This window comes from Gopherus evgoodei, chromosome 1 (assembly GCF_007399415.2).
Source record: "Gopherus evgoodei ecotype Sinaloan lineage chromosome 1, rGopEvg1_v1.p, whole genome shotgun sequence".
NCBI lineage: Eukaryota > Metazoa > Chordata > Testudines > Testudinidae > Gopherus > Gopherus evgoodei.
In genome coordinates this window covers 125,444,678-125,502,446 of record NC_044322.1, presented here as the reverse complement: position 1 = coordinate 125,502,446, position 57,769 = coordinate 125,444,678, and the positions used below count along the sequence as shown (strand labels likewise).

At 42.7% G+C, this 57,769-nt stretch overlaps 2 protein-coding genes across 2 annotated transcripts; both read right to left on the bottom strand.

Moving 5' to 3' along the window:
• Positions 1-7,589: 7,589 nt before the first annotated feature.
• Positions 7,590-30,218, bottom strand: LOC115655912 (acetylserotonin O-methyltransferase-like). Its single transcript, XM_030571945.1, has 8 exons — positions 29,970-30,218; positions 29,698-29,872; positions 24,504-24,633; positions 23,052-23,120; positions 22,370-22,488; positions 14,352-14,492; positions 12,247-12,369; positions 7,590-8,086 (listed from the first exon to the last, which is right to left on the bottom strand). Exons 1-8 carry the CDS (start codon positions 30,039-30,041, stop codon positions 7,875-7,877), a joined length of 1,041 nt encoding a protein of 346 aa, XP_030427805.1. The 5' UTR covers positions 30,042-30,218; the 3' UTR covers positions 7,590-7,874.
• A 2,504-nt stretch (positions 30,219-32,722) lies between these two features.
• On the bottom strand, positions 32,723-46,615 carry ASMT (acetylserotonin O-methyltransferase). The gene is made up of 8 exons (XM_030571931.1): positions 46,432-46,615; positions 44,641-44,815; positions 41,723-41,852; positions 40,789-40,857; positions 40,129-40,247; positions 35,589-35,729; positions 34,057-34,179; positions 32,723-33,416 (listed from the first exon to the last, which is right to left on the bottom strand). The coding sequence occupies exons 1-8, from the start codon at positions 46,501-46,503 to the stop codon at positions 33,205-33,207; spliced, it is 1,041 nt and encodes a 346-aa protein (XP_030427791.1). The 5' UTR covers positions 46,504-46,615; the 3' UTR covers positions 32,723-33,204.
• Positions 46,616-57,769: the final 11,154 nt, after the last annotated feature.

The following is a 57,769-nucleotide window of genomic DNA, read 5'->3' as shown; positions in this document are numbered from 1 at the left end:
TGGATGTGCCAGAAATTAGCCGTGGCACAAATTAAGCACTGGTTGAGCTACATATAGCAGCTGGACACAGTGCAAAGAAAGCAGAGATATATTTGTCTATGAAGGATGAGGACAGAGAGGAAAAACAAAAACTCTGAGGCCTGGTCTACACTAGTCGGTTATTTTGGAATTACTCGACTTAATTTGAAAAAAAAAAAAAAAGGATTCCGTCCACACGACCAAACTTGTTTTTTCCTATTTAAAGGGCTCTTTAATCCAATTTCTGTACTCTACCTCAGCAGATGGAGTAACGCTTAAATTGAGATCATAATCCCAGGTTAAAGGTGTTGTGGATGAAATTTGACGTTATTGGCCTCCAGGACCTATCCCAGAATGCTCCCTTGTGACAGCTCTGGACAATACTCTCTACTCCGATTCACTAGCCAAGTGGGCAAGAAAAGCCCTGGGAACTTTTGAATTTCATTTCCTGTTTGGTCACAGCAGCACAGATGACCATCAGCACAGTCCACCATCACAAGCAACCATGCAGAGTCCACCATTACAAAAGATCACTCAGTCCCAGATTTGCAGATGAGCTCCAGCATGGTCCGAATGGGAAGTACTGGATCTCATCGCATGTTGGGGAGACGAATCTGTTATGGCAGAACTATGTTCCAAAAAAAGGAATGCAAATACCTACACTAAAGTCTCCAGGGCCATGACGGAAAGAGGCTACTCCAGGGACACAGAGCAGTGTCATACAAAAATCAAGTTGCTCAGGTAGGCATACCAAAAAGTCAGGGAGATGAATGGGGGCTCTGGTTCACAGCCCCATACATTCCGCTTTTACCGTGAGCTCCATGCAGTTATGGGGGGGGGGATGCCACCACTACCCCACCACTGTCTGTGGACACCTGCAAGGGGGAAGTTGCACAGAGCAAGGAGGATGAGTCATTGGAGGACGAAAAGGAGGAGGAGGAGGAGGACAGTGCACAGGTGGCAAGTGGGGAATACATTTTTCCCCCTAGCCAGGAACTATTCTTAACGCTGAAGCCAATAGCCTCCCCCACTCCCAAGGTGGGCTCCCAGACCATGACTCTGGAGAAGGTACTTCTGGTGAGTGAGAACCTGATTGGAGCCGCACGGTGGAGGGGTGAGGAGGGGGAAACAGCCATGCTGGCCTGTTGGCATTTTGTTTAAAGGGCTCATTCCTGCTCAGAGCCTCACTGGAGCCATGCGGTGGGTGAGGGGGGTTGTGTGAAGCGATCATCCCAGAGATCCTGCAGGCCCTCCTTTTACTTGGCAAACCCACCAGACATTGCTTGCTATGGGAAAGGGGGCCCAAGAGTTTGAAAGCATTGAAATGAATGTAGAAGAAGCAGAACCCTGCGTGCCCCTAGGCTGCCTGCAAGCCAAATTCTGTTGCCCGTGTGTGATGGCTTACTCACACCAAAGTGGCAGTATAAGAGGCAAAATGCTAACTTGTACAGAAAGAACATGTGCAGTGTACTATGAATTGCCTGTTTCACTGAGAAAGAGCATCCCCTTTGTTCTCTGAAATGTATCTTTTAAAGTACTACCCTCCTTTTTCTCCTCCCGCAGGTGCAAATGTTTCAGCGCAGCCCTATCTACTCTGTCCCAGAGGCTGGTCCAGATTAAAAGGCGGAAAAAACAAACTCAGAACGACATGTTCACCGAGCTCATGCAGTCCTCCCAGTCCTCCCACACTGGTAGGGCCCAGCTGAATGCATGGAGGCAAATAATTGCACTATCATGGTATAATTCCCCACTCTGAACCTTAGTGTTCAAAAGGTGGGGTATCAGCATGAATTCTTCTAAGCTCAGTTACCAGCTTAGTACCTGTAGTGCTGCCACCAACCAGGAATTCCAGTGCCTGGTACACTCTGGTCCCCCAAAAACCTTGTCCGGGGACCCCCAAGACCCAGTCCCTCTGGATCTTAACACAAGGAAAGTAAACCCTTTCCCTCACCTGTTGCCTCTCCCAGGCTTCCCCTCCCTGGGTTACCCTGGAAGATCACTGTGATTCAAACTCCTTGAATCCTGAAACAGAGAGAAAAATGCACCTTCCCCCCTCCTTCTCTCTTCCCCTCCCAAATTCTCCCTGAGAGAGAAAGTAATCCTGACACAGAGAGAAAATTAACCTCTCTCTCTCTCCCTTCCCTCCTTTCCCCCCACCAATTCCCTGGTGAATCCAGACCCCGTCCCCTGGGGTCTCACACCAGAATAAAAAAAACAATCAGGTTCTTAAACAAGAAACTTTTTAATTAAAGAGAGAAAAACAGTAAAAATTAGCTTTGTAAATTTAAGATGGAATAGGTACAGGGTCTTTCACCTATAGACACTGGGAATACTCTCCCAGCCTAAGTATACAAGGACAAATTACAATCTTTTCAGCAAAATACCAATTTAAACTCCTTTCAGCCAAATACACATTTGAACTCCTTCCAACCAAATACACATTGCAAATAAAGAAAACAAACATAAGCCTAACTCGCTTTATCTATCTAGTACTCACCATTCTGAATCTATAAAAACCTGTACCAGGGAGATTGGAGAGCAACCTGGTTGCACGTCTGGTCCCTTTGAGCCCCCAGGGTGAACAACAACCAAACACTAACAGCATAGCACAAAAACTTCCCTCCCTCAAGATTTGAAAGAATCCTGTCCTCTGATTGGTCCTTGGGTCAGGTGACAGCCAGGCTCACTGTTCTTGTTAACCCTTTCCAGGCAAAAGAGATATGAAGCAGTTTTGTTCTATTAATTCTTACTTATCTGTTTATGACATGCACTCTAAGCAAAGCAGAAACTAACTATGCCCAAATTGAACGTGAGGCATTGGGAATCATTTTCAGAATTCGGAAGTTTCATCAGTACCTGTTAGGATGGAAGTTTACTTTTCTCACAGACCATCGACCCTTGACTTTAATTTTTGGACCTCACACAAACATTCCTCCATTAGCTGCTAGTCATATGCAACGTTGGGCATTGTTGCTTTCTGCACACATATATGAAATCAAATATAGGAAATCCACTCTGCACAGCAATGCGGATGGTCTCTCAAGGCTGCCTTTGCTAGTCAAACACCAAGATATTGCCCAGAAGGAAATCTTTTACTTTGAACAGATAGAGAATACACCCATCACCACTACTCAGGTAAAGAAGACAACTCAAGTTGACCCAGTATCGTCCCAAGTTATGGACCTGGTGAAGCATGGAACATTTCAACAAACCTTTCCGGTCTCACCTGACCTTGTTACCTACATGTCCAGGAGGATGGCGTTATCAGTCCAATCTGGTTGTTTGTTGTAGGGGAGATGGGTCATTATCCCACCACCACTGAGATCACAGATGTTAGAACAGCTCCATTCCAGTCACTGCAGAATAGTGTGCATGAAGGAAATTGCACAAAGCTATTTTTGGTGGCCTGGATTGGACAGTGCTATTGAAGTGAAGGCAAGAGCTTGTATGTCATGTCAGGGTGTGAGGAATGCACCCCACTGGGCACCCCTACATCCATGGGACTGGCCTGAAAATGCATGGGAATGTATTCACGTTGACTTCACTGCCCCCCTTAAAGGAAGCATGTTCTTGGTGGTGGTAGATGCCCATTCTAAAGGGTCAGAAGTCTCTATAATGCAGTCCACTACCGCAGAGAGTACTATCCAAAAACTACAGGGACTCTTTAGTTGTTTTGGTCTGCCAGAACAACTTGTGAGCGACAACTGACCGCAGTTCGTCTCTCAGGAGTTTCAAAAGTTTATGAAGGCAAATGGGCATAACTTCAGTGCCTTGTCATTCATCCACCAATGGATTAGCTGAAGGATTTGTGCAGACAATGAAACAAGCTTTGAAATAGCCAAGGGGACAATTATCCATTCAAAAGCATCTGGACACCTTCTTATTATCCTACAGAAACACATCTCATGCTACGACCCAGGCATCCCCGGCCTTTCTAATGATGGGGCGACAGCTGCACACTTGCTTTGATCTGCTGAAACCTTCTGAACCCCGACAAATTGTGCAATGTCAGCAGCAGGATCAAGTCATCAGGCGTGTACCCAGAGCAAAAGACCAAACCGTTAGCCCGGGACAGCCGGTTTTGGCTCGTAATTATACTTCTGGAGCTAAATGGGTTCCTGCCACTGTCAATACTCACTGTTTCCTACACAGTCCAGACTGCAGAGGATCTCACTTGGCAGCAACATGTAGATCAGCTGCTGCCAGGTCATATCAGTCCTCAGGACACATCTTCAGTTGAGTTGCCTGACTTCACCACTTCCAGAAAGACACCGAATCAAGAGTTTCCCCCTGCTCCTGACTTTTCTGCTCCATTACTGCCAGCAGCAGAGATACCTCTCTGCCCGGCATGAGCTGATACCCCATCCTCATCCCTTCGCCCTACGAACCCTGAGCCCATTGTCAGGTCCGTGCCCAAGACACTTTCCGGTGCACCATCACCAGAAGTCTGCCATAATCCACCTAGAGACAGAAGGCCTCCTCATCAGCTGGATCTTTAGCTAGAGCGAACCCATGGTTACAGGGCAAAATAATCGCTGGGGTTCAGCCGGGAATGGAGGCTGTCTACCCACCTTCTCTAGTTTAGTGTTTGTTTTATTTAGGGGACATTCTTATTAAGGGGGGGAGGAATATGTTGTGTATTTGGTTGTAGTGGTAATGGAATCTTGTGTTGCTATGGCAACTGAGTTAGATTATTAGGGGATAGCCCAGCCAGTTTGAGCTGGCTGTTGGTTAGTTCTGTGTGTGGCAATAAATGGCTACTCCAAGGTTTACAGCTCTCTGTGTCTCCAGTGATTTCTTCCTAAAACTGAGGCCCCCAAGGATATAACATTAAGACATTTCAGAATAAATGAAATGCTTTTCCATCATAAGCAACTGCTACACTACGCAACACTGCTACCAGAGTGTTACATGATCACAAATCAGACAGAGAATGGGGCATGTGATTCTGAATGAGAGGGATCCACAAAACAACCTGTGCATTGAAAAGTGGCGTATGCTGTGAAAGAGTTTAGGAATGCCTGGCCTATGGTTTTTGCAAATTTCATTGAAATGTGCTTTTATAGTGTTGTATGTCAGCTGCTTGTGTAGTATTCGTATATCAGTCTAATACAGACCTCAGATAAGGTACTTAATTAGGCTCCAGTCCTTCAAGGAGCTCTGCACAGGCATTATCAGAGCTTTAATTACAATCCTGGTGTAGCGGTGTATAGTATAATACCTTGCTTTCAAGAAGACTCCATGTTATACTGAAATTACATACAAAAAGCTACATTAAAAATTGGTAGGATTGCAAATCAAGTACTTAAAAGCTAGGAAATGCCAGCATTAAGGGGTTTTGTATTTCACAGGAAGCTCTAACAAAACCTGCAGTAAGTGTATAGCAGAGACTTAGCCAGGCCAGTGCCACTCTACTGCCTCAGTTTCCCCTCTTAACAGATATCTACACGCATGTAGGCTGATGTGGGGTTCTTAAGCACAATCATCTCTGAGGTGACTTAGCCCGCCAGCTAAGACACAGAGCTCATGGCACTTCTGGATTTAAATGAAATTCTAAGGGAAACAAGACCATTTTTCTATCACAGACTCATTCTGGGCATAGCCCTTCTTCCCAGGACCTGCCATATTTGTCCATCAGCCCTTTCATTAACAGCTTTATCACTTTGGCTCTCAACAATCCCTTCTTCCTTTTATTAATAAGGAAGATTACACCATCTGAACAGGTAGTGAGAGGGGAGAGACAATTTGCACCCACCTTCTACTGTCAGTCCAGCCATTAGACCCTACACAATTGGGCTGATTGGGACCTCTTCATATGCAACCATCCTAGAACTCCTCCTTATTAGCCCTTTCCTGGCTAGGTCTTACTCATTAATAAAACAGTTAGGCCCACAGCTAGTTTCTCTGCAGTCTCTCTCTTGACCAAAACCAGGCTGCTCTTATACTTCCCAGCAGGCCTGGTTCTTAATCACATGATCCCCAATACTTGACTTCTATGCTCTTTGCCTTCAGCGGGAGGCAGACTAAAGTGCCACAGATGAGGCTGAGTCCAAATCCCACCCTGACCCACCTCACCCCAAAAGAGTCAGCTCAGCCCAGGCCAAGGTGTTTGAGGGATGACTTCCTTCCAGAAAAATTATCCTCCTAACTCCCAATACTCAGAGATGAGTTGATACTCAGCTGGAAAAAGAGTTTTTATTCCTTCCAAAACTCCTTTTCCTCCCCTTGTTAATGCTTATTACAGCAACTTTGGTAAGTGTCATGATCAGTGCTGACAGCATCTCCACCAACATACGATGTTGCATTTCTGTTTTAGGGTGAAGCTGTAGTCTTGTATGTTGTTATTTATTGTATCTGATCCAGGGGGAGGTTAATAGGCAGTCGAGTCCTGCCTGTATGTGCTAGAGTTGTTACTTTCAGTGTTCCAGGAATTCCTTTGCTTTGGATAAGTGAGTATTACAATACTCTTATCTGTATAAAAGTTGACTCCTTTTCTGGATCCTGCCGAGGTTCACTGCTCCAGGCCAATGGGAGCTGCTGGAAGTGGCACGCGCTGAGGGACGTACTGGCAGCCACTTCCAGCAGCTCCCATTGGCCTGGAGCGGCAAACCGCAGCCAGAGGGAGCCGCGATTGGCCGGACCTGCGGACACAGCAGGTAACCTGCCTGGCCCGCCAAGGGTTTTCCCAAACAAGGGGTATCCCAAGTTTGGGAAACACTGCTTTACACTGCAGAAACTTTCATAGAATCACAGTGCATCCAACAGTGATGTACAGTTTATATTTGAAAGAAGAAAGCTGAGTACAAATCAGGCCAGTTAGACATTATGTTAAACATGCAAAGAATGGAAAAGTACAAAGTCTGGCAGCACAGAAACAATGTATAATGCAAGGAGTATAAGATTTCCACAGTTGCTTTCACATGCTATTTCTTGTTAAACATGTGTTAATTACTTTAATCCCCCATGTAGTCAAGAGCCAAACAAGAGTCACATTCAAACTATCAGATCGTCAAGTCCTGTAGCAGTGGTGGCCTAACATATTGACCTTGTGAGCCACATAACAAAATCTTCAGACGTTCGAGAGCCAGGGTTCACCAGCTGAGCCTTGGAGCTTCAATCCTGTGTGCAATGTGAGATCTCAGGGCTTCTGCCTCGCAGCAAGCACACCCCTTGGGGCTGCAGCCCCGAGACCTCCCACCACTCTGCTGGGCAGAAGTCAGAGTCAATGCATGGGAGGGACTCCAGGGGGTCCTATGCCCACCCAGATTTTTGCCAGGGTTTGCTGGCCCCACTCAGTCACATGATGTCATCAGGGCTCCTCCCTGCATGGCAGCTGATGCAGTCAGCAAGCTGGAAGCTGCAGCCATGGAAGAGGCAGCAGCAAACAGCTGGGAGCTGCAGGGAGAATGCTGCTTTTGCTGCTTTCTCTCCCTGCAGAGCTACAGCAGCGGCCCCTCCCTGTTATCACCTGGGAGTTGCAGGTGGGGTATGGTAGGTGAAGAATGGGAGTGGTGGCTAGGGTGACCAGACAGCAAGTGTGAAAAATCAGGACAGGGAATGCGGTGGTATTAGGAGCCTATATAAAAAAAAATCCAAAAATCGGGACTGTCCCTATAAAATTGGGACATCTGGTCACCCTAGTTGGGGCCTGCATGAGCCGCACTTTACAGTAAAAGAGCTGCATGTGGCCTGCATAGGCCCAGCACACATAATGAGTGAATATTCTAGCAATGTATTGTTGTACAAAGAAAGTGACACAGTTAACTATGAGCTGGGTTCATTGCTGCAGTCTAGTAAAAGCTGGTCACGTCACTGCATTTACACATCTAACAATAGGCAAGAAAGAAGAGACAGAATTATTTTCTTCCTAAAATGGCATCATAGAGCTTTCCTGTTTTCTTGACTTGAATCTCTCTGAAACCAGCTGCAGCGAGGAGCTTGCTGTACTCGGTTGGCGTTCGTTCTTTTCCTTCAGCCTGAACCAACATGATCAGAGAGAAGAGCTGGGCTTCTAAAGGCCCAGTTTTGTCTTCATTCAAAAGTGTTTCAACCAGCAGCACTCCACCCCCTGGTGGGATAAAGAGATTTAAAAACAAACACGTTAATTTGTCAGAGAAAGACTCTAAAGCTTATTTTCCAACTGCATTTTTAGGTATTTCCATAACCTTAGAGACCTCCTTTATATTGAAAGAAAAATCATGTTATATTGCTACAGTAGTTAATGAAGCAGCAAGAGGGATTCTATGCATCAATAAGCTATTATTTCCTGTACTTCAAAATAGAGAGTGAAGGCGAACCTAGTAGCTGTGATTGAAACATTTATTTACTCCAGCAGAAATGAACCAGAGGTGTGGTTGCTCGGCATCTCTAAAAATCAAGTCCCATGGGCCAGAGTTTTAAAATAATTTAGGCACCTAAAAATGCACATTGGCAATTTTCAAAATTTGAATGGGTGCCTATCAACATCATTAGGCACCTGAATAACTTTATAAATATGGCCTTGCATGTCTAAAGTGTATGCCAATCCCAGAGGCCAACTTTGGATGGACGTATTCATGGAGGCTTTGTCAGATGTCATAATCTTTAATTAAAAAAGATTAATCTTTAATTCTTGGAGACTCCAGGACAATTCTGGAAACTCGGCAACATTACTGGAAGCAAATTTTCAAGTTGGCAATTCTTACTCATGGGGTCTGGATCCAAACCACTAATGTAAAAGGAGAAAGGTTTGCAGTGTATTTTTCTTTATTTAGTCTTTCATTCAAATAATCCTTTAAAAAAATCAGAGGGTAGCCGTGTTAGTCTGGATCTGTAAAAGCAGCAAAGAATCCTGTGGCACCTTATAGACTAACAGACGTTTTGGAGCATGAGCTTTCGTGGGTGAATACCCACTTCCTCAGATGCATGTAATGGAAATATCCAGGGACAGGTATATATATGTGTGCTAGCAAGCAAGCTAGAGATAACGAGGTCAGTTCAATCAGGGAGGATGAGGCCCTGTTCTAGCAGTTGAGGTGTGAAAACCAAGAGAGGAGAAACTGGTTCGGTAATTGGCAAGCCATTCACAGTCTTTGTTCAATCCTGAGCTGATGGTGTCAAATTTGCAGATGAACTGAAGCTCAGCAGTTTCTCTTTGAAGTCTGGTCCTGAAGTTTTTTTGCTGCAGGATGGCCACCTTAAGGTCTGCTATAGTGTGGCCAGGGAGGTTGAAGTGCTCTCCTAGAGGTTTGTGTATATTGCCATTCCTAATGTCTGATTTGTGTCCATTTATCCTTTTCCGTAGAGACTGTCCAGTTTGGCCGATGTACATAGCAGAGGCACTTGCATACCATGCAAGGCACTGCATTTAGCCGTATGGAATGGAAATCCATCAATCTCGTGAAGAAACTTGCACAAATACAGACAGATATCATCTTCCTTTCCAAATGCAAACGGATGGACATCATACCAAATGGACTAAAGGTAAAAAATCCACTGCTATCTACATACTACACAGTCCACAGTGAGAGATTATGTCATACTCTATCAAAAAAACTGAGGAACCACCTGATCAGCATCCTATACAGCAAACAGGAAAACATCAAAAAAGAGCTCTCCAACCTGGAGACTCTCATTAATAACCAAACTTCTATACAAACGGACTTCACTAGAATAAGACAGGAGATCTACATTACTCACTTCACCTCTCTTCAAAGGAAAAAGGACTGTAAGCTGTCTAAACTCCTACCTGCCACATGAGGCCACAACAGTGGTACCCCTAACCCACCCAGCAATATCGTCAATCTATCCAACTACACACTCAGCCCAGAAGAAAAGTCTGTCATATCTCGGGGACTCTCTTTCTGCCCTGCCACCCCCACCAACATGATACAGTTTTGTGGCGATCTGGAAGCCTACTTTCGCCGTCTCCGACTCAAAGAATACTTCCAGGACAACACTGAACAGTGCAGTGATACACGGGTGCCCTCCCACCAACAGCACAAGAAAAAGAACTCCACATGGACTCCTCCTGAGGGTCGAAATGACAGCCTGGACCTATACATTGAATGCTTCCGCCGGCGTGCACAGGCAGAAATCGTGGAACAACAACATCGCTTGCCTCACAACCTAAGTCGTGCAGAACGCAATGCCATCCACAGCCTCAGAAACAACCCTGACATTATCATCAAAGAGGCTGATAAAGGAGGTGCCGTTGTCATCATGAACAGGTCTGACTATCAAAAGGAGGCAGCCAGACAACTCTCCAATACCAAATTCTACAGGCCACTTCCCTCAGACCCCACTGAGGAATACACTAAGAAACTACAGCATCTACTCAGGACACTCCCTACACTAACACCAGAAGAAATCAACATACCCCTAGAGCCCCGACCAGGGTTATTCTATCTACTACCCAAGATCCACAAACCCGGAAATCCTGGACGCCCCATCATCTCGGGCATTGGCACTCTCACTGAAGGACTGTCTGGATATATGGACTCTCTACTCAGACCCTATGCCACCAGCACGCCCAGCTATCTCTGCGACACCACTGATTTCCTGAGGAAACTACAATAAATTGGTGACCTCCCAGAAAACACCATCCTAGCCACCATGGATGTAGAGGCTCTCTACACAAACATCCCACACACAGATGGAATACAAGCTGTCAGGAACACTATCCCTGATGATGCCACAGCACAACTGGCTGCTGAGCTCTGTGCCTTTATACTTACCCACAACTATTTCAAATTTGATGACAATATATATTTCCAGATCAGTGGCACTGCTATGGGCACCCGCATGGCCCCACAATATGCCAATATCTTCATGGCCGACCTGGAACAACGCTTCCTCAGCTCTCGTCCACTCACACCCCTTCTCTATCTACGCTACATTGATGACATCTTCATCATCTGGACCCATGGGAAGGAGACTCTGGAAAAATTCCACCATGATTTCAACAGCTTCCACCCCACCATCAGCCTCAGCCTGGACCAATCTACACGGGAGGTCCACTTTCTTGACACCACGGTGCAAATAAGTGATGGTCACATTAACACCACCCTATATCGAAAACCCACCGACCGCTATGCCTACCTTCATGCCTCCAGCTTCCATCCCGGGCACATCACACGATCTATTGTCTACAGCCAAGCATCTGCTCTAACCCCTCAGACAGAGACCAACACCTACAAAATCTCCACCAAGCATTCTCAAAACTACAATACCCACACAAGGAAATAAGGAAACAGATCAACAGAGCCAGACGTGTACCCAGAAGCCTCCTACTGCAAGACAAACCCAAGAGAGAAACCAACAGGACTCCACTGGCCATCACATACAGCCCCCAGCTAAAACCCCTCCAACGCATCATCAAGGATCTACAACCCATCCTGGACAATGATCCCACACTTTCACAGGCCTTGGGTGGCAGGCCAATCCTTGCCCACAGACAACCTGCCAACCTGAAACATATTCTCACCAGTAACTGCACACCACACCATAATAACTCTTGCTCAGGAACCAATCCATGCAACAAACCTCGATGCCAACTCTGCCCACATATCTACACCAGCGACACCATCACAGGACCTAACCAGATCAGCCACACCATCACTGGTTCATTCACCTGCACATCCACCAATGTAATATACGCCATCATATGCCAGCAATGCCCCTCTGCTATGTACATCAGCCAAACTGGACAGTCTCTACGGAAAAGGATGAATGGACACAAATCAGACATTAGGAATGGCAATATACAAAAACCTCTAGGAGAGCACTTCAACCTCCCTGGCCACACTATAGCAGACCTTAAGGTGGCCATCCTGCAGCAAAAAAACTTCAGGACCAGACTTCAAAGAGAAACTGCTGAGCTTCAGTTCATCTGCAAATTTGACACCATCAGCTCAGGATTGAACAAAGACTGTTAATGGCTTGCCAGTTACAGAACCAGTTTCTCCTCTCTTGATTTTCACACCTCAACTGCTAGAACAGGGCCTCATCCTCCCTGATTGAACTGACCTCGTTATCTCTAGCTTGCTTGCTAGCACACATATATATATACCTGCCCCTGGATATTTCCATTACATGCATCTGAGGAAGTGGGTATTCACCCATGAAAGCTCATGCTCCAAAACATCTGTTAGTCTATAAGGTGCCACAGGATTCTTTGCTCCTTTAAAAAAATCCTATCCAAACCAAATGATGCATATATGTTTCTATTTTGCAAAGAGGAAAACATACCAGGCTTGCAGGCCTTGTAGATTTTTGTTAGTAGCTGCATACACTTGTCATCTGCCCAGTCATGCAGAATCCTAGCCAAAATGTACAGGTCAGCTTCTGGAATTGGATCTTTAAAAAAATCTCCTGTAACAAAAAGAAAAACAGTTCAAAAAACAGGCCTAAATAAGCAAACATTTTAAATCCGGTATTGCGAAAAGTACATGCTAGCTCCAGAACTTTTTGAAAGACTTGCTGGGAAGCTATACTCTTCTGACTTGTCATGCTGAGTATTCACAGCCCACATAGGGGGCAAAGCTTCCAGTATTGAATAATTGGTGATGTGCTCTTTATCCATCCACTTGTATGCCAATTTCATTTCTCACTTTCTTTCTTTCTTTCTCGCTGTTTCCTGTCTGCTTCATCCATATAAACTATCTGTCACACTTCTCTGTCTTTGATTTTAGGTCATCCCCCGTCCCCTCCACTTTTTCCCCTTCTTCACTGCTGGGACCCCTTTCTCTCTCTCCCCCCTCCTCTCTTGACTCCCACCCTCCCAAATTGACCATTTATTTCTATTTAAATAGTAAAACTAGACGCCTAAAACCAACATACCCCTACACTGGTGTGATAGATGATGCTATATGATTGAGGATAACTATATTTATCATAGCTAGTATCATTATTATACAATTGCAACAAACTTTGTACAAAGGATGTCATGTAAGATAACAATGGAAAAGATACATGCTAACAAATCCTGTTTAAATCTATGTATCATCACTGTATGTGAAGTTATGATATTGGCTATGTATTTGTATCTCAAATGTGTTTGTTCTTGGAGTGACACCCACAAGGATGTTTACATCCAGTCTCGACAGCCCATTGTGGATGGACTATCCAAGTGTGGAAGGGCTATTAGAAAGAATCAGCTTTCCAGATAGCCTGTTCCTGAGGATGCCTCAGATAGCAAGGAGCTGTGATTCAGCAAAACATGTATGGACATGTGGTGGGGACATGTGACCTAAGAATCCATGTTGGCCAATAACTCTCCATGTACCTGTACGGTGGGCTTGGTTTTGGACAGCAAATTTCCAGGCACATGGCAGAGGGTATAAATTACAGCTGAGAAAACTCCATCTTGCCTCATTCCTGCTCCAAACTTCTCTGCGCTGTAGATTTATAACAAAAGCAGCATTCTAAGCTAGGGAGTGAGGACCTTCCAAGCTTTTGGAAGTTTGTCAGAGAGACTTCTGCAAATCAGCAGACTACATCAAAGCTGCAAACCTGATCTCAGGACTTAGCAATTTTTTTTGTAATATATATACATATCTTATACCTATTTTAGAACTCTCTTTATTTTTAATACATTCTTAGTTAGTTTACTAAACATTGACTGGCAGCTTGATTTTGGAAAATCTGAAATATTTATTGACCTGGGATCTGTGGCTAATCCTTTGAGATTGAGGAACCTTAATGTACAGGGAATTAGGTCACACTCAGTAACCTCTCACTGTACAAGATCTATTTGTCTGGATTGGGAGCTAGGGATTGGAATGCTTAAGGGGACTGCACGTTTTGGCTTCTTGTTAAGCAGTGTGGTATGAGAGGATCTCTTTTGTTACTGGATTGGTGAATCTAATTAAAGAGTAAACCACCTGGCAGTGGGTCACATGTCTATTGTAACATTACCCAACAGCATTTATCCCTTCAAATTTAACAAGGAGGTCTTTATGGACTTTTGTAACCAGTCACATTGCACTAATCTACACAACCTACTGTTTTCAACAATTTAGCCTGCTTTGGACTGCCCACAATTGTGCAGTGAAGTCACATCCTCCATCCCCCCAGGGTGACACCTGGAAGGGCTAGGAAGGCCACTTCATGGAGGTTTTTAGTTTGTTTGTTTGTCTGTTTATTTTTGTGTTTTTTCATTGCTATTTAATATGGATAATGTTCAAGGACTTGGAATATATTTGCATCCTTGACACCTAATAGCTCAGCTTCTTCAGATGAATAAACAAGTTCAAATGATGCACATTGCTCATGAGATTCTGTTATCATGAAACATGGTCCTTTCAGCACATTTTTCTTTGCATATGAGCACACACAAGACAAACCAAGTTTACCTTCATGGAAAGTGATCCTACGTTCTTCTGGGGGTACAAAACGCTCCTTCGCCACTTGCACTACTTTAGGTAGGTCATAAATTGTGACTGTAGACTTTGGGTACAACGAAATACATTCCTGGGCCAAACCACCTGCACATCCTTATAGTGAAAGTGAAATACAGGGTAAATGCTCAAATATAACAATATTGGTCATTTTTATAATATCTTCCATCTAAAAAAACTTAGACTGCAATAAACTCAGATTCATGCCGCCCGCCTTGTGAGGTAGATTGATGTTAGTATCCACTTTTACAGAAGGAGACACTGAAGTACAAAATACATAAGTGATTTGTTCGTGGTCTCTCAGCCTATCTCTCCGGAATAAGACCTAGTTCTCTGTTTCCCAATGATCTAATCACTGGACCATAAAGGGTATTGCTTTAAAACAATGTAGTATGATGCAACTACAGCTGAATGGAAATTTTCAAAGGAAGAGTGTTTTGTTTCAAAGAAATGGCCATTCTGAATATGAAATTTTTGTGCAAAATTTCAATTTTCATGAAAATTTTATGACTTTATTTTTTAATTAAAAAATATAACTAGATGTATTTTTCACTGAAAGCCTGTATTTTGTTAAAGAGGAAATGGTGATCACCATTTCAGTGTTTTCCATCAAATATGAGAATTTAAACAGATAAAATTGGGTCTGTTTTGAATACTGGCAAATAGAAACCTCAAATTTTTTTGTGAATATATTCTGAAATTTTTTCCACCAGCATTAGATTAAACTAAAAGCCAAAGTACAAGTGACTTACTACAACAGATAGTCTCCCCTTAGCTACAATTGACGGACCATTCCTCTGTTTTAAAGCTCTCATCTTCAGTCATTAGGAAGGCATGTAGCATAATAATAATACTTAGCCTCTTATATAGTGCTATTAAACTAGATGATCACGATGGTCCCCACTGGCCTTAAAGTCTATGAGTCTATAGTGCTATTAATCTATAAATATCAAAGCACTTTAAGAAGGAGGCACATTTTATTATCTCCATTGTACAGATGGGACAACAGAGGCCCACAGAGGGGAAATGACTTGCCTATGGTCATCCAGCAGGCCAGGGGCAGAAAGATGGTATAGAACACAAGTCTCCTGTGTCCCAGCAAGGTCACAATCAGCACAGTCACTGCAGCAATGTATTAGAACTGTAGGCACCCTTCCTGTTGTGTATTTGGTTGTCATGGTTTTTGTTCCTATGGCAACTGAGTTAGATTATTAGGGGATAGCCCAGCCAGCTTCGGCCGGTTAGGCGAACTCTGTGTCTGTAAATAAATGATAGTTTTGTTAGCTGTCTGCTGTCTGATCTCAAGTGATTTCTTCCTAAACCGGCTGCCCCCAAGGATATAACAAGTGGCGATGATAGATGGGATTCCGGTGCTGCTCCAGTAACAGAAGGAAGTAGAAGTCAAGGTAAAGAACAAACAAACAAAAAAACTGCTTGTTTGCACTGACCGTGAAAGTGAAACTAAAAATCATGGCTACTCTGACCAGGCCACTGGAACCTTTTGATGAGAATATAGTGCAATGGCATGTGTATACAGAGCATTTTGAGCTTTTTGTTATTGCAAATCACATTACAGAAAAGAAGAAGGTGCCAATATTCTTAAGTGTTGTAGGGGCTAAAACCTACTCCCTGCTACGCAGCTTACTACACCCTTGTAAACCTGAGACTAAATCTTACAGTGACATTGTGGAAATCCTGGGGTCCCATTTTTCCCCAGAGCCACTGGTAATTGCTGAAAGATATTGGTTCCACAAAAGAGACCAAAAAGAAGATGAAACAGTTGCACAATTTGTAGCAATTTTAAGAAAGCTAGCAGAACACTGTGAATTTAAGGAGATGTTAAATGATGCCCTGCATGATAGGTTAGTGTGTGGCCTCTACAGTGAAGCTATACAGAAGAGCCTACTGACAGAGGCTCAGCTTACATTACAGAAGGCTGTTGATATTGCTGTCTCCATGGAACTGGCTACAAGGGAGGCGCAATACATCAGTGCATCCCCTAGAGTGCAAAAAGTGTCACAAGAACCTACCCACAAAACTGTGCAGAGTCAGGAATGTTACCGCTGTGATAAGCCAGGTCACCAGGCATCAGAATGCTGGTGTAAGGACCTGGTGTGTCAACACTGTGGCAAAAAGGGACACATTGAATGTGCCTGTAAACAAAAGAAAAAGAGGCCTGTGGTCTGACCGACAAAAAGAGGAACCCTGCATACCCTAAAGCAGACCTAGGATGATCAAGGTGACACCTCGTCGCAAGAGGAAGTGCCACTGCATGTTTTGTCCTTGGCAGTGGGCTCACATGAATACTGGGTAACCCCATTGTTGGATGGCAAACCTATACGCATGGAACTGGACACTGGTGCAGCCGTCTCGCTGGTCTCCGAGACTGTGTATAAAGAAAAGCTACAGCATCTTCCGCTTAAGGCAACAAAAACTGTTCTGAAGACGTATATGGGAGAAGCTGTGCCCATGTTGGGCACTATTGATGTTAAGGTAGAGCTCAATGGACAGGCTGCTAAATTGCCACTGTTTGTGGTGAGAGCTAACTACCCAGCCTTAATGGCTAGGTCTTGGCTTGGGAAGATTCAGCTGAACTGAGCAGAAGTGCACCAGATGGCTAAAGAAGAAACCAGTCTAACCCCTGTACTAAGGAAACATGCTGCTGTTTTTGGAGAGGATTTGAGGAGTATGAAGGGAATCACTGTGACATTGAACATTAAACCTGACAGTTCACCAAAATATCTGAAAGCCCGAACTGTGCCATATGCTATTAGGCCAAAAGTTGAAGCAGACCTGGAGCGCCTGGTCACCAATGGAGTACTAATACCAGTTACCCATAACCCATGGGCCACTCCTATCGTTCCAATAGTGAAGAAAGATGGCTCTCTTTGGATCTGCGGTGATTTTAAAGTCACTGTCAACCCAGCGTTGTGCGCAGAGCAATACCCACTTCCCCACAACGATGACCTCTTCGCAGGCCTGGCTGGGGGACAAAAGTTCAGTAAGATTGATCTGAGTCAAGCATATTTACAGATGCACATCGATGAAAAGTCCCAAGAGCTATTGACTATTGTGACTCCTAAGGGGCTTTATCGATACTGTCGCCTACCCTTCGGAATAACGTCTGCTCCCGCCCTGTTCCAAGGGCTATGGACCAGATCTTGTGTGGCTTGTCAGGAGTTCAGTGCTATCTGGATGATATCCTGGTCACTGGAAGGAAAGAAGAGGATCACTTAAAGAATTTAGAGGCTACCCTACAAAGACTGGAAGAGCATGGCCTACGAGTTCGCAAAGACAAGTGTGAATTCTTCAAGCCCTCTGTTGAATATTTGGGACACATAATTGATTCTGCAGGTCTTCATAAGGCCCCTGCAAAAGTTAAAGCTATTGTGGAGGCTCCCCCACCTCGAAATGTAAGCCAGCTGTGCTCGTTTCTAGGACTAATGAACTATTATGGAAAGTTCATCTCACAGTTAGCCACACTGCTAAAACCACTTCATGAGCTCCTTGGGCAGAACAAGGCCTGGAAGTGGACTGAAGCCTGTGATGTTGCATTTAACAAAGCTAAGGATGCATTGCTAAATTCTGAAATTCTAACGCATTTTGATCCATCCTTACCCCTACAATTGGCCTGCGATGCCTCCCCTTATGGAGTTGGAGCAGTCGTATCACACATTATGCCTTCGAGAGAAGAGAGACCTATTGCTTTTGCTTCATGCACTCTAAGCAAAGCAGAAACTAACTATGCCCAAATCGAACGTGAGACATTAGGAATTGTTTTTGGAATTTGGAAGTTTCATCAGTACCTGTTTGGGTGGAAGTTTACTCTTCTCACAGACCATCAACCTCAGACGTCAATTTTTGGACCCTACACAGGCATTCCCCCATTAGCTGGTAGTTGTATACACCGTTGGGCATTGTGACTTTCAGCATACACATATGAAATCAAATATCGGAAATTCACTCTGCATGGCAATGCAGATGGCCTCTCAAGGTTGCCTTTGCCGGTCAAACATCAAGATAGTGCCCAAAAGGAAATCTACTTTGAACTGGTAGAGAATACACCCATCACTGCTACTCAGATAAAGAAGGCAACTCGCATTGACCCAGTATTGTCCCAAGTTATGGACCTGGTGTTGCATGGAAAATCTTGACAAACCTCACCCGACCTTGTTACCTACATGTCCAGGAGGACTGAGTTATCTGTCCAATCTGGTTGTTTGTTGTGGGGGAGACGTGTCATTATTCCACCACCACTGAGATCACAGATGTTAGAACAGCTACAGTCCGGTCACTGTGGAATAGTGCACATGAAGGAAATTGCACGAAGCTATTTTTGGTGGCCTGGATTGGACAGTGCTATTGAAGAGAAGGCAAAAGCTTGTATGTCATGTCAGGGTGTGAGGAATGCACCCCACTGGGCACCCCTAAACCCATGGGACGGGTGTGAAAACCCGTGGCAATGTATTCACATTGACTTCGCTGGCCCCCTTGAAGGAAGCATGTTCTTGGTGACAGTAGATGCCCATTCTAAATGGCCAGAAGTCTCTATAATGCAGTCCACTATTGCAGAGAGTACTATCCAAAAACTATGGGGACTCTTTAGTTGTTTTGGTCTGCCAGAACAACTTGTGAGCGACAACTGACCGCAGTTCGTCTCTCAGGAGTTTCAAAATTTTATGAAGGCAAATGGGTACACCACATCACGTCAGCACCATATCATCCATCCACCAATGGATTAGCTGAAAGATTTGTTCAGACAATGAAACATGCTTTGAAATCAGCAAGGGGACAACACTCCATTCAAAAGCGTCTGGATACCTTCTTACTTTCCTACAGAAACACACCTCATGCTACGACCCAGGCATCCCCAGCCTTTCTAATGATGGGACGACAACTGCGCACTTGCTTTGATCTGCTGAAACCTTCTGAACCCTGACAAATTGTGCAACATCAGCAGCAATATCAAGTCATCAGATGGGCACACAGAGCAAAAGACCGAACCTTTAGCCAGGGACAGCCAGTTTTGGCTCAGAATTATACTTCCGGAGCTAAATGGGTCCCTGCCACGATCATCACTCAAACAGGACCCGTTTCCTACACAGTCCGGACTGCAGAGAATCTTACCTGGTGGCGACATGTAGATCAGCTGTTGCCAGGTCATGCCAGTCCTCAGGACACATCTGCAGTTGAGTGGTCTGACTCACCTCTTCTGGTGAGACACTGAATCACGAATCACCTGTTCCTGACTGTTCTCCTTCATTACTGCCTTAGGCTGAGATACCCCTTTGCCCAGCACGAGCTAATACCACCTCCTCACCTGTTCGTGCTGCGGACCCTGAGCCCATGGTACTTTCGGATGCAACAACACCAGAAGTTCGCCATAATCCACCTAGAGATAGAAGGCCTCCTCATCGGCTGGATCTTTAGCTAGGGCAAACCCATGGTTATGGGGCAAAATAATCCCCAGGGTTTAGCCTGGAATGGAGGCAGTCCAACCTCCTTCTCTAGTCTAGTGTGTGTTTTATTTAGGGGAGGTGTTCTTATTTGGGGGGGAAGAATATGTTGTGTATTTGGTTGTCATGGGTTTTGTTCCTATGGCAACTAAGTTAGATTATTAGGGGATAGCCCAGCCAGCTTTGGCCGGTTAGGCGAGCTCTGTGTCTGTAAATAAATGGTAGTTTTGTTAGCTGTCTGATGTCTGGCCTCAAGTGATTTCTTCCTAAACCGGCTGCCCCCAAGGATATAACACTTCCCTACAAGCTGGATTTCCAAAGCCCTTACCTCCTCCCATTAGGTTTACACCAAAGCCAGGTCTTGGTATATAGAAAATGCCACACTGAGCCATGAGCAAAATAACTGAATTGTTAAAAATATGAAAGATTCACATCCAGTATTCACCATTCAAAACATTACCATACAGTTAATGTTCAGGATGGGGTTTGCTTGTATTGTAAAAACAAGCCCTAGAGGGGGAAAGAAACTGGTGAGGAGCATGAGCTGAGTTAGTTTACATTAAAAGTGGTGAGGAGTGTGAGTTAAGTTAGTTTACATTAAAAGGACAGCAAATGTCAAGGTTATTTTTCCCATGACATTTAAATTCATGTTTAAATTCAGTGAACTGAAAACTGATCTGGTTTCTCTGCTTCAGCTGCTTTTGCTCGATCCCACAAATACATGGGCTTGTTCCTGCAGAGCTAGTCCTTTGCATAAGGCTGCGGGCAGTGAGCATTCAACAATGGCCTGCTCCAAAGATCAGTGGAGTCAAGGGGACAATTCCCATCAACTATTTTAGGGTTTAGATTCAGACCAAAAAAGGGCACCGAAAGATTTTCTATATAAGGACTTTGCAAACAGAAAGAAGGATGGGAGGGAAGCAAGTGGTCCAACTTTTGAGCCTACAAAATTGTAAAGTGGCTCTTCAATATTATTCTATACAATTCTATACAAACAGTCACCAAGAACACTTTTAAATCCCTTATAATAAAAACACTGATTCCAGTCTGAGAAGCACAGAAGAAATCTCAAGACAACCAGTACATTTGTCTTGGAGAGAAGGCAGGAGAGGGGGAAAGGGACTTTAAGTTGACAGGTGGGGCATGGGACAATCTGGAAAGATTCCATGGCCATGAATACATTAAGCTTCAGGATAACTTACTTACTTCCAGCTTGCCTGCCCTACCTTGCCAGTAACCCATATGGCGAACAGTTTTCTGGGATCCCCCAGCTCCCTGGCTCCTCAGCAGCTCCTGCGGTGGGGTTGCCACAGAGTAGAGCTCCCTCCAAGAAGCATCTTTCATTTGGGAAACTTTGAAATATTCCCTCATCGGGAACACTTTGGTGTTTCCAAAATGAAGTGTTGCAGAATTTCTCTTCTGCACAAATGTTTGAGATTTTGGCTTTTCATCCCAATTTCGGATACAGTTTATTTCTAAAACTTTGAAACTTTTGCACTGTGAGATTCATTTTCCCAGCGAGATCTACTTAAAATGAAATAGTTTGAGGGCAGAACAGAGCATGCTTATGGACACTGATTCACTCAGGTGCTTAAGCACAGGCCCATCCTTAAATACATGATAATTCCAGTTGAGGCTGAATCAGGGCCCTGAGCATGGAAATAACCCAACAAATGTAGTCAAGAAAACCTTGAAATAATAAAACATAACATTGAAAACATCATCATCATCATCATATGTAGCAGATTTTAATATATCTCTTGGCTCATGAAAAACACAGAAGTGATTGTGGTGTATTGTGATTGCAGAATTTTGACATCCAAACTGTAGGGCTATAGTTGCTGCCATACATTGGCAGAAGCTGTTCTAATGCTATGCACAGCTCCTGTGGAAAATTGTCATCAATATTAGTCAGAAAATCATTGGTAAGGCTGTTGCAAAGAAGAATACGACACAGCTGAGGCACACTGAATGCCTTTAGAGGTTGAGAAGTGAAAATGGCCAGAACAGATTAGCCAGACTTCATTTCTGCTTTCTGTGTTTTAGAAACATGGAGGAGCAAAACAGCGGGGGAGAAGCAGAAATGGAAATTGCTATAAATCCTGTCAGGATTGAAATACAGAGACAACGGTAAAGCTGTTTGGGGGTAAGACGGATGTAGGCAATTCATCAACCTAAAGTCACTGAATGAAGTAAAGAGTAGCCTGGAGGCTGTTCTGGTAGAATTTCTTAAGCAATGGCAGAAGAAAAACCTACCAAATCAATGAGAAGGAAAATAAGCAGCTACTTAGATCTATCGGTTTCTTTAGACTCAGGAAAACATTCTGCTTTTTAATGCTTTTATCATTTTCAAATGTTTATATAACTTTGCCTCAAAATGTAAAATGTTTCCCTTATGATAGATCTTGGCCATGTAGTCTGTCCTGTTTTTCCATTGCTCACGCAGGTTGTAGAACAAGTGCAGAATTTATCCAGAGCTTACCAAAGAAGACAGTTCAAAGTTCTGATGACACTTACCTCCCAGATCATAAATGACAGTGAAAGGTGAAAGATCAAATGCAGCAATCACATCTCTGCCACATATACTCCAAAATGCATTTAAACTATACATGAATTGGATCATCTCTTTTTCTGATCTAGTGATTTGAAAGAATATTGTTTGTAGTGCAAGTAAATTATGACACATTCATTGATTGCTAGCATCATATAACTTTTGTTCTTTCAGCTAAAATACTATATTAAACCCTATTTTTCTGCCAGCATGCACAATCGTCTATTTTGATTGCTATCAAAATAAACTTAAATTAGCAGATATTCAAAATATTAAGAATAAATCCACCTTGTTTCATATCCTACATTTTAATAAGACTTACTGTAAATTACACTTATTATCTAGCAGTGATATGATGCTAAGCCTAAGGGTCTCCAGCTGTTTTTCATTTAACAGAATTTTCCATTATATCAACATTCTACATAGCAAATTGTTCATGATAGGTTGCTAGTAAGAACTTGATGCTTAGATACCAAGATGATGAGCATCTTAGACATACCAGAGTCTCAACACTGGATGTCATTGAAATGACGGGGTTTCCATGTGAATAGGACTAATCACCATATTTCACAGTCAAAGCGGTAATACAAAATAGAAGAGTCATCCACATAAAAGAAAAGCATAAAATTCCCGACACTAAACTATTACCTGTAGAAAGCCCCAAAGATGTCTTCTGATGACATACCAAATGCTCGCTCATACTGGTTTTTCCCATCTCTTAAAAAAAAAATGGAGTATTTGTGCTTTAACATTTTACTGCATTGGTGACAATTTTGGCTTGTTAAGGTATCCATTTTATTCTACTTATTAAGGTATAAGTGTTACCCTTTGTGTTATTGCTTTGATCAGTGATTCTGAAATGTGGCCACCAACCACTTTTCGTGCAGCCATGGGGCTGCCTGAAGCAGATACTTCAGCCTCGGGGTGGCAGGGCTTCATGGGCCCCAGCGTTTCAGGAATCACGACACAGGGACCCCTGGGACAGCCAAGCTCCCAACCCACATCCATGGGAAAGTGAAGCCCCCAGGGCAGCAGCAGCCAGATTCCCATCCCCCATCTGGGGGCAGTGGGGTGCCCCGGGGCAGCCAGGCTTCCGGCCCCTGGCCCTCGGGCTATCTGACTCCAGTCTCCATTCCTGAGACAGAGGGGCTCTCAGGGCAGCAGGGCTTCGGGAGCTTAATGCTTTGGCAAGGGGGGCAGAAGGACCTTTTGGGGCAGCCTAGGTCCTGGCCCCCATCTATGGGGGAAGCAGACCCCCCCAAGGATAGCGAGGGCAGCTGGGCTCTAGTCCCAGGGCATCTGAGATACCAGTCCAGGCCTCTCAGTGGGACTTCAGGCCCCTGGAGGCCATGGAGCTCCTAGCCCACAGGACGACATGGCCACCATCATGAGTTGGGTGCATCCTGAGGCCCCAAATAAAACCGGGGGGAGGAGAACCCCTGGCTTGATCATTCTGAAAGCTGTCTGTGCCACACCAAAAGATTCAGAAAGAAAATCAGTCCCTACTTTGTTATTATTTTATGTTCATTATTGGACACCACTAAGAGGAAGGCAATACAACTGCTATTTGATGTACCAGAGACAGGGCTCAGATCCTCAGATGCTGTAAATTGACACAACTCCATAAAGAGCTGTGCTGACTTGTACAGGTTGAGATTCTGGCCCAATATACATTGACTTACTTCCTCACTTTCTTCTGTCTTTGGCAACACAACCAATTAGGATCCCTGCAAGCATCCCTCAGTCACTATTCATCACCATTTGCCTGACCGAGAGCTTCCCTCCACAGAAACTATTATCATGATTAAATGTTCCCCTTGGGACACACCAAATAAGCATAGTATAGAAGTCTGTTTCCTGAATCTGCAGTGAATTCATCCACTGAAGCACTAGCAAATATAAGCTTGTGTAGTAATAGTTCAACATGCTTCCCAAACAATTACCAGTTAGTGTTACCCAGGAGTTGTGTGGGTTACATATGTCTTTATTTTCTCCTGTTTTCCCAAAGACAAACCTCTTCCAGAGCAGGTTCACAAATGTAGCAACGTGCTTTATTGCAATGTGTGTTTGTACTAACAACATAAGATTTCATCTCCTTACCTCACAGCATCTGTCAGGTACTGCCAGCAAAAATAGACGGTTTTGGAGTAGTACATCAAACGATGATACTGAGACTTGAGACTTGATTTTGCAAGATAGAGGTTGGAAAGCTCTGTGTTCCTGTAAAAGGCTAAACGGAATAAAGGGAAAGGTAAGTTAACATTTACAAACTTGTCATTGTGCAAAGCCTGTTTTACAGCATAATCTGTGTAACAAGAACAAGCTGTAGGAATGCAACCAAAGAAACAAGGAAACTGCAGGAGATTCCCCACTCTAGATAGACCAGAGATGAGGGAGGGTCCAGGCACTCATGCATAGCATACCATATCTACCCATCAGATGCTGTAAGAACTGGAGTGAAGGATTCCAGGATGTAAAAAGCACTCCCCATCACCATCAGCACTTCTTTATGAAAGTGTATAAGCCATACGCCTGTGGTGACATCTCTTTCTACTATGCTTTTTAGTGTATGTGCTCAGAAGTATCTTGTTTCAGCAATAACACCTAACATACCAGTCTATTTTCACCTGATGAGGAAACCAATAGGGAGAATTAAGTCCCCAGGACATAATACCATCCTTTATCCCTAACTTGAAAAGCTCAGATACTTCTGAGGCCATCTACTGCTACTGAATTTCAATATTCTCACTGGCTGATTACACTGGTCTACAATTTTTGAGAAGTCGTCTGCTTCAGAGACAAAATGTGCTATTTATTATGTATATTGATGTGCTGAATTCAAATATGACAATTAAAACAACTGACTGGCTACTGTTTCTAAGATATTTAAGTTTTTACATTTTATGTCTATGTATATTGTGTAGATAGTAGAGTTTTAATCATAAATTGTAAGCCTATGTCTTTTCATGTGTTTATGGTTGCTTTACTTGATAATATTTCACCTGTCCTGTTTATGTAACACTTTAAAAATCAGCAAAAGGGTTATATAAATAAAATTTATTATGAAACAAAAGGCAAAAAACTATTATGTACATAGTTTAGTCCTATTCAATGTCTACTTGGCGCTTCTTGGCTTGTCTCTTGTATTAATTCAATGGAGCATCTCTTGTCACTGTCCAGCAATAGTCTGCAAGCACTGATTGGCTCCATTTGCCCTGACAGCCTGCCAGGAGATTCCACTGCCGTAGTCTGGAGCCCAACAGCTCTGCCTTACTCTTGGGTAGTTCCAAATCCCTGACAAGGTCATTCAGTTCACCTTGTGTTAGGAGGTGTGGTTCAGAGGAGGAGGATGGGAGAAAATGTAGATCCTGTGACATTGATGTTTCAGGACCAGAAGTTTCATCCTCTTCCTCTTCCTCGTCTGACTCAAGTCAGAATGATTCTGGTGCATCAGGAACCGGCAGTCCTTCTCCGTGGGGTACTGGGCGTATAGCTGATGGAATGTTTGGATAATGCACAGTCCACTTTTTCTTCTTTGACACACCTTTCCCAACTGGAGGCACCATGCAGAAGTAACATTGCTGGGATGATCTGTTGGCTCTCTCCAAATCATTGGCACTGCAAAAGACATAGATTTCCTTTTCCTATTCAACCACTGGCGAAGATTTGTTGCACAAGTGTTGCAGCATATGTATGGGGCCCACCTCTTGTCCTGATCTCCAATTTTGCAGCCAAAAGAAAGGTGATAGGCTTTCTTAACCATAGTGGTTATACTGCACTTTTGTGATGCAAAAGTCGCTTCACCACAAACATAGCAGAAATTATCTGCACTGTTCACACAAGTACGAGGCATCTCTGCTCACTTTGGCTAAACAGAAATGTGTCCCTTTGCAAAATCAAACACTGACAAATAAGGGAGCACGACACTATATGATTTCTAGAGCTGATATAGGGCAATTTGTTCAGCAGAGTGATGTAAGCTTCGTTATGATTGCATCATCCATGACTTCTAGGAATAACATGATGCAATTCATATCGTGTATGACGCAATACCAGCTTCAGATTGCATCATTCATTGTTTTGCCTAAAAAGCAAGTACTGTCCAAACCCAGTCATAGATTCATTCATAGATCCAGTCAAAGATGTATTTTAGTCATTTCTGGTTTAAATTGAGATCCCTTCCCTTTATAACTCACTTATCCTCCGCCATTCCCGAGTCAAGGGTCGTATATACTGACCCAATAGCATATATTGAAAACTAAAGCCAATCAACAATTTTAAGCATCATTTTCGTTCTCAGTGACCCAGAATTAGTAAAGTTGGACTACATTTATTTCAGAAGCATTTTGGCTGTAGAGCAGTGTTATGGGAGTCATCTGACAGATGCAAAGTTTTGGGCTCTTACTATGCTTAATATATGTCTTTCATGGACAGATATATGGGCTGGTATAGAATGTGTTCTCTCTCTTACAGCACAGGCAAATGCCCACTGAACTCAATGAGAAACAGGTTAGGCTTTAAATCTATTCTTCAGCTGTGTGTGATGGGAAGACTAGGGTCTGGGCAGTTCCAGGAGAGTCTCTGCCTGTGTTCTACACCCAGGCAGCTGCCAAGGAAGTGAAAAGTTCCTCTAAAGCATCCATCTGAACTTCTAATAGCAGGGTGGATACTGCCTCATTTGTGCTCCTGCAGCTGGCCTAATTGCCATGGAAAGGGTGTAGGTGGCTTCAGAAGAGGCCACAGAATTCTAAGAGCTTGTCTACATGGTGAAATGGACTGGAATACCTGTTTGGTAAAAACTCCCCAGGTTGACTGCCTAGTTTAATCTACTTTAGAAGTGAATCAAGTTAAACTGGAACAAGCCAACTCTTATTATACTGTGGAATGGCTATAGCACTTTACATTCCCCCTTCCTTATTCCAGAATAACTTCTCAATATAGATGTGGCCTAAGAGAAGAGAAGGTATGCGTAAAGAGGCCACTCTTCTTGGATGTGGAGTACTTGTTGCACCTTAGAGACTAACAAATTTATTTAAGCATAAGTTTTCGTGGGCTAAAACCCACTTCATCGGATGCCTGTGGTGGAAAATACAGTAGGAAGATATATGTACACAGAGGATGTGAAAAAATGAGTGTTGCCATACTAACTAAAACAAGTGTAATCAGTTAAGGTGGGCTATTATCAGCAGGAGGAAAAACACTTTTGTAGTGATAATCAGGATGGTCCATTTCCAACAGTTGACAAGAAGGTGTGAGTAACAGTAGGGGGAAAATTAACATGGGGAAATAGTTTTTACTTTGTATAATGACCCATCCACTCCCAGTCTTTTTTCAAGCCTAATTTAATGGTGTCAAGTTTGCAAATTAATTCCAATTCTGCAGTTTCTCGTTGGAGTCTGTTTTTGAAACTTCAAACACTGCTTGATTCCCATGGAAAGACTGATGAAAGGGTCTCCTGCGAGCTTGATAGCTGGGAGGGTGTGTACATGTGTGTGATCTAGGAGGAGCAATCTGAGCGGTTGCAAGTAAGCACAACAATTGTGAAGAGGTTTGTATGCACGGTGCCTGGCATGAATGCTGAATACATTTGTCATTCACTAATTTAAATTGATCATTTGGAACTGCAGTTTTTTGAAATTATCCAAAGAAAATGTTACAAGGTATTTATTGTTCGAAAACATTTGTATGCATCCTGTGTTTAATACAAATAATTTAAAAAAAAATGTTCTTGTTTGTTTAAAGCATGCTACTGCTGCTTCTGTCAGCAAAATATGTGAGTGGAATTTACAGAAAGATCTACCGATGTTTGCTGCATGTGGAATACAACAGATTAGGAAGAGTAGATGTATCTGGTACAGTCTTTTCCTGCTCTCTGGGGGCTTTTTTCCTCATTTCTGCCTGCTAAATCGTGTACTGAGAGCACAATTCAGACTGAAAGCAGAGAATACACAGCAAAGAAGTTTCTTTGTATACATAAGATTTTCATTCAGGCAGGGTCGGCTCTAGCAATTTCGCCTCCCCAAGCACGGCGGCACGCGATGGCGGGCACTCTGCCATTCGCCAGTCTTGCGGCTCTGGTGGACCTCCCGCAGGCTTCCCTGTGGGGGGTCCGCTGGTCCCGCGGCTCCGGTGGACCTCCTGTAGGCGTGCTGGCAACCAGCAGAGCGCCCCTCGTGACATGCTGCCCCAAGCACATGCTTGGCACACTGTGGCCTGGAGCCGGCCCTGCATTCAGGGTTACTTTGTCTGAACACATCTCTTTCTAAGCTATCTGTAAATATTTCTAATGTACACTTCACACTGCACAGGTCCAGACCAGTGCCGCCCAGAGGGTTCAGGGGATCTGGGGTCTTCGGTGGCAGGGGTCCCCTGCTTCAGCGGTAATTCAGCAGCAGGGGGTCCTTCTGCTCCGGGACCCACCTACCGAAGAGCCCCGAAGACCCATGGCGGGAACCCCACCTCCGAATTGCCGCCAAAGATCAGGCCCTTTGGCAGCGAGTCCCAGAGTGGAAGGATCCCCCGCCACCGAACTGCCACCAAAGACCTGGAGCGGAAGACGCTCCACGGGCCTGGGCCCCACAAGAGTTTTCTGGGGGCCCCGGAGCGAGTGAAGGACCCCGCTCCAGGGGCCCTGAAAAACTTTTGGGGCCCCTGTGGGGTCCGGGGCCTGGGGCAAATTGCCCCACTTGCCCCCCCCCCGGCGGCCCTGGTCCAGACAGACAGTGTAAACAGGCATAGTTCTGTCAATTGCAATGGAGTTCCACCAATTTATAGCAGCTGAAGATCTGACCTCTTGTCTTTCGCTCAGGAAATCTGAAAGTGCACTTTATGTAATAAAGATAATTAATATAAAGATATAAAGACAATTGGCCAAGTTAGTGGGAGAGCTTAAAGAAGTCTAAATTAGTGTAACTAATACCGTCTTCTGACCTCCAGACTATATATTCATTACACATCTTACAACATTCTCTTAGATTCCCTTACAGTTGCTTAGACTCAAATTCCCTTACACATGGGTAATTACTGTTGCTTTTGAATTCGGTCCAGTGAGTTAAAGAGGTTCTTAGGAGAGGTAGAAAAGTGACTTTGCGTCTGTTTTACTCTCTTACTCCTACTCAAGTTCAGTTTTTGTAAATCTGCTGCTTTGAGATTTCTCAAATTGCACTGTATCTCTTCCCTCATTCTGGCAGTTTTGCTTTTAATATTATAACTCAGTCTCGCACACACAATTTAATAAGGCCTTAAAACCAACAGTGATTTAATTGTTAGTCTTCTCCCTTCTTGACTACGTTACCGCCTTCACTTTTCATTTCGACTTCCAGAAGCTTTAATCCCACACAGGCATCAAGTAACCGTTCCATTCCACTGACGCTGGTGCCCAAATGTTCAGCAATGGCATCTGAAGACAGGGACCCTTCTGACTCCAGCAATAGATCAAACACTCCCAATTCACAAGCGGTAAACATAATCTGAAAGCAAATGAGGGTGGGGCAGTGGAATAAGAGAAAGTGCAGATGCCCTCTGATGAGTTTTAATGTAATTTCCAAGAATTATTTGCAATCTTACCTTTGAGACTAAAAACCCATTGTTGTATTGAAATAAGATCCGAGGATAGTCACAGTCTTGTGTGGAGCTCATTTTCCTTCAGCGCTCTGTGAGAGATCCTCTTGCCTTTCTTGATCAAATAAGCTTCGGTTCTACTAGATACAGATCACACTGGGTAGTTCACTTAATCTGATTGGTCAGGAGTGTCCCTAGCCCCTTTTCCAGGGGAGTTGGGGCTGAGGTGTGTTGTTCTGTCCCATCTAGTGGCACAGAGACCACTTAGAGGGAGAGAGGAAATCAGTCTGCTCTACAGCCTTAGCTAACAGGCAGTTGGCTTTTGGCTCATGCAGTAGGGGCTCATGCACTAAACTCTAGAGGCCCCAGGTTCGAGCCCATCTGCCAAAGACTGGATTCTGTCAGCATTACATTGGGACAGTGCCAAATTATTATTATGAATTACTGTGATTGATATGAATGTGGTGAGCATGAGTTAGGTATGGCTTGGTATGTCTGAATTTGCTAGAGGATTCTGGGAGCAGGGTTTTCTTGGCATCAGATAGCTGATACTGAAATTTACTGAGAGTCCTGAAATTGGTTAATCAGAGGCTCTATCCGTGTGTGTGTGTTTCAACTTGAAACTTTGGTCATATCAGCTATTGGACAGGTCACAAACCTAAAGAAAACACAAAAGACACGCAATCAGTGAGCTTGGTTCATAATGAGTTGGATCAAAATGACCCTTTTGGATGGCACCATACTAATAGCTCAAATGAGTGATTGATGACAGTAACCATCAAATAATCTTTGGTCTCTGTCTGTTTTGCAGTCCTTTCTAAAATATAATTAGAAATACCAGTAATGAAACACCCACAGTGCATATTTCTGGGACATGACTCCTCTGAGAGCAAGAGGCATAAGTACTAAAAATATCACATGTACAGTGTTAGTTGGTTAGTTAGTTAGTTCCCCAATTAACATCTGAAGAGGTCAATGATGCTATAAGACAGAAAGCCTTGAGGTAGCCAAAACCCTGCTTCAGGGGACATCTGACAAGACCAAGTACTTGAGAAGGAAAGAGAAGAGAAGAAAAAAAGCCTCCATCCAGGTTGTAGCTATACCTGCTTTTTTTGCTAATTAGGATACTGACCCAAAAGGGAGTTACAGAAGGGTTGCAGGATTATTGTAGGGGCAGGTCATGGTATTGCCACCCTTACTTCTGCACTGCCTTCAGAGCTGGGTGGCCAGAGAGTGGCAGATGTTGGCTGGGTACCCAGCTCTGAAGGTGGCACCCAGCAGCAGCACAGAAGTAAAGGTGGCAATACTATAATATGCCATTCTTACTTCTGCACTGTTGACTTCAGAGCTGGGTGGCTAGAGAGTGGCAGCTGCTGACTGAGGGCCCAGATCTGCAGGCAGCAGTGAAGAAGTAAGGGTGGCAATACCATGTCATGCTGCAACACGCCACCCCCCTTCCCCAATAACCTTGCAACCTTCCTCCACACAAGCAGTGTTCCAATTTTTGACATCCATTTGCAGAATGAATTTTGTCATGTGCACCAATATGGAGGTGATGAGTGACACATAATGGAGGTGAGGATTGTGGCTGGGGGTGCGATCTCTGGGGTGGGGCTGGAGATGAGGGGCTTGGGGTGCAGGAGGGGGCTCAGGGCTGGAGCAGAGGGTTGGGTGTAGGAGGTGAGGGCTCCGGCTAGGGGTGAAGGCTCTGGGGTGGGGCTCTGGATGAAGGGTTTGGAGTGCAGGAGGGGGCTCAGGGCTGGGGCAGAGGGTTGGGGTACAAGGCAGGTGCAGTTGGACCCACATCTGCTTTCCCTGAAGTCTCTCTCTTGACTAAACCCAGGCTGCCCTTATATCTCCCAGTAGGCCTGGTTCTTAGTCACATGGTCTCCCACACATGACTTCTGTACTCATTGAATTCAGCTGGTGAGGCAGACTACAGTGCCACAGATGAGACTGAGTCCCAACCCCACTCCGCTTACCTCACCTCAAAAGGTCAATTCAGTCCAGGCCAAGGTGTCTGAGGGATGACTTGCTTCTAGGAATGTTATCCTCCTAACTCCCAATACCCAGGGATCAGTGTCAGTATATAGGTCTGTTTGTTAGCCTGGAACAGAATTTTGGGGCTGACTTTTTGATACTCTTATACTAATTTGTGTAAACAAGGGACAAAGACACTGTGATGTTGCTTCTGCCTAGTCAGCTGGATTTGTTAGTACAATGGGAACAGAATAGACGAGTTACTGTTACACTTCAAGATTGCCTCAACCACTATCTCAAGGCAAAATCAAGCAACAAGTTGGGAGGGACAAAGATATGGGGGACAGGGAGATATAAAACACTAAAAGACCAAAGAAATACTGACTGCAGCACAACCTCACTCCTTCTCCCTCCCACAGGGTACAAAAGGGGTGAGATGAAGACTCCAAGCCCAAAATGGAACATGACCCTAAGCTGTAAGCGGTGGAACTGTGGACGTGCATTGCAGGCATATTTGGGCCTGCTAAGAAGGAGGAGGGAATAGGGGGAATAGTCTTATCTATATAAAAGTTGATTACTTTTCTGGATCCAGCTAAGCTCCTGGCCTCAGTGGTATCCTGTAGCAATGAGTGCCACAGACAGTGTGGGGGAAAAACACTTCATTTGATTAGCTTTGAATCTCATATTTTTCATTATACTGACTGTCCTGTTGTTGTTCTAATGTGAGACTGAATTAAGAAACATTTGAAGAAACTGAAAGATGGCAAATCCTGACGAGAGAGAGTTCACTCCTTTTATGCTGTATACATTTTCATAGAATCTCAGTGCATCCCACAGTAATCAGTACATTGATGTACAGTTTCTATTTGCAGAAAGAAAGCTGAGTACAAAGCCAGATGGGACATTATGTTAAATATGCAAGGGAGAGTACAAAGTCTGACAGAATACAAAAAATGTATAATGCAAGGAGTATAAGCTTTCCATAGTGTTGCTTTCACATGCTATTTTTTGTTAAACCTGTGTTAATTACTTTATTCCCACAGTTAGAGTCCAGAGCCAAACAGGATTCACATTCAAACTGGCAGACCGTCAATCCTTGTAGGCTCAACATACATAATGAGTGTATGTTCTAGCAATGTATTGTTGTACAAAGAAAGTGACATGGTTAACTATGAGCTGTGTTCATTGCTGATGTCTAGTAAAAGCTGGTCACGTCACTGCATTTACACATCTAACAATAGGCAAGAAAGAAGAGACAGAATTATTTTCTTCCTAAAATGGCATCATAGAGCTTTCCTGTTTTCTTGCCTTGAATCTCTCTGAAACCAGCTGCAGCGAGGAGCTTGCTGTACTCGGTTGGCGTTCGTTCTTTTCCTTCAGCCTGAACCAACATGTTCATAGAGTAAAGCTGGGCTTCTAAAGGCCCAGTTTTGTCTTCATTCAAAAGTGTTTCAACCAGCAGCACTCCGCCCCCTGGTAGGATAAAGAGATTTAAAAACAAACACGTTAATTTGTCAGAGGAGGACACAAAAGTTTATTTTCCAACTGCATTTTTAAGTATTTCCAAAACTTTAGTGATCTCCCTTAAATAAAAAGAAAAATCACGTTATATTTATTTAATGAAATAGCAGGAGGGATTCTGTGCATCAATTAACTTATTTCCTGTACTTCAAGTAGAGAGTGAAGGGGAACCTATTAGCTGTGATTGAAACATTTATTTATGCCAGCAGAAATGAACCCCGGAGGTGTGGTTGCTCAGCCCCTCTGAAAATCAAACCCCATGGCACCTAGAAACACAGATTAGCAATTTTCAAAAATTGAAGAGGTGCCTGTCAACATCATTAGACACCTAAATAACTTTAAATATCTGGCCTTCCATGTCTAAAGTGAAGTGCCCAAACCTAGAAACCAATTGTGAAAATTTTCACATTGGCCATTATTACTAGCATGGCTTGGATACAAATCACTGACTTAAAAGGAGAAAGGTATTCAGTGTATGTTTCTTTACTTAGTCTTTCATTCAAATGGACCTTTTTAAAAAAAAGAAACACAAAAACCCTGTCCAAACCAAATGATGCATATAAGTCTCTATTTTGCAAAGAGGAAAACATACCAGGCTTGCAGGCCTTGTACATTTTTGTTAGTAGCTGCATACACTTGCCATCTGCCCAGTCATGCAGGATCCTAGCCAAAATGTACAGGTCAGCTTCTGGAATTGGATCTTTAAAAAAATCTCCTGTAACAAAAAAGAAAAACAATGCAAAAAACAGGCCTGAATAAGCAAACATTTTAAATTTGGTGTTGCAAAAAGTACAAGCTAACTCCAAAACTACTCAAAAGACTTGCTGGGAAACTACACTACTCTGGCTTGTCATGCTCACGGCCAATGCTAAGCTGTGACTAAGAGTGTATGGCAAAAATTCTCAATGCCGTGTGGCAGTGCGAAGGGGATTTGTTCATGTTAAGTATGGATGAAGCCTGAAAAATGTAAGCAGCTAAACATTTAATAGACATATGATTCTTTGGAAACATTTTAGTGCTTCACAATTTCTCCGAAGAGAAAGAAATGAACGTATATGTAATGAAGTAAAAAGAAAGGGATGGTGAGAGTTCCCTAAACAAACCCAAAAAAAGTTAATTTTCACCTCCTTCTACATCAATTACATTTAAAAAAACCTCCTCCAATCTAGGTGGGACCACAATACAAATAAAGAAGATTCACAGCCCCACTTAGGAGGCAAATCTCCAGGGCTGCCTGGGGTGGGGGGGGCAAGTGGGGCAATTTGCCCCAGGTCCTCGGCCCTGCAGGACCCCCCATGAGTATATACTATTCTATAGTATTACAACTTTTTTTTTACGGAAGGGGCCCCTGAAATTGCTTTGCCTTAGGCCCCCTGAATCCTCTGGATGGCCCTGCAAATCTCTCAGTATTGAATAATTGCTGGTATGCACTTTATGCATCCACTTGTATGCCAGTTTCATTTCTCCCTCTCAATCTTTCCGTTTCCTGTCTGCTACATCCATATAAACCATCTCTCGCACTTCTCTGTCTTTGCTTTTAGGTCATCACCCCCTTCTACTTTTCCCCCTTCTTCACTGCTGGGTCCCTTTTCTCTGTCTCTCCCCACCTCCTCCGACTCCCACTCCCACAAAACTGACCATTTATTTTGATTTAAATAGTAAAAATAGGTATCTAAAAGCAAGATGCCTCAACACTCAGTTTATATTGTAACAGGACCCTGACAGCATTTATCCCTTCAAATGTAACATGGTCCTCCTTGTGGGCCTTTGTGGCCAGTCATATTGCACTAATCTACACAACCTACTGTTTTCAACAATTTTGCACACTTTGGACACGCCTACAATTGTTCAGTAAAGACGCATTCCCACCACGTGGCACTGAAGGGCTAGGAAGCACACAGCGTGGAGCTTGGTTTTTAATTTTTACCTTGCTGTTTAACCGGGATAATATTCAAGGCCTTGGTATATACTTGCATCCTTGGCAACTAATAGCTCAGTTTCTCCTAGATGAGAAACCAAGCTCAAACGGTGTACATTGCTCATTACACTCTGTTATCATGAAACATGGTCCATTCAGCACATTTTTCTTTGCATATGAACACACACAAAATGAACCAAGTTTACCTTCATGGAAAGTGATCCGACGTTCTTCTGGGGGTACAAAACGCTCCTTCGCCACTTGCACTACTTTAGGTAGGTCATAAATTGTGACTGTAGACTTTGGGTACAAAGAAATACATTCCTGGGCCAAACCACCTGCACCTCCTTATAGTGAAAGTGAAATACAGAGTAAATGCTCAAATATAACAACATTGGTCATTTTTATAACATCTTCCGTCTAAGAAACTTAGACTGCAATGAACTCAGATTCATGCCACCTTGTGAGGTAGGTTAATGTTAGTATCCACTTTTACAGAAGTAGAAACTGAAATACAAAAGAGATAAGTGTTTTGTTCATGGTCTTCCAGCCTAGCTGTCTTCTCTGAAATAGGACCCATTTTTCCCTGCTCCCAGTCCTGTGATCTAACCACCACTCTGTAAAGGATATTGTTTTAACAACACAGTGTGAGGGAGCTATAGCTGGCTGGAAATTTTCAAATGAAGAGTTTTCTCTTTCAAAAAATGATAAGTTTGAGTATGAAAATTTTATGAAATATTGACTTTTTCTAAGTTTTAGTTTTCATGACATTTTTCAGGCTTCTTTTTAAGTGAAAACAGTTACTGGAAGTTTATTTCACTGAAAACCTCTGTTTTGTTAAACAGGAAATGGAGATAACCATTTCAGTGTTTGCCATAAAACACAAGACTTTAAACCAATAAAATTGGGTCTGTTTTGAACACTCAATTTTTTATGAAAATATTCTGAAAAAATTTCAACCAGCCTTACATAAAACTAAAAGTTAAAATACCAGTGACCCACCACAGTAAATATTCCCCTTATCAAAAATTGACATATCATTTTTCTGTTTTAAAGCTCCCATCTTCAATATTTAGGAATGCATATAGCAAATAATAATACTTAGCCTCTTATATAGTGCTATTAAACTAGATGATCACAGTGGTCCCTTCCAGCTTTAAAGTCTATGAGTCTATAGCGCTTTTAATCTATGAATATCAAAGCACTTCACAAAGAAAGCACATATCATTATCTCCATTGTACTGATGGGAAAACAAAGGCCCAGAGAGGGGAAATGACTTGCCTAAGGTCATCCAGCCAACCAGGGGCAGAGCTGTGATAAAATCCTGAGTTCTAGCATGGTCACAATCAGCACAGTCACTGCAGCAATGTATTAGTACTCTAGGCACTCTTCCCTACAAGCTGGATTTCCAAAGCACTTATCTCCTCCCATTAGGTTTACACCAAAGCCAGGTCTTGGTATATAGAAAATGCCACACTAAGCCATAAGCAAAATAACCAAATTGTTAAAAATGTGAAAGATTCACATTCGGTATTCACCATTCAAAACATTACCATACAGTTAATGTTCAGGATGGGGTTTGCTTGTATTGTAAAAACAAGCCCTAGAGGGGGAAAGAAACTGGTGAGGAGCATGAGCTGAGTTAGTTTACATTAAAAGGACAGCATATGTCAAGGTTATTTTTCCCATGATATTTAAATTCATATTTTTCTCACTGTTTGCAACAGTGAACTGAAAACTGATCTGGTTTCTGTGCTTCAGCTGCTTTGGCTCCATCCCACAAACGCACGAATTTGTTCCTGCAGAGCTAGTCATTTGCATAAGACTGCGGGCAGTGAGCATTCAACAATGGCCTGCTCCAAAGATCAGTGGAGTCAAGGGAATAATTTCCATCAACTGTTTTAGGGTTTGGATTCAGACCCAAAAAGGGCACCGAAAGATTTTCTGTATAAGGACTTTGCAAACAGAAAGAAGGATGGGAGGGAAGCAAGTGGTCCAACTTTTGAGCCTACAAAATTGTAGCGTGGCTCTTCAATATTAATTCTATACAAAAAGTCACCAAGAACACTTCTAAATCCCTTGTAATAAAAACACTGATTCCAGTCTGGGAAGATGAGGACTGAAATCTCAGGACAACCAGTACATTTGTCTTGGGGAGAAGGCAGGAGAGGGGGAAAGGGACTATAAGTTGTGTTCAAATGATGGGTGGGACGTGGGATATTTTGGAAAATTCCATGGCTCTGAACACATTGAGCTTCAGGATAACATACTTAGAGCTGGTGATCAATTTTCCACAACACATTTTTCCATCAGAAAATGGTACTTTGTCGAATGCAGAATATTCCATGGGAATGCATCATTTTCAACACATCTTTCAAAAGGAAACCAGACGCGTTTCCAGTAGAAGCCTGCCTGGTTTCTGCCAGCTTGCCTACGCTGCCTCACCAGCAGCCCATCTAGTGAGCAGTTTCCCGGGATCCTCCAGCTCCCTGGCTCCTCTGCAGCTCCTGTGGTGGGGTTGCCACAGAGCAGAGCTCCCAAGAAGCATCTTCCATTTGGGAAATGGTGCAACACTTTGGTGTTTCCAAAATGAAGTGTTGCAGAATTTCTCTTCTGCAAAAATGTTTGAGATTTTGGCTTTTCACCCAATTTCAGATACAGTTTATTTCTAAAACCTTGAAACTTTTGCAGTGTGAGAGTCATTTTCCCAGCCAGATCTGCTTAAAATGAAATAGTCAGAAGGAAGAACAGATCAAGCTTACGGACCCTGATTCACTCAGGTGCTTAAGCACAGATCTATCACTAAATATATGATAATGCCCACTGAGGCTGAATCAGGGCTATGGGCATGCAAGTAACCCAACAAATGTAGCTAAGAAAAATTTGAAATAATAATACACGACAATGAAAACATCATAATCATCATAATCTGCAGCAGACCTTAATTAGTAGCATCACAAATGCACAGAATGATTGCTCTTTATAAATATATCAGAGGGATAAATATTAGGGAGGGAGAGGAATTATTTAAGCTTAGTACCAATGTGGACACAAGAACAAATGGATATAAACTGGACACTAGGAAGTTTAGACTTGAAATTAGACAAAGGTTTCTAACCACAAGAGGAGAGAAGTTCTGGAACAGCCTTCCAAGGGGAGTAGTGGGGGAAAAAGACATATCTGACTTTAAGACTAAGCTTGATAAGTTTATGGAGGGGATTGTATGATGAGATATCCGAATTTTGGCAATTAATTTGGCAACTGATCTTTGATTATCAGCAGGTAAGTATGCCCAGTGATCTGTGATGGGACGTTAGATGGGATGGGATCTGAGTTACTACAGAGAATTCTTTCCTGGGTGCTGGCTGGTGAGTCTTGCCCACATGCTCAGGGTTTAACTGGTCGACATATTTGGGGTCAGGAAGTAATTTTCCTCCAGGGCAGATTGGCAGAGGCCCTGGAGGTTTTTCACCTTCCTCTGAAGCATGGGGCACTGGTCACTTGCTGGAGGATTCTCTGCAGCTTGAGGTCTTCAAACCACAATTCAAGGACTTCAGTAACTCAGACATAGGTTAGGAGTTTGTTATTGAAGTGGATGAGTGAGATTCTGTGGCCTGCATTGTGCAGGAGTTCAGACTAGATGATTATAATGGTCTCTTCTGACCTTAAAGTCTATGAGTCTAAGTGATTGCAGTGTGACTGAAGACATCTGCAGAATTTTTACAGCCAAATTACAGGGTAGGGTTGGCAACCTTTCAGAAGTGGTGTGCCAAGTCTTCATTTATTCACTCTAATTTAAGGTTTTGCGTGCCAGTAATACATTTTAATGTTTTTAGAAGGTCTCTTTCTACAAGTCTATAATATATAACTAAACTATCGTTGTATGTAAAGTAAATAAAGTTTTTAAAATGTTTAAGAAGATTCATTTAAAATTACATTAAAATGCAGAGCCCCCCGGACCAGTGGCAAGGACCGGGCAGTATGAGTGCCACAGAAAATCAGCTCACGTGCTGCCTTCGGCACCCGTGCCATAGGTTGCCTAAGCCTGTTATGAGGCTATATTTGCTGCCACAAGGGAGCTATATTGGCAGAGGCTGTTCTAATGCTATGCACAACTCCAGTGGAAATTGTCATCAATATTACTCAGAAAATCATAGGTAAGGCCATTGCAAAGAAGAATAAGACACAGCTGAGGCACACTGAATGCCTTTAGAGGTTGAGAAGTGAAAATGGCCAGAACAGATTAGCCAGACTTCATTTCTGCTTTCTGTGTTTTAGAAACATGGAAGAGCAAAACAGTGGGGGAGAAGCAGAAATGGAGATTGCTATAAATCCTGTCAGGATTGAAATACAGACAACGGTAAAGCTGTTTGGGGGTAAGACGGATGTAGGCAATTCATCAACCCAAAGTCACTGAATGAAGTGAAGAGTAGCCTGAAGGCTGTTCTGGCAGAATTTCTTAAGCAATGGCAGAGAAAAACCTACCAAATCAATGAGACGGAAAATAAGCTGCTACTTAGAGCTATGGGTTCTTTAGACTGAGAAAAACATTCCACTTTCTAATGCTTTTATCATTTTCATAATTTTATACGACTTTGACTCAAAATGTAAAATGCTTCCCTTGTGATTGATCCTGACCTTGAAGTGTGTCCTGTTTTTCTGTTGCTCACAAAGGTTGTAGTATAAGTGCAGTATTTATCCATAGCTTACCAAAGAAGACAGTTCAAAATTCTGATGACACTTACCTCCCAGATCATAAATGACGGTGAAAGGTGATAGGTCAAATGCAGCAATCACATCTCTGCCACATATACTCCAAATTGCATTTAAACCATACATGAATTTGATCATCTCTTCTTCTGATCTAGTGATTTGAAAGAACATTATTTGTAGCACAAGTAAATTATCACACATTCATTGGTGGCTAGCATAATATTAATCTTTCACTAACTTTTATCTCAAATACTATATAAAATCCTGCTTCTCAGCCAGCATGCACAATAGACTACAGCGACCACTAGTAAAAATAATTTATGCTAGTAGCTATTCAAAATATTAAAAATAAATCCACCCTGTTTCCTACATTTTTATGAGACTTACTGGAAGAAAAACATGTTACACTTATCATTTAGTAGCGTGTTATGATGCTAGATCCCCAGATGTTTCTCATTTAACAGACTTTTCCATTCTACCGAGTATGGTACATAATCAACTTTCATGATAGGCTGCAAGTAAGAATTTTTCGCTTTGATACCAAATTACAAGCATATTAGAAATACCAGTAATTCTCAGCATTGGATACCATTGAAATGATATTTCATGTGAATAGGACTAATCATCATATTTCACCACTGAAGTGGTAATACAAAATAGAAAAGTCATCCCAACACTAAATTGATTATTACCTGTAGAGAGCCCCAAAGAGGTCTTTTGATGAAACGCCAAATGCTCGCTCATACTGGTTTTTCCCATCTCTTAAAAAAAATTACAAAATTGTGAGCGTATTTTTGGTTTAACTCCTTGCTGCATTGGTGGCAATTTTATTAAGGTACTTATTCTATTAAACTTATTAAGGAAAAAGGGAATCATTCTGAAAGCTGTCTGTGCCACACCAAAAAATTCAAAGAGGAAATCAGTCTCTACTTTGTTATTATTTAAAGTTCATTATTGGACACCACTAAGGGGAAGGAAACACAACTGCTATTTGATGTACCAGAGACAAGGCTCAGATCCTCAGCTGGTATAAATTGACACAGCTCCATAAAGAGCTGTGCTGACTTGTACCGGCTGAGATTCTGGCCCATTATATGCTGACTTCCTTCCTCACTTTCTTCTCCCTTTGGCAACACAACCAATTAGGATCCTTGTAAGCATCCCTCAGTCACTATTCATCATCATTTGCCTGACCGAGGGCTTCCCTCTACAGAAACTGTTGTCATGATTAGTTCCCCTTGGGACACAACAATAAGCATAGTACAGAATTCTGTTTCCTGAATCTGCAGTGAATTCATCCACTGAAGCACTAGCAAACATAAGCTCATGTAGTAATAGTGATACTTTGCACTTCAACATTCTTCTGAAACAATTACCAGTCAATATGTATTATCAGCAGGCAGGATTGAACCTGGGAGCTCTATGCATGCTGCTCAAGCCACATGGCTACATGGGACAGAGCACCACATACAGGAGGAGTGTGGGTTACATATGTCTTCATTTTCTAATGTTTCCCTAGAGACACACCTCTTCCTGAGCAGGTTCACAAATGTAGCAAAGTGTTTTATTGCAATGGGTGTTGGCACATGAGTTTTGTACTAACAACATAAGATTTTATTTCCTTACCTCACAGCATCTGTCAGGTAGTGCCAGCACAAATAGACAGTTTTGGAGTAGTACATCAAATTATGATACTGAGATTTGGGACTTGATTTTGTAAGATAGAGGTTGGAAAGCTCTGTGTTCCTGTAAAAGGCTAAACGGAATAAAGGGAAAGGTAAGTTAACATTTACAAACTTGTCATTGTGCAAAGCCTGTTTTACAGCATAATCTGTGTAACAAGAACAAGCTGTAGGAATGCAACCAAAGAAACAAGGAAACTGCAGGAGATTCCCCACTCTAGATAGACCAGAGATGAGGGAGGGTCCAGGCACTCATGCATAGCATACCATATCTACCCATCAGATGTTGTAAGAACTGGAGTGAAGGATTCCAGGATGTAAAAAGCACTCCCCATCACCATCAGCACTTCTTTATGAAAGTATATAAGCCATACGCCTGTGGTGACATCTCTTTCCACTATGCTTTTTAGTGTATGTGCTCAAAAGTATCTTGTTTCAGCAATAACACCTAACATACCAGTCTATTTTCACCTGATGAGGAAACCAATAGGGAGAGTTAAATCCTCAGGACATAATACCACCCATAATTCCTAACTTGAAAAGCTCAGACACTTCTGAGGCCATCTACTGCTACTGAATTTTAATATTCTCACTGGCTGATTATGGGGGTCATCTGACAGATGTAAAGTTTTGGGCTCTTACTATGCTTAAAATATGTCTTTCATGGACAGATATATGGGCTGGTATAGAATGTGTTCTCTCTCTTACAGCACAGGCAAACGCCCACTGAACTCAGTGAGAACAAGGTTAGGCTTTAAATCTATTCTTCAGCTGTGTGTGATGGGAAGACTGGGCTCTGGGCAGTTCCAGGAGAGTCTCTGTGTGTGTTCTACACCCAGGTGGCTGCCATGGAGGTGAAAAGTTCCTCTGAAGCATCCACCTGAATTTCCATTAGCAGGGTGGATACTGCCTCATTTTTGCTCCTGCAGCTAGCCTGGTTGCCATGAAAAGGGTGTAGGTGGCTTCTGAAATGGCCACAGATTTCTAAGGGCTTGTCTATATGGTGAAATGGACTGGAATAGCTGTTTGGTAAGAGCTCCCCATGCTGACACCATTATTATGGAATATCAGTATCTTTTTCCAGTTTAGATTAATCCATTTTGGAAGTGGACCAAGCTAAACGGGAACAGGTGTGTTGTAAACAAGACACGAGAAGTCATTCTTCCGCTTTACTCTGAGCTGGTTAGGCCTCAACTGGAGTATTGCGTCCAGTTCTGGGCACCACATTTCAAGAAAGATGTGGAGAAATTGGAGAGGGTCCAGAGAAGAGCAACAAGAATGATTAAAGGTCTTGAGAACATGACCTATGAAGGAAGGCTGAAGGAATTGGGTTTGTTTAGTTTGGAAAAGAGAAGACTGAGAGGGGACCTGATAGCAGTTTTCAGGTATCTAAAAGGGTGTCATCAGGAGGAGGGAGAAAACTTGTTCACCTTAGCCTCCAATGACAGAACAAGAAGCAATGGGCTTAAACTGCAGCAAGGGAGATTTAGGTTGGACATTAGGAAAAAGTTCCTAACTGTCAGGATAGTTAAACACTGGAATAAATTGCCTAGGGAGGTTGTGGAATCTCCATCTCTGGAGATATTTAAGAGTAGGTTAGATAAATGTCTATCAGGGATGGTCTAGACAGTATTTGGTCCTGCCATGAGGGCAGGGGACTGGACTCGATGACCTCTCAAGGTCCCTTCCAGTCCTAGAGTCTATGAGTCTATAAGTCAACTCTTATTCCAGAATAAGAGTATCCATATGGGAAGCTACTGTGGAATGGCTGTAGCGCTTTAAATTCCCCCTTCCTTACTCCAAAATAACTTCCCCACGTAGAAGTGGCCTAAGAGTAGAAAAGGTACTTGTAAAAAGGCCACTCTTCTCGGATGTTTATTATAGCAGTCCCTGTGTGCCAATGGGTTTATATTAATCCTTAGAACACTGCTTGATTCCCATGGGGAGGATACCTACTGCTGCTTTTGTCAGCAAAATGTGTGAGTGATATTTACAGAGAGATCCACCAATGTTTGCTGCATATGGAATACAACAGATTAGAAAGAATAGATAGATATTGTATCTGGTAGTCTTTTCCTGCTCTCTGTGGGCTTTTCTCCTCATTTCTGCCTCCTAAATCATGTACTGAGAGCACAATTCAGGCTGAAACCAGAGAACACACAGCAAAGAAATTTCTTTGTATACATAGGATTTTCAATCAGGGTTGCTTTGTCTGAACACATCTCTTCCTAAGCTATCTGTAAATATTTCTAAAGTACACTTCACACTGCAGAGGTCCAGACCTTCAGACAGCATAAACAGCATAGCTCTGTCAATTTCAATGGAGTTCCACCAATTTATAGAAGCTGAGGATCTGACCTCTTGTCTTTCGCTCAGGAAATCTGAAAGTGCACTTAATGTAATAAAGATAATTAATATAAAGATATAAAGACAATTGGCCAAGTCAGCAGGAGAGCTTAAAGAAGTCTAAATTAATGTAACTAATACCGTCTTCTGGCCTCCAGACTATATATTCATTACACATCTTACAACATTCTCTTAGATTCCCTTACAGCTGCTTAGACTCAAATTCCCTTATGCATGGGTAATTACTATTGCTTTTGAATTTGGTCCAATGAGTTAAAGAGGTTCTTAGGAAAGGTAGAAAAGTGACTATGCATCTGTTGTACTCTCTTACTTCTACCCAAGTTCAGTTTTTGTAAATCTGCTGCTTTGAGATTTCTAAAATTACACTGTACCTCTTCCCTCATTCTGGCAGTTTTGCTTGTAATATTATAAGTCAGTCTCACACATATTATTTAATGAGGCCTTAAAACCAACAGTGATTTAATTGTTAGTCTTCTCTCTTCCCGACAACGTTACCTCCTTCTCTTTTCATTTCGACTTCCAGGAGCTTTAATCCCACACAGGCATCAAGTAACCGTTCCATTCCACTGACGCTGGTGCCCAAATGTTCAGCAATGGCATCTGAAGACAGGGACCCTTCTGACTCCAGCAATAGATCAAACACTCCCAATTCACAGGCAGTAAACATAATCTGAAAGCAAACCGCCGTGGAGACAGTGGACTAAGAAAAAGTGCAGATGCCCCTTGATGATGCTCTCCAGATCCTTAGGTGAAATTTTTTTACAAGAATTGTAAAAACCACCATTAAAGTGTTTTTCAACCATCAAAATGCTGCAGTTGCTTTTAGCACCGAGACCATTGCTTAAGTTGCACTGCTTCTTTCATTTCTGTTCCCTGCTAAACAACCCATTAAATGATCACATATTAAGGTCAGGTATTGTGTATGCATTGTTTTTTGTCTTTATAGGTTTAGAACAGACCCTTACAAATACCACATATTAAAGGCACTGTGCTATGATTAAGGGACTGATGATGTGACATATTGTTAAAAAAAACAATGAAAGTCTCATGCATCAAAGCCAGAAACAATCCTAAAAGATTTGGAGCCCTTAGATAGATCTAATAGCCTAACCCTAGATGGTAACAAATGTCTTCTTATTTATGTCTTTCTATCTAGCATGGAATGTATAATGCTAAATTGCATATTTTATTGTTGTCATAGAAAAAGTTCACAAAAATGCCAGAGTGTGGCAGTTCTAATCTCCTGCTTGCCATGATCCTTTGTAAACCTCCCCAGAGTTCCCCCTCTCCCTCTCAGAGGTAACATAACACCATCCAGCACAATCAAAATTATCTTCAGATTATCTTTCAAAAATATATTTTAAGAGTGTGAATTTGAAAAATATTGGCCATCCACTGTCTTTCTGAGTGCTTAAAAAACTGTTATTGTTTGAACTATCCTATATTCTCTCCACAGTGGAAAGGAGACTCATTGGGAATTTAATTCTTTCCCCCCTGCCCCGCCTATGAATTATGTTTCTTGTTTTGCTGTGTTGGCTTTTGACAGAGCAGGAAATATTAAATACTAATTGGAATACATGGTTTGTAAAAAAATCTTCAAAGAGGGAAATGAAATCTCTGGGTTTCCACCTCTGCCTTACTACCATTCTGTTTCCTGAAAGACAGTCATTAAACTAGATCTGTTTCCCCCTCAAGGGATACAATTTGCCAAAATATAACTAAGCCACTATGTTCTCTTTTGCAGCACAAGGTAAGTACAGATATGCAAAATTCACTGTAGTTGAGAATATTTTTGCAAAACTGTGTTATCTGAGGTTAGATTTTGCAAAATCAAAACCAAGGGTCATTTGGATCTGTGGTCTGTTTATCTGAAAACCAAAATTTAGAGGTATGTGAAGATATTCTATTAGCAAAACAGACTGGCACGATTGTGGGTGATTTTAATTTAGCAAAGCATCATTTGGAAGATTTTATAATAATACAACTTAGCTCAGATCTGGGTTCCCTTTACCCAAAACCCCTAAATTCAAGGAGTTGGATAAATTATCTCAGAGTTGGACCATCATTGAAGGTGACGTCTCTTATAGATTTTTTTCCTGCAAACTTTCATCATGCCTATTTCAAGTTAAAATTTGACAAACTACTAGGAGATTGAGGTTAAAATTGGAACCCCTTGTATTGAGTCTGTTCCTTTCTTTGGATTTAAAATAACCATCTAAATTGAGTTTGGAAATTTCTACCTACCTAGTTTTAATATAATTTCCAAGCATTATTTGTAATTCTTACCTTTGAGACTAAAAACCCATTGTTGTATTGAAATAAGATCTGAAGATAGTCAAGGTCTTCTGTGGAGCTCATTTTCCTTCAGCGCTCTGTGAGAGATCCTCTTGCCTTCGTCATTTAAATAAGCCTCTTTTCCACTAGATACAGATCACACTGGGTAGTTCACTTAACCTTATTAGTTGTGAGAAACACACACACATTGCTTGAAGAATTTGAATCAGTTAGTTACTTCTATTAGGTTTCTTGCTGTTCTTTGGCTCTCTGTCCAGAAAGTACAGGCTGGAGAATTACTATGAATTTATGTGTTTCATCAGCCAAAATGGCATTTAAAAAGCTAATGAGAAGTTATAGAAAGCAAAATAAAGATGTTTAGATGATAGTGTTTACAATGTCGAAAACCTGAACAGGGGATGTTACAGTTTATCAAGACATAATAAATCAGTTAAATTAATTCAGGGTCTAATCACAACCATGGTACAACGGCAAACTTTTATCCTAGTTCTATGCTATTCTGAGCAGGTGATTTTGGCACCAGTGTGGAACTGTAGGATCCTTAAATATAGATCCTTATTTGTCTCCAACCAAGTTTATCAGCCAGTGGAATTATGGAATTGCTTGTATCAGTTCAACCACACAATTTTAAAGTAGAGTTTAAAAATGCAGGAAAATGAATTATCAAACAATCCCCAAACAGCTTGAAATTACCTTTTCCAAGTATATATAGCCAAACTTTGCTACCTATACCAGCACACGACTATGTTCCATTATACACAAAATACAATATGCAGGTATCATATTGAAGCTATTTTAATTTTTCTGGAATTTCACTAGTATTGTAAGCCTTATTTTAAGTAAAGGTACAAAGGATGGGAAAATCTTTAGTTTACAAGCCAGTTCAAAGCTTCTTCCTTTTTGCTTTTCTTCTAAGAACCATCAATTCTCTTGACCATGAAAAAGATACGTGATTTCCCAGCTAAACTCTTCGAAACAGGGTTTTTCATAGTTCACTTTTGCTGTAGATAAGCACAGTTTCCTATAACAAATAGTAGTAGCAGGTTTAGTTAAGGTAATTAATTTCTCCAGCCTCTGTACTCTCAACTACTTACTGATTGTACATAATTGCTAGACAAGACTAAATTTGTAAGTGAAATACAGCGAACAAAACATCATGTGTTTTAGTCACTTGGGCTTTGTCTACACAGGGAAATTGACCAGCATAACTAGTGCAGAATAAGCTTTTCTTCAACCGTGCCTCATGTGGACACTCTCTTCCAAAGTAAAAGTAAATCCCAATTATCCAAAGGTTGCTGGAGACACTCAGCCTAAATTATTACAAGCATTCTGGCCTATGTGTGGATGTACAGAATGTTATTATTTAAAATGCCATATTTTCTCTGTCTTCACTGCATAGTGCCACTACAAACATTACCTGCACTTATATTACCAGTGTATGGTATTCTCTGACCACATCTGCCATGAAACAGAGAAACCATCCGCCAGCATGGAAAGGGTTAAGGAGAGCCTTTGGGCCTAGCTAGCCCTGCCCCATTATATGGTGCCTGGTCCACATTCAATCCACACTATTATAGAGGACAAATCTTGACAATATTTTTAATCAAGGGCAGACCACAGCCTACTTGCCTTTGCAAGATTGGGGGATTATAACTTAAATAAAAAAAAATTGGCATGCACAGCAAATGTGATTTGGAAAGACATAACTTATTAAAGAAGCCATTTGGCAAGTTATTTCCTTCCCAAATGTCATTTAATTCTGTCACCACCTGTCAAGTGTTATTCACTCCATTGGTATTAGAGTTGTTCAAAAGAAGTCATATGATTTTTTTTCAGTGAGAAAAGGATTTACTACTTCCCCCTACTCTCTGTCTATTCAAATCAGATCCACCATTGTTGCTCAAATTACATTTCCTCTCCATCAGAAAAAAAAAAAGAGAGAGACAAACAGACGCCCACCTTAGAACAGCCAGCAGCCCACTGATTACCATCTGGAAGATCCAGGCTCAAGTTCCTGTGCTAAATTATCTATTGAAGTCACAGGAAGCCCACCCACAACTGAAGGCTCTTCCCCTAGCCCCAGTGGAGAAGCCACGAAGCCTGGTGTCAGCAACCTCTGGCATGTGGCTTGCCAGGGTAAGCACCCTGGTGTGCCGGACCAGTTTGTTTACCTGCCGCCTTTGCAGGTTTGGCTGATCATGGCTCCCACTGGCCAAGGTTCACTGCTCCGGGCCAATGGGGGTGGCGGGAAGCCACAGCCAGCACATCTCTCAGCCTGACAGGCCACGAGCCAAAGGTTGCCGACCCCTGCACTAAGCCCAGGGTTCAACTACATTTAAGGGACAGCAAATGATCAAACAGGAATGGGAATGAGCGTTACATGGCCAAAAACAGGGATCCTGAAGGGGACATCGAGCAGAGAACTCCAGACAGCACCTACTGCTCCTCAAAAATATCGAAGGAGCCAGCACAGGCGCAGCCCAGAGGAACTCTGCCTGGATGTGTGATTGACGGGAGGGAGAAATAAGCCCCACAGTCGCACAGTGCCTGTCCAACATCCTTCTCCTGATTTTATGGATGGCCACTTTGGCCAGTGGCAGGAGGAGGTTGACGAGGAGATCTTATGAATTCATGGGGCCACGGACAGGGTGTGCGTGGAAATTAGGAGGTGCAGGGGGAAAGTGCAACCAGAACCTTAGGCGAAGGTTCTGGAGGAGCTGAAAAAGGGGCTGCAATCTGATGCACTTGAGATAAATGTGCGCCAGAGTCTCCCTCATGCCACAAAAAGGACAAGTGTCGCAGAGATGGGGTGAACTGCGCCAAGTACACACTCATGCTCACAGCTCCATGAAGGAGCAGCCAACTGATATCCCTGGCAGGCCGTGGAACCAAGGTGGAATACAGGCTGGCCCACCGGGGTTTCTCATCCTCCACAAATGGCAGAAGATCCTGTCACTGAGTATCAGGGCAGGACACAAGGGTGAGGAAAAAGAACATGTGGAGTACAAGTCTGTACAGATGTTTCATTGGTGTGGTTCAGAAATGAACCAGCTGCAGATCACACAGCTGTCTTATACTATTGTGGGGGAGGGGGACGAGGAGAGCAGGTTGGGGATCCTGGACTTGAGAAACTGAACATCTAAACTGAGTTGTTCCACAGAAGGTTTTGGTTTTGATCAATTTGCATTTTCTGATTTAAAAAACCCATTTTGGCTAAAATTTCCCAACCTGCTCTACTTCCAGCATCGTGGCACAGACTTCTGCCACTTGAACTAAAAACAATAATTCCATTAGCTGGCAGCTATTATTCTCCAGCTGGGAGGCTGCTTGCCTCTGCCTGGGTAGAGCAGTCTCCAGAGGGGAATGACACCTTAGCATGAATTACACTTTGGTTAAAGGTTCACCACTGTGAAAATGTTTTTTGATGCTTTATTCTTGCTGTAGCTTTGGCTGCATAACCAGATATTTAAGGGTATAATAACTAATTAAACTGCTATGTTGCCACAAGGCTGACATTTTTTTTTCAGTCCCAGCAAAGGATAGAAAAAACTTGGGTAATAAAAAGGCCATACAGTTGATTAAGCCCACTTGGAGAGCTTTTGTACCATGGCTACCAAGATTATTTTTAAGGACACCAGAGATAATCATCTTAGAAGATTACTAGAAGCAAGGAGACTGAGGAGTGATGATGAGGTTTGCAGATAACTGCACTAATCTGATAGTGTTTTGAAAAGCAACACGTTTCCATGTATACTGTTACTGAGGCTTAAACTCTAAGCGCCTGTTAAGACATGAAGGAACTCTAAAAAATAAAATGAAGGTTGCTTTTGTTCTCTGGAGGCACCATCAGACATCTTAGCACAATGCCAAAGAATATGTGTTATGTAAAGCTGTTACTTCGTTAAATCTGCAAGGAGTTGTCTATGCGCTTTTGATTAATGAACCTATCTTTCCACAAATCACTTGCTGTAGACAAATAGTACAACAGAAAATAGTTACAGCAACAAACAAGTCATGCAGAATAGGAGAGATGTAAAAAAATGATATGACTGAATCAGATTTGAGAATAAAATATGATTACATATGAAAAAACAACAAAGCCACCCATGAAAAATAAGGACTGATACCAATTTACCATGTAATATGTACAACTAATAAGGATAGATATGTTACTAGTATGGAAATGACTAGGCTAGTGAGATTATGTAGTGCTAGTATGGAAGTAACTATACAACTGTTGGTATGAAGGTACAGTGCATATTCAGTATAAAATTGATGTCTTTAGAAGCCTGAGCAGACGTAGACTGAGCTAAGTGCTTTGAAGATAACACAGTGCTGTGCTTTTTTGCCTGACTCCTGAGTGCTTATTGAACATTTCACTGTATGTCTGTTTGAAGGAATATGCAATATTGATATGCAACAAGTTTTCTTTCCTTGTGTATTGTCTTTCCCTTCTAGACGCTGCAAAATAAATCCAGTTCCCATCTGCACTTAGCAAACTTTTTACACAACACACCAGAAATGGTGACCAAAATGAGGTTCCCTGCTTATGTTAGATTAACTATTAGCAGACACTTGGAGTATATGGAGCTCCAGAGATTCCCACCACCTCCAAACAAAAAACCCACAGTTTCAATCTTCCTCACAGCTGTAGAGGGTCTTTAAGAAATAAGTCTTTTAAGAACAGAGCTGGAGACCAGAAGCCATTGTTGCTCCATTCAGTTTTGCAGACACGCTGTCTGTCAATAACTCACTTGAACTCAGACTTTTCTACCAGAATGAAGTCCCAGGAAAAAAAAAATCGATGCAAGCTTTGTGAGGCCTGACAGATTCAGAGCATGAAGCAGTGCAGCAGAAACTTAAACAAAGGAGAGTGTCAAAAAAGGGGAAATAAAGGGGATAGTGATTGGTGCAGGTGTGGCTGTAGGGAATGGCTTGCTCCACCACTCATCACAAATGTAGTAGGTGAACACAGGCCTACTGGCTACCCAGGAGCGGCGCCAGGGTTTCTGACGCCCTAGGCGGACGGCCATTTTGCCGCCCCCTGTGGGTCCGGTGGACCTACCGCAGTCATGGCGGCAGACGGTTCGCTGGTCTAAAGGCTCCGGTGGACGTGCCGCAGGCATGACTGCGGTAGGTCCGCCAGAGCCTTTAGGCCAGCGCACCACCTGCCGAAATTACTGCGGTAGCTCCACCGGAGCCTTTCGAGCAGCGGACCGTCCGCCGGCATGACTGCGGTAGGTCCACCGGACCCGCATGCCACCCCCCCGGCAAAATAGCACTCCCCAAAAATTCTGGCGCCCTAGGCCATTGCCTAGGTCGCCTAAATGGTAGCACCGGCCCTGTGGCTACCCCATGCAGATATTGTCATTACCTGACCTTCTCTCTCCCTGTCTGCTGTACAAACTAATCTTAAGCAAAAACTCTAGCTATAGCTTAATCTTGGTGTTGTAGAACCATTGGAGTCTTCTTTTTTAGGGTCCTTCACTCTGTGTGAGGGGAAAAGACTCATAATGGTGGACCTTGAATATCTGTACTCACTGTCTTGGGAAAAGCCCCTCTTCTTGCTGAGAACTGCTTTCCATATTACCTGTTGAGGGTTAAGGCAAGCAGGCATAAATGAAGTTATAGACTGAAATAAAGATGGTCTCTATCTACAACAAGACTTGTGGTAGCACCCCCTAGGATGGTCTTTTTTTGACAGGTAGGAGGAGAAGAAGAAGAAAGGAGCACTTTTCCTCCCTCAGCTATCTGGTTGGAAGGGGTTGGGGAAAGAACCATTCCCAGACCCCCAAAGAGTGTTGAAGAGACTCATGATGAGGTTGGAAGGGAGCAGAGACAGGTGGAAGTATAGCAGGCTTCACTTCATGAAGAGCAAGTAGAAACTCAGTCAGCTGGCTCCACCGCACATGACTAGCCCTTCTGTTCTGATTCCCCCTCCCAGCACCAGATGCCTTAGATGGTTGGGGCTGGAGCAGAGAAACTCCTCTCTCATCACTCTTCGCCAGTAGAATTACGCTACTCTTTGCCACTGATAACTCTGCCTAGTTTTAATAGATACACTACATTCAAGCACCTCCATATTTCTGGGTTCTGCAGGAGCTTAAGAAGTATGTCCATCCCGTTAGCATGTTCCTATTCTCATTGGAGGATATTCTCCCTCATAATTTTCAGAGGGCTCAGAGAATTGTTTTTAATGGTCAATGTGAAGTATTTGCCCTGAGGTCTCAAGAGCTGAGTTTCGGGAGTGGAGGAAGGCAGTGCTTGACTTTGTAAAATCTCAGCTCCTTTGCCTGTACTGGCTCTAGTGACTATATTTCCGAAATGGGACACCATGAGGAGCTTACCCAACCTTCCCTGGAGCTGGCCTGAACTTCTCACCCCCTCCTCACACAGGGCTGGCCTGAAAGGCCCCCCCTTCCCATGTGTGGGGCTGGCCTGAGCTGCCTGATGTCACTGCTCGCCTGAGCTCCGCTGCATGGGCCATTGCTGCTTGCTTGCCCCTTACCACAAGGAAGGGACAATATTGTTATACCATGGATTCTTCTACCACTTCAACTAGTATCTACATCTATATCTATATATGTAACCCTTCTGCCCCTCTGAATTGGCAGCAACAAGGGCCAGGTTCAGTATCCAAGTGTTCCGTTTCAATAACACCATGCATAAGCGGTTCGAGCCCCCACTCGGTGACCTGGGACACTTACATACCACACCCCCCTGGGCGCCTCTAGGAGGCAATACTTCCCCTCTTGCAAGCACGGAGTCTGAGTGTTGCAAAATCTTCTTAATAAAGGAAGGAAACAGTGCGGCATCCCACTGGAGAAACATCACAAACAGGATTATAACACAAACCATAAACAAAAAAACCCCACCCCCAGATACGTTTCGCAATGTCCTTTCCCCCTTAGGGTCCTAAGCCCAATCACCCCAAAGTCCAACAACCCGAAAGTCTCTGGTCAGTGCCACCCCAGAATTCAAGAGTTTATCTACAGAGTTTTACTCCCCCCCCAGCCTGCGTGGAAAGGGGGGGGGGAAGTCCACACAGGGTGTTAAGAGGCACCTTACATGGGCCAGGGCCAACTGCTCTGCCTCTCCATGGAGTTCTGCTGCAGCCTTCACCATGACCAGCTCCACCACACCAGCTGTACCGCTCCTCCAGCTGTCCCTGCAAACCGCTTCACTCCACTCACTGTTCCATGGGCTGCTCCAACAAGCTGCAAACTGCTCTGTTCTGCCAGCTGCTTAACGATAGGTCGTCAGGCTCCCCCACTCGTTAACACAGCACTCCGTGATCTCAATTCAGCTCTTTCAGTGATTTTAGCTCTTAGTAGGGGAGCCCTGATGCTAGTGCACCATTGGCCCAACATGAATTCAGCTCAGCAGTCTCTAGATGGACTCCTAATAGAATCAAAATTTAGCTCTACTCGTAGCATGACATGCATCTGACAAAGCGGGTATTCAGCCACGAAAGCTCATGCTCCAAAACATCTGTTAGTCTATAAGGTGCCACAGGATTCTTTACTGCTTTTACAGATCCAGACTAACACGGCTACCCCTCTGATCTTTAATATTGGAGAGAGGAGGATGTGCAATTGGTGTTCCAGGCCCTCAAAAGGGGCCCATACCATTAGGTACACACACCAGTCCCCAATCTCTCTCAATTCATGGGGTTTTGGAACCCATGTCCCATATTTAGCAAGTACCACCCAACTGAGGTTGAGTCATTTCTGTCACAAAGCAGTCCCACAGCTCCACATTCACACAATCAGGGTGACAAACTTTTTTTTCCTTCTGCCCCAATAACAAAGAAATTGGGGATCCCAGAGCTGTTAAAATAACCATCCCAGGCTGCTGTGGGGTTATGCTAAATGGGGGGTGGATGCCAATGCAAATTCTTGAAATTCTTTCCACACTCTCTCTAATTCACCACCAGATATCAGGGTAGCGCTCATCCTGACTCTGCTTACATATATATACTTTTCTTCTACTTTAAGTATTTGCTTTATTGTAATAGGTTTATAAATTTATATGAAAGTAAATTGGGCTATAATGCAAGGGACCCACAGGCCATATCCTGCATGTTAAGCGAAAGCCATGTTAGCGAATCTATGTCTGGAACCTTTCATCCAGATAGCAAAGTCAGCACCCACACATATGTCTAAGACCTTTCACCTAGATAGATAGATAATGGTAGAATGGCATGGGGGGGTTCCAAGTCTGTACCCTCAGACTTAACAGGTACACCACAAAAAAAGAACCAAAATAACAGTGAGAACAAAAATAACACGTGTGTATAATCTAATGTCATTAATGTGTGTGTACGTCATCAATTTATACAAACATACTAGCCTATGAAGTAAGTGTACCTTAACATTTTTGTGAGTGAAAAATAAAGTTCGGGCATAGAAAAAAGGATTTCAGGCACCTGTGCCCTATAAAAGAGGTAACCCACTTTGCTAGAGTAAATAAGCTGTACTTGTTTTTCGTAAGCTTTCTAAGTTCCAAGGGAACTAAGCTAAGCTTGGTTTCCCTAAGCTTTGTTCTTAGTTTTATTAGGTTTTTATTATAAAGTTAAGTTAGATAAGCAAACTCTAAGTTAGCTTTGATAGCTCTTAGCTCTAGTTTCTTCTAAGCTTTGCACACCTCTCTCAAAAATTAAGGAACCTAAAACACCAAAGGCAAGGCCGGTCCTGTCTCTCTCACCATCAGGTTATCAAGGAAGGGAGTGAGGATATTAACCAAAGCTTTGTAGCATATAATACCATAATATCATATGTATCTTTTAAATAGTAATACAATTGTAATTTTGTAATGCTAGTTATTTTACCGTTTAATTACTACTTCATTGATCTTAATAAAAAGTCTTTAACCTTGTATCTGTCTCAGTATAAGCTTCCTTCATACCTCTGAGGGTCCTTTGTAAATTCTGTGAAGCCTAATTCGGAACAAAAATATTATCTTCTAATCAAACAAATTAGCAAGCCTATAACCCATACTATCCAAATTAATATGATTAACATCCTAAATCAGGCAACAGTTTATAGTTTGCTTTATTGCAGTAATGCATCTCTTTGACATTGAAACTCCCTGTCCCAAAGTAGTAAGTTATTTATATTTTAAATTGTTTCAAAACTGATTTGCAACTACTTGTTAATGTACAGACATACCTGCAGTGAAAGCTAATAGGATCCATTACTCTTGGCATTCTTGACATACCAGTACCTCCTCCAGCAATGTTCATTTCACATCTTAAATGGAAAAAAACACAACAAAAACAGTGCTTTGGAGTGTAAGCAGTACATGGTAATTAGGCTAAGAGCCTGTTGATCAGAGAGATTAAACTTCAGTGAACAGGAGTATCTGTTTTAAAGCCACTACAGATGGCAAAGGATAATAGATTAAATAAATATCTTTCTGATTATATGAACATGAAGTCACTTGCCAAGACTCATTCAGTAGAAAAATCACAGAAATAGTACCAGATTTTAATCAGACTGCTCTTGAAAATCAGTCTTGCCTGTTAAAGTGATGAGATTTTGTCAGTGATTTATTTTTAAAGAAATCTGTAAGATTTCACATAGAACAATTTATCTATTGCTACCAAAACACTTTTAGTGGATGCAAAAAATTAGTCAAGTTTTTAAAATTTAGGTACATGATTTCCAGAACCTGTTTTAGTTTCCACTGGGATCCAATGACATCTGATTTGAAAGCTAAAGACACTACGTCACCAACAAATGCGTTATGATACACAACTGATTCTGAGCAAAGAACAGTTACTTATCCTAGAGTAAATGTGTTTATTCAACATGTTATAGTCAATGTGGATCCCAATGTAGATATGCACATACCTTATGCACATGAGATTGCCATCTTTTGAAAAGCAGTGTCCTCAGGATCACACATTTACTCCGTCTCCCCATACGCCTGTGAGAGGGTACAATGGGGAAACTGCAACACTTACAGGGACCACAGGAGAAGTTTGGCAAGCGGTGTCACAGATATACACATTGACTTGCAGCCTAGTAGTCCGAGGCAAGTATTCAACATCAGACCTGACTTTAAGTCATTTTTTAGTGGCTGGAGAGACTGGAACTTGTCCTCTGGGAGGTAGACTTTCACTGACAGAATTGATCATGGTCCCTCTGAATTCTTACTTTTTCACAGCGCACAAGGAGACCTAGCTGGTGAACAAGGAGAGGATGTACTTTAGGGCTGTCTGTCTCCTGCTGGGACCTGCCTCAGATCAACCAACGATCTAGGTATGGGTAAACGCTGCTACCACTGCTAGGCCTTTTGTGAAAACGCTTGTTGATGTGGAGAATCTGAATGGCTTGCATCTTGTACTGGTCATGACTACCTCAGGTACTCACTACCTCAGGTACTGTGAATCTCAGCTATTTCCTGGGGCTAGATGGATGGTTATATGGAAGTATGCATCCTGGAAGTCAAGAGCCCTGAAACCGTCTGGAGCGTGAAGTGACAGAATAATGGGAGGGAAGTGGTACCATTCTGAACCTGAGAAGATGTAGGTAAATTGCTGAGTTTGCTCAGGTGTAGAATAAGATGAAGTCATAAGGAAATCAGGAGATAGAACCTCTTTCCTTGTATTCAATTGGCACCCCTTTTATGGCTCCTAGATGAAGTAACAAAGCTTCCAACAGATTACTTCAGACAATGGGGCAAGGCCTTTGTTTCTACTCATGTCTTTGCCAAGCATCAACAGAAAAAGTTGACTATTGTTATCTTTCACTAGTGCTAATCAGAAGTTGGACAGTCGTTAATCTGACAAGAACTGCAACATTTACTTTGCTAGATGGGGAAGCAAAAAAGCTAATCAGAGCAGAGCATATATATTTTTGGACAAAACTTCTTTCACCAAAATACGCAGATTTGGGTCAATTGAAACAATTTGGGAATCTGTGTCTATTTTGGTAAATTGTTTCAGATGAAACAAAATTTTTTGGGGAGGAATGTCAAAATGAATCATTTTTAATTTTTTTTTTTAAACTAGATTCACAAGGGGATGTAGGCACTGGTCACAAAACCACTGGTAGTAGTAGCAGCACCACTGCCACCCTTTTAACCTTTAGCCCATACACCTGCAATGCTGAAGATTCAGGCTCAAATTTCTGCTTAGGAGCAGGCATTTGAATCCAAATCTCTCCTGACACTATCACTACCACCACCACCACCATCAAACACACAGATTATCCTAATCCCCACTCACCCACCCTTTTGCGTACCCTAGTCACCAGGCTATGAGAGATTGTGGAAGAGTCTTTCTCAATCTCCTGTTGAAGCTGTTCCACTCTGTATAAATAAA

What these genes read in the sequence shown, in the direction of transcription:
- LOC115655912 (XM_030571945.1), bottom strand. Translation starts at nt 30,041, where the DNA reads ATGAGCTCCACACAAGACTGTGACTATCCTCGGATCTTATTTCAATAC. An exon ending in TAGGATCACTTTCCATGAAG is followed by an intron (nt 12,370 to 14,351) that starts GTAAACTTGGTT and finishes TTTTTGTTACAG; the next exon opens with GAGATTTTTTTAAAGATCCA. An exon ending in CTACAAGGCCTGCAAGCCTG is followed by an intron (nt 8,087 to 12,246) that starts GTATGTTTTCCT and finishes TTATCCCACCAG; the next exon opens with GGGGTGGAGTGCTGCTGGTT.
- ASMT (XM_030571931.1), bottom strand. Translation starts at nt 46,503, where the DNA reads ATGAGCTCCACAGAAGACCTTGACTATCTTCAGATCTTATTTCAATAC. An exon ending in TACCTGACAGATGCTGTGAG is followed by an intron (nt 40,858 to 41,722) that starts GTAAGGAAATAA and finishes ATTTTTTTTAAG; the next exon opens with AGATGGGAAAAACCAGTATG. An exon ending in CGTCATTTATGATCTGGGAG is followed by an intron (nt 35,730 to 40,128) that starts GTAAGTGTCATC and finishes TTTCACTATAAG; the next exon opens with GAGGTGCAGGTGGTTTGGCC.